Source organism: Panicum hallii, chromosome 1 (assembly GCF_002211085.1).
Source record: "Panicum hallii strain FIL2 chromosome 1, PHallii_v3.1, whole genome shotgun sequence".
Taxonomy (NCBI): Eukaryota; Viridiplantae; Streptophyta; class Magnoliopsida; order Poales; family Poaceae; genus Panicum; species Panicum hallii.
Genome location: NC_038042.1, coordinates 53,744,416 through 53,805,363, shown reverse-complemented (window position 1 = coordinate 53,805,363; position 60,948 = coordinate 53,744,416). Strand labels below are relative to the sequence as shown.

Below are 60,948 nucleotides of genomic sequence, written 5' to 3'. Positions count from 1 at the left end.
GCTAGATTCCTCGAATGGTTTCTCCCTTTAGGAACCGGACCCATGCGTCCCTGTCGACATGGACGTCGAACCCACCGTATCGCCCGGTAGATCTACGCCGGCGGTCATCTTTTATTGACACGCCCCTCCCTCTAGATCTCTTGCTAGGCCGCAGCAGCCGTCTGTTCCGGGGAAAAAAACAGCATGTGCGCTTGCGAGCAAGTCAAATCGACTACGATTAGTAGGTCAGTGAGGCTACAAATAGAAACTAATCGCGTGGACTGGCTGGTAGCCAAATACATACTAGTACACGGAGAATCAAACTGACAGAGCACTGTTCTGTTTGCCATGTGTTATCAGAGTTAGGTGACGCTGTAGTTTGGATGAACTTTGAACACGCAAGCAGGTAGGACTTAGGAGTTCACGGCCATCATCATCCCCATCTGGGGCGAACTCTGCCGGGGCAGGCGGTTGCTGACGCGATGACGGCAGATGGGCACTCCAGATATATATGATACAGACCCGCGTGACACGCAGGTTTCAGAGGTTTAGATCGAATGAATCGAATCATTAGGATCCACATGCACACGCACAGGCCGGCTACATGCACCGAAATACCCCGCCAGTTGCCAGGGCCTAGGATCTGGCCTCCCCCGAACACGAGCTGCCAGCTCGTTTTTGTTAAGGCACCGGTCGCGCGGCGACTGGGCTGTGGCCTCCTCCCCCGAACACGAGCAGGCCGGCGCGTAGAGGTTGCAGCCTTGCAGTAAGGTTAGGAAAAGGAGAGATGATACCGCGACTGTCCTGGAAAGGAAGAAAGGCGAGAGCAATGGCATCCATCGGGGGGCCGGCCCTCGAGTGTAAAGCAAAGGCGCGGCCTTGATGGGACGACGACGACGACCTGTGCCCGTGCATGGTACAGGTGGAGGCGCGGCCGCGCTCCTGGGGAGCCCGCGAGGACGACGGGTGGACGGGGGTGACGGCGGGTGGCTCGGCTTCTAGGCGGAAGGAGATGGCGTACGTGTAACCCCCGCGCCGCGGCCGCCGGACACGTCGAGCTCGGCTCGAAAGGTGCCGGCGAGTTTTGTAATAGCCGCGGCGTCGTTTACACAGTTTGTTTACACATGTGCCGCCGAAGCGAAGCATCGGCCTGCGCGGTTGGCGACACGTCGGTGCGGCGCGGCCGGGTCGTGACGTGGTCCGCGGAGAGGCGTCCGGGTCGTCCCCTCGGCCGGCGGCGTCGCCGTTACACGAAGCCGAAGCCACCGGCATCCACGATCTCCGGTTCTCCATCCTCGGACCGGTGATGGTGGGTGGTTACTCACACTGTCTCTTTTTTTTTGTAAGAACTCACACTGTCAGTTTCAGAAACTACCGAGCACTGACTACTCCCAAGTCTCGGGCGGACTGCGTCGCTAGAACTAGAAGGTCGGTGGCTACGTAACCAGACGTGTGAAAGCTTCGTTCCCATCGAGCTGGAGCTGGCATCCATTTCCACCCGATCTCTTCTTCTTCGGATTTTCACCGGCACCGCCAGGCTGCCACCGCGGCTTACCTTACCTGCAACGCGGTTGGTGGGGACGCGTCGCGTTACAGCAATCGGTACCGCACGAAGCGGCGCGGCGGTAATCGGCCGCCCACCAGCCGCCATTTACGGCTGCCCGACCCGGGTAGAGCAGGAGGCCGCTGCCATAACTCGGAAGCCAACCGGCCCTGACTGTTGCTTCGCGGCGCGGCCCCCATCCTCGCATCCACCACCGCTCGGCGCGCGTCCAGAAGCATCCCTCCCCGTCCCGGCATCCCACACCGACCGGCCGATCCGACCCGATTCCCGCACCACCACCACCACCCGGCCTCATCACCTTCCTTCTCCACCGTCACCTTCCCACATTCTTCGCAGCCTCCCATACTTTCTCGCCTTTTATCACCGTCGATCCGGGCGCCGGTCCCCAAGAAAGATTGGGCGACTGAGGAGTGAGGAGCAGGGGAGGAAAGAGAGGGTGCGGCACCGAGGGGAGCTCCGGCGTGCCTGGCAGCGCATCCCGCCGGCGCATTCGTGTCACGAGAGGAGAGGAGCGGCAGCCGAGAGAGGAAGGCCGAGGTTAACCATGAAGTACAACGCGAGGAAAGACGCGGGCGGCGGCGGCGGCGGCGGCGGCGGCGCGCCGTTCGCCATCCCGTGCGTCGACGTCAAGTCGTTCGTGGCCTCGCTCGCCTTCCTCACGCTGTTCGTCGCGTTCTGGCAGCTCCAGCCCTACGGCTCATTGCTCACCGCGGCTCGCACCTCCGCCTCGCCGCCCTGCGCCCTCCTCGCCACAACCGCCGCTGCTGCCACCGACCTCACCTCTCCTAGCGCCACGGCCGCCGCAGCCGCTGACATGAAACAGCCGGCAGCGGATTCAGGTACCACCACAGCCGCCGCCGCTACTAATGCCGCCCCCGTGCGTCTGGCGAGGCCGGCGCGGCCGGAGGACCCGAACAAGCGGGTGCTCCGGCCGTACGGCAGCGCGGCGGCGCTGTTCGTGCAGATGGGCGCGTACCGGGGCGGGCCGCGGACGTTCGCCGTCGTGGGGCTGGCGTCCAAGCCCACCCACGTGTTCGGCACCCCCTACTTCAAGTGCGAGTGGCTGCCCAACCCCACCGCCGGCGACCCCTCGCCGCGCCCCGTCCGAACCAAGGCGTACAAGATGCTCCCGGACTGGGGCTACGGCCGCGTCTACACCGTCGTCGTCGTCAACTGCACGTTCCCATCCAACCCCAACGCCGGGAACGCCGGCGGCAAGCTGCTCGTCCACGCCTACTACTCCACCGCCTCCCGCCGGTACGAGCGCTTCGTCGCGCTCGAGGAGGCGCCGGGCTCCTACGACGAGTCCCTCTTCAGCCCGCCGTTCCAGTACGACTACCTCTACTGCGGCTCGTCGCTGTACGGCAACCTCAGCGCCAGCCGGATGCGCGAGTGGGTGGCATACCACGCTCACTTCTTCGGGCCCAGGTCGCACTTCGTGCTCCACGACGCCGGCGGCGTCAGCGCGGAGGTGAAGGCGGTGCTAGATCCATGGGTCAGGGCCGGCCGGGTCACCGTGCAGGACATCCGTGCGCAGGCCGAGTACGACGGATACTACTACAACCAGTTCCTGGTGGTGAACGATTGCCTGCACCGGTACCGGCACGCCGCCAATTGGACCTTCTTCTTCGACGTCGATGAGTACCTTTACCTGCCCAATGGGCAGAAGCTCGACGAGGTGCTCGGCAAGCTCTCGGGGTACTCTCAGTTCACCATCGAGCAGAATCCAATGTCCAGCAAGCTCTGCGTGGAGGATCCAAGCAGAGATTACTCAAGGTTTGTCCTCCTGTTTCCTCGTACCACATGCTTTAAATTGGTTCGATTGATACATATGCAATTTCATTTTGTATTGAAAACTGCCCCAGTTGCTTCCATCATCCTAAATTCACGCTTCTTGTTGGCATCATGTTAGGGCCAAAAGAAAACAATGGTTTCCTATTTGAGCAATCAAACAGACATTCTCAGATTGGTTAAGAAAGCTAGTCGGTGGCTATTTGTTTATGCAATTTGTTGACTAAGTTTGTAATGTGTTGTTGTTTGTGAGCTTGCAACCCTCACATGGCCTTAGTTAGATTCCCTTTTGGTCAAACTGTATCCTCTGAAGTCAGGTACAAACACTTCAGTGCAAGTGTTCACCACTGAACCAAAAATTATAGTTCAAATGTTGACAGTTGGACCAAAAATTGTAGCAAGACATTTGTTAGGTTAATATGTTTCAAAGTATCGTGTTATAATATGCTTATGCATAGCAAGTTGGGCATGAAAAGGGGCATCTTTTAGTTTTACAAGCCGAAAATGCTGTATATGAAACAATTGACAACAACCTCAATTGAAAAAAAATGAAAATAGTAAAAGCCCTGCTTAGGCGCCTTCTATACCACTTTCACTAAAAATGGATTACCGGTATACATTTCAGAATAGCCGCTGATGAGTTTCTGTAGCAGGTAATTGTTCGTTTCCAAAAAGAAAAAAACATTTTTTGTGCTGAATATTATTCTGCTATCTCTGCATGAGAAATTTTTATTGATTCCTTTGCTTCCTAATTGATTATCTAGTTGGCCTCTTATGCTAAAGCATCTTACATGTGTTCCCGTTGATGTGCAGAGAATGGGGATTTGAGAAGCTCGTCTTCCGCAACTCCATCACCAAAGTTCGTCGGGATCGCAAGTACGCCATCCAAGCTCGAAACGCGTACTCAGCCGGGGTGCACATGTCGCAGAACGTCCGCGGGAGGACAACCCACAAGACGGAGAGCCTGATCAGATACTACCACTACCACAACTCCATCAACGTCATGGGAGAGCCCTGCCGCGAGTTCGTCCCGATGCCGGTGAATGGCAGCACGATCATGTTCGAGAAGATCCCCTTCGTGTACGACGATAGGATGAAGCGAGTGGCGGGCGAGATCAAGCGGTTCGAGAAGGAGACCATCGGATCGGTTCAGACATAGTAGGGGATCGGCAACCGAAGGCTGGCGGTACATATACATTTGACATTCTTTGGATGCTTCTTGGTTCAAGTGGAGGCTCGCTCTGCTGCTGCTATTGTGCGGCGTCTTCACTGCATCCGGCTGGTGATGGGCCTGCTAGGGGTGGTCCAAATGGTGTAAAGTTTTGGTCTTTATCGGCGTGACCTCTCTACTACAAAGTCACTGCTGTTGCTGCAATTTCTTCTCTGTATCTTGCTCTCCTGTAATCCCCCAGCATCTGTTTATAGTTCCCTGTAGACTGATGAAGCTGGCTTCTAGCCTTTTACTAGATCCATCCATTCCAAATTCAGGAAGCAGAGGTGTTTCTGATTCCTTCTCGGCTGTGAGCTTTGAAAGGGCAGGCAAGTTGAGCCTTTTCCCCAAGCCTGACGGCCAGGGATGATGGCCTGAACCACAAAGTGCACGGCACTGTACGTGCTTTTGCTGCCTCTGGGACATTGGGGGCTGGCGGTGCCTCTGGGACGCTGGGGCGGGGCCAGTGCCGTGCTTGCAAATCATTATCGTGTCGTGCATGCCGGGAACCGGGATGGGCTAGGCCTAGGCACCCAACTGATTGCGCGTGATGGGAGGATGGCGTGAAACTGGAAGAGCTGGGTTGGGCGAGGAGGAAGCTGGAAGACAATCCAAAATGATCACGCGTGATGGCTGGGCGGCTCCATGTGCTCGCACGTTGGACTTGCCTCGCGCGCCGGGCATGGCGGCGGTCGCGCTGCTCCAACACTGGATTAACCCTCAGTCTCGAGGAATCGGCTTCCGGCTCGCAGCATGTATGTAATGGAGATGCGGACGTGAATCCTTCAGAGAATATCTGAGCTCGCGTGGTTAATCTATGTCGTTCTCTTTCTTTCTTTCCGGCAAATGCACACGGCCCACGCCGATACGCCTGGTACCTTACGATTTCTCACGTATTAGAAAAAATGATCCTGTGCAGAGTTTGGAGAAGCCAGTCACTCGAGATGGTGGTCATTTTGGATGATAAGAGATTGATAATGTTGTGTGGATCTGATGTATCTCTTGGTTCGTGACGTGCATGCGCATGATGCGATACGACGGTCAACCGAATGTGGTAAAGGTCCATCGAAAGATTCATGCCAATGGACCAAGAACGTGAAGGATGGCTGCAAGTACCGAGAAATCCGGGCGGAGTCATAGATGATCCACGTGATGCACGGAAGAGCATGAGTATATGGACGGATCAAGACAGCGTCGGAAGTCAAGAAGAAAGTTGATGGCAAGTTCGAGTAGGCTGCCTGTCTGGTTGGAGTGCACGACTTGAAGGCGTCGTGGCACTTGGCGGAGGCCGGACACGTGTCGATATCACGATCGTGCGACAACCCAGGGAGATGGACGGTTTGGGTGAGGTCTTCCGGTTTGGACCTCAAAACCAGGGACGTGCCGGCAGATGGCGGTTATAGAGCTGTGGAGGTCACGTGGCGCCATCTTGAAGCTCGCGTCGAGACGAAGCGAAGTCGTGAAGGCGGCGTGTCCGTCCGGTGGTCCGATAAAAACTTGGACTGTTTTACTCTGAGGGACATTTAGGTTGTTTTCTGCATGTAAGGCTGTTTCGGTTATTTACCATGCATATATATATATATATATATATATATATATTGGGCTGGTTTATAAACTATAACTTTTTTGCATAAGATTCTCTCGAGAAAGATTTGTCAGGGTTAGAGAAATAGAGAGATAAGACTCTTTGTTTAAGTGTTTTGCCATAAAATACTTTGATTAGGTTAGGAGTGGCCTGTAATCGGAACTCATAATCAAAGAATAGAGTTTTTCTTTTTCGCGATTTTCGGGTGATTTTCGGGTGAATTTTGGCTTGTCACGATTTCGGGGCGGATTCATGAAGTTGTTTTGAGGGGTTTTGCTAGGATAGCAACTAAGGGCCTGTTTGTTTCAGCTTATTTTAGCCCTAGGTTATATAATATAGCTTAAATAATCTGAAGAGTAAACAAACAATCAGATTATAGGTCCAGATTATTTAATCTGAGGGTCAGATTATTATAATCCCATAAGCACCTCAAGGGATGCTTATTCCAAACTATTTTGAACAAAAGACCCACTACCCTTATAATTTTGCACGAATTTACCCACCATGCCACTGGCCTTCCCCACTCGGTCCCTCCCGATCCCCCCTCCTGAGCGCCTCCCCCATCCTGAGCGCGTCCTCCTCCTGAGCGCGTCCTCCCTTCCTGAGCGCCTCCTCCCCTCCAAACCCTAGCCGCCGCCGGTCAAATCCGGCCGGATCCGGCCCCTTCCCAGTCGGAATGGAGCCCAATGACGCGGAGGAGACCCTCTCTCAAGCTTTGGAGTACCGAAACTCCCTGAGGCGCAAGCTCAACTTCGATTGGAGCCAAGAGGATGAGGAAGAAGCAGTTGGTGGCGGCGCCCTAGGCCGCGACGCGCAGGAGCAGGGGCGCGGCTCGGGCGGCGGCGCCCTGGGCCGCGACGCGCAGGGTTAGGGGCACGGCCTGGGCAGCGGCGCCCTGGGCCGCGACGCGCAGGGGCAGGGGCACGGCCTGGGCAGCGGCGCCCTGGGCCGCGACGCGCAGGTGCAGGGGCACGGCCGTGGCGCGCAGGGGCTGAGGCTGGGGCGCGGCTCGGGCATCAGTGTCCAGGCCACCGGCGACCCAGCTCGTGGACGTGGAAAGCGACCTGCGCAATCATCTTCAAGTGGTGCCGTGCGTCCTGTTCGTGGACGTGGTTGTCCATGTACGTCTCAAGCATACAGACCTCCACGATCAACTTCGGTCGATGTCGACCATGGCGCACAGCCCATCGACGTCACCGATGACAATCTGCATGACACCACACAGAATAGCATCATGGTAATTTCTTCTCCAATGTTCAATTTTCAATGTGCCATGCATTGCTTGTAGGTTTATTCATTGGTTGTTCATGCATTGGTTGTTGTTTCAATGAGTAGAAAGAAGTTTATGACGAAGCAGATTGGACTTTCGACAACACTAGAGTTTTTTGTGAATTATGCATCCAAGAGATAGATGCTGGGAATAGGGCAAATGGCATCATGACCACCAGAGGATACAACAACATTGCTGAAAAGTATAGTATAGCGGTCGGTTTGCATCATTCAAAAGTTCAGTTGAAAAACAGATTAGACTTGCTTAAGGGATTGTATAGCTTTTGGCTTCAATTACTTAAAGATACTGGACTTGGTTGGAATGAAGCATTAGGAACGGTGGTTGCATCGGAGGACTACTGGAATAAGGCAACAAAGGTATATATGAATCATTTCATCACATACTTTGCCTTGTTATTGCATTCAGATTTGGAGACATGATTCATTGTTATGTATGCAGGGCCATCCAACATGGAAACAATTGAAGAGAGGTCCTCCAGATCATGAGGATTTGTTACAAGAAATGTTTGGAGGCATTGTTGTGGATGGCTCTAGTGCATGTGCACCCGGTGAAGCGGTTGAAAGGAACGAAGATGAAGGGCTTCCAGCTGGAGATCAACAAGGAGATGATACTGATATGTATTCAACACCACCTTCAACTGCCCATGTTCCGAACAGAAGAAGCTCGCTGAATCGTGCAAGTGGTAGTTCAGCGACTAGTCCATTGAAGCAACCAAAGAACCAAATGGTGAAAGTCATGCAGAAAATTCATGCCACTTTGGAGAATAATTGTAAAATTGCAAACAAGGTCATGCTAGGTGAGCACTTGGAAGAAAAGATCAAGGAAGTTCAATCTATGGCAGTTCGATGTGGAGCAAGAGAAGGATCAGCTGAACACTTCATGGCAACGAGAAACCTAAGAATCGAGCCACTTTTAAGGCATTCGAAACCGATGAAGGGAGGCTTCTTTGGTTGAAGAGACATTGTGATAATGCTGGCTTTGTATAGAATCATTTTAGTTTCAGGATATGAACCTTTATTATGCATTGAACCTTTACTATGCATTGAACCTTTATTTGTGATATGTCATCTACTGAACCTTTATTTGTGATATCTTGTTCGTTGTAGATGAATGCTAGTTCAAGTGATGAGGAGGATATGTCCATGAATGTTGCACTCGATCGAGTTGAGACTTTGAGGAATTTTGAGACAGTTACAGCAGGATTTGGTATGTTCTATGCTGAAAATTATTTGACCAAATCTGCAAGAAAAGTGCCTATTATGTCTGGGTATGATTGGGTTATGATAACCCTTAATGATCCTAAAGGATGCTATGATATGTTTAGGATGAGTCGTCCTTTGTTTGACAGATTACATGATTTGTTAGTGTCATCTTATGAGTTGACATCTAGTTGCAAAATGTCATCTATTAAAGCTTTAGGGATGTTTTTATGGACTATTGCGGCGCCTCAATCATTTATTCAAGTGAAGAATAGGTTCACAAGATCAAAAGAAACCATTAGTAGGAAACTTGATGAAGTGTTGGATTGTGTATACTGCATGGCAAAAGATGTTGTGAAGCCTATAGATCCTAATTTTACAACACCTCATCCAAAGTTGCTAAGTGATAGGTTCGCACCACATTTTAACAATTGTATAGGTGCAATAGATGGAACTCACGTTCCAGTTGCTGTACCCTCGTCAAAAGTTGTTCAACATGTGGGACGACATGGATATCCGACACAAAATGTGTTAGCTATATGTGATTTCGACATGAGGTTCACATTTGTTGTTGCGGGGTGGCCCGGATCAGTGCATGACATGAGAGTATTCAACGACGCTTTGCGCAAGTATGCCAATATCTTTCCTCATCCACCACATGGTACGTATATATTAGCATAATGGATATTGTTTTTATTGTGCAATTATTGACCGTGACTCATAACAGTTTGTAAATTGTAGAAAAATTTTACCTTGTGGATTCAGGATACCCAAACCAAAAAGGTTATTTAGCGCCATACAAAGGTGCGAAATATCATTTGCCGGAGTTTAGAGCTGGACCACATGCAAGTGGAAAAAAGGAGGTATTCAACCAATTGCACTCCTCTCTTCGTAATCACATTGAGCGTTGTTTCAGTATCTTGAAGATGAAGTGGAGAATTCTTTTGGACTTACCAAGTTATCCAATGTTGAAGCAATCAAAAATAATTCATGCATGTATGGCTCTACACAATTTCGTTCGAGATAGTAAAATGGCCGATGAGTTATTTGATCAGTGTGATCAAGATAAGGATTACATGCCTATTCCGTCAACTCATAATGCCAGCGGATTGGGAGATGAGGAGGGAGCCATGAATGACTTTCGGGATCAAATTGCCAATGCGCTATTTGCAAGGAGAATGTAATTTTATTTTAACTATATTTTGTTGTGGACAAGATATAATTTTGGATTTGTCATTTTATTTCAATTCGCGTTGAACAGTATTTTATTGTCCGATACAATGTCATAAATGGATCGAGAAGGCCAAGTAAAACAACTAGAGGCATTATTGTCTTTACATGTCTAAAAAAAATAAGCTGAGTACTAATAATTTGGTTTGCCAAACAGACATCCACAGATTATATAATCCGGATCATATAATCCGGATTATATAATCCGGATCATATGATCATATAATCCGGATCATATAATCCGGATCATATGATCATATAATCCGGTTATATGATCCTTATAATCCGGATTTGACCTGGACCTAAGGTCCTAAGGTTCAATCCCCACGAACCTCTCTCGGATTTGACCTGGATTTTGAGTTTCCCCCCAAATCCGAGTTCTTGGTAGGACGTTTGGTTTTTCGCTCGATTGGCGATGCATAGTTCATCTTTTTGCGATCTTTTCATTGGATCTATTAGATCTTGTGGCCATGCTTCTATGGTTCAAATTTGGTTTGGATCCGTTAAGCATTAAGGCATTAATTTGAGTTTGAAGATTCGAGTTTGTTCTTGCTCTTCCCTCTTTGTTCTTGCGGCAGCAGGAGCCGCTTGCGTGAGGGAGAGCGGCGCGAGGAGGCGCTTGCGCAGGCGGCGCGTGGCCAGCAGCGCGGGGGAGCGCGCGGCCCCAGGCAAACGGGGAGCAGCGGGGAGCAGCCGGACCAGCAGCGCGCGGCGCGGGCACGGCGCTGCGGCCAGGTGCGCAGGCGCGCGCGCACGCGCGGCCGCGCTCGCGGCGGCCACGCGGGCCGCGGCCAGCCCAGCCCAGCAAGCCGCCACGCCAGCAGGCCGGCAACGCCAAGCGGCCGGCAGGCCGACAGCCGCAGGCAACCAGTTGGCCTACAGCAGCAGGTGGCCCGTGAGCATCATCGCAGGTGAGCAGCTTGGCACATTTCTTCTCGGTTTCAAGACAGCCACTTGTTTATTTACATGAACAGTGGTCACTTATTGCATGCCGGCTAGCTTGTATTCATTGTTTAATCAGTAGTTGTTTAGGCTAGCAAGTTAGTTTGCTTCTGATTCCTGCATGTGCTCGCTGAGAGCAAGTTAATTACTTCCCATTTATCTTTGTTAACCTTTTGCTGTGGATTTCCTAATTACTCTAGAAATTGCTTGCTTCAGCCATTGTAACTCAGATGCATTATCTGTTGATGTATTAGTGTGCTGGTCAGTACTTTCAAGCTGTTTCTGTTCACTGTTGTTATGCACTTGTCAATTGTTTATTTGGATGAACAGTAAGATGAAATTTGTTTGTGAATTTGCTTGCATGTTAGACAACTCTTAAATCTTGGTTAATCGGCTTGCCTTGATTGGTTCACTAGCATCTTGCTTCTGCAGGTCGGTTTGGGTTGATTAATGATCACAGCTCTTTCTCTTTGGCATGCCTGTAGTGTTTAGTTCGTGTCTTTTTGGAAAAGTTTTTACGGCATTTTGGTAAATCGTCGCTTCCGCTTTGTGTCAAGCTTTTTAACCCTTCCTAGGGTGTGGTGTGGTGTGGGGTGACAATCGGGACATAGACTTTGTTCTCGGATCGGAGAGAATTTTTTAAATACTCCTATTTACCTCCCTTTGGTCGTCCGTTTTGGACCTTCAGTTAGCCAGCTAATAGTTGGTAGGTGTATTCTTTCTACGTACTAGTACTCGTGCGGGTATATATAAAGGATTCAATAGAGGTTACAATTGTGCAGTCAAATAATTCTTATCCTAGAATAATCAAGGTTCAAGGTCTACCACCGATATGATGAATACAAGGGGCATGTGTGGAGGCTTGGCCTATGTGATGGTCATACTCTTGTTCCTCGTTGCATCGCCTGCACTACAATGTAAAGTGTGCCTACCTCGGTTTTTATCTATCATTGAATTGGATGTAGACATGCGTATTTATTTATACTTGCTGCCGGTGAACACAAACTGAAACAGGTCGTCTTCACGGGCTCGCAAGTGCTGGAACTGCTGCAAGGAGCCTCAGGAACACAACCAATAATGGCGCGCACTTGGGAGTAGATGAGAAGGTGGTCCTTAAATTTTGCGTCAAAGGTCGGTGTGATTCGGACGCAGGTCCTACATGCTACTGCTGCCAGACTTCAAAACCGCAACCTTTGTGTTGGTATACTTTTGATGAATGTACCGCCAATTGTCCTTCGTGCAATCCTGAGTGCCCACCCTAGCTAGATTAGTCCCGATTGTATGATCGATGAAATAATAATAATAATAATAATTAAGATTTACTCGTCAGATCCGATCTTTCTCTTCTTGTTGTTCTTTTAATTTTGCTAGTTACATGCTATATTTTGATATGGTAAAAAAAAGTTGTGCAGTACTAGCTGGAGGACGCATAGCTTCAATTTAATTTTTGTGCGGGATTAGATTGGTTTGGAGTCGGGTCCCAAATAATCGAGTTCCACTTGTTGCAGAGCTCCACAATTCCTTTATTTCTACAGAAGTTTCAATGCAAAAGTGCGGCCGATCATAATGTTTTTATTTTGAGAGGAAAAGACACAGGTTGTTATCTTTTAAAAAAACTGCTCGTATCTTGTATATTGTAGCTATGAACTTCTGAACTTACTAGGTTCGTATCCGTGCGTTGCTACGGACAGCAAAAAATTATTCCCGCAGCACAAAGATCGTTCACCAAAATAATAAATATTGTCTTACCATAGTATAACATGTAACATGAAAATAGTGGATTCAATAAACTTTTTTTGAGATAGTTAACCAATAAAATCTAGTCACGGATCCACGAACAACGAAACCTATTTTATATCTTTTTCTGTGATGCGCTTATGATAGTGTTTAGTGTTAGCAGTAAATAATTTCCAATAGTCCTTTAAAAATGTCCAATTACAATTATAATTAACGAATTATGTAGGCCATCATCGTTATGGGAGACATTATGGCAACATGCCTCCGACCAACGGAGTGCTTGACGCACGTTTGAATCGTTACTGTGCTCGAGTATAGCAGTTATCCTGACGATGTTGGCCACCGGAGTCTTGAAGCCCCGCTCCTTACGGCAGCGAATTCGGCGTCTAGCTCGCGATGCATAGATCGCATGCGCTCATTGACTCTCCTTCGGCGGGCTGCGCGAGCTCGGTTCGTGTTCCTCCGTGCCTCACGATCGGCGTCGTTTTCATCACCGACGTTGGCTGTGGCCTCATCTTCAGATACTGCATCAAATTCGATGATAGGCAAGTCGCCATCATCCTCGCCTTCTTCCGCCATCAGCACCTGGCGTGAGATGAGCTCATCAGAGCTTGTGTCGACTAGCTCGGTCGACTCCTCTGCTACGGTGGCTAATGGCCTGCCCTTCTGAAATGGCAGGGGCTCAAGGTGTGCCACAAGCCGATCTTCAGCCTTGAGTAGATCAGAAAGTTTCATACCCTTCCAATGCACGAAACGCCCCTCTGGAGAGGAGGTGATCATCAGACCGTTGGCACCAAAACAACCCGTAGCCCCCCGACGTGTGGTGGCTTCGGGCTTTCTGAGTTGGAGCAAAGAGTCCAAGTCCTTCTCCAATATGGAGAGGGACTCGGAGATGTTGGCCTCCTAAAGATCAGTGGCAAAATTGCGTAGATCGAGTCGTGAGCGGCTACACGAGACCTCAGATTGGAACGTGTCCAACCCAAGCAAGGTTGTTGCAGCACTGGATGGAGTCGCGCCGAAAGCAGACTCCTCCTCGGTCCTCGCAGCGGATCCATGGATTGACAAGTCGTCGAGATTATCGACGAACTTGTCGAGGTCGCTATGAAAACTCGTCGCAGGAGTTTTCGGCTTCATGTCGACGAGGAATCAATGGAAACTGCCCGTGCCATCTGCGATGCAGACCCACGAGCCAAAAACAAACATCGTGCCCTGAGAGGGTACTGACCTGGTGAGCTGGAAAGATGCCATCAAGTTCGCCGGTGGATCTTCGATGCGCACCCCTACCTGGCGCGCCAGCTGTCGGTGTTTTACCGGCTGCCCACCAAGGGGTATACCCAAGGTGGTAAGTTTAGGTGAGGAGACGCCGAGATCAGGAACTCGAAGGTGCAAGGAATACAAGATTTAGACAGGTTCGGGCTACGATGTGCGTAAGACCCTACGTCCTGTATGGTGGTTTGTATTGCCTTGAGTGTTGATTTTTATGTTTTGAGGGGGTCCCTGCCCCCCCTTATATATCCGGGAGGACAGGGTTACATGAGTCCTAATCCAATACTAGCCAATGAATCGTACTCGAGTACAACTCGAGTAGTTTCCTTCTGTATCGACTAGTCCTACCCTCATACGAGTAGAGAACAACATAATAAGAGATAAGACAAGCCTTATCTATTAATCCTGCTTGAACTATGTTATGTACACAGTCCCGTAGTCCCGGCTCCGACAGTGCCCTCATTCTTAGCTTTATGGCGTCGTTTACATTGATTAATCTAGAAGAGTAAAGCTTTAGTAAAATATAATATTTGTCATAAAATGAATCAAATCAAGTAAGAGGCTGCATTCACCATTATTGTCGATAATAGATTACGTCGGGTCTTCCAATTCGTTGGTGGCATCGGCAAAACACCCAATTATTCTACCTATGGTCGATTCAAATTGACGATTGCTCAAGCCAATAATCAAGCCAATAATGTTTGTCTCTCCCTTACGCACACGATGTTTTGCAATTGGGTAAGTGGTAGGCGATGCTGGGTTATCTTCATCTAGGCAGTTATGAGCAACTTATTCCGATGCTGTTCCATTTAGATCCAGAACAACCTAGTCTTCAGATTGGATTCTGGCCCCTACTACATCAGGGTATATAAGCTCAGGCCTAAACTGTTGATTCTCCATTACGATGGATTCCGGATGAAGATTGTTGGCTCAAAAATCTTTCTATCGTCTTGTGTAGGCTCTATTCCACTCCAAACCTTTCTCAGACTGAGGATTTTTCTAGCTTGCTTCCTTCCTTGCATGGTATGCTTCTCGGTCCCATTGATTTCTGTTAACTTTTTTGCTCTACATGAGACACTAATGATGATTGTCTTTTTACGTGATACAATTCACGACGCCATTTATTTTTACGCCCCTTTGTTTGTCAGTCATTGCCGTCATACATGCTTTGTCTCTCACTCCCGGGCTCTCCGCATGATTGGTTAAGTTTAGATTAACATTTGGATAGCATTTTCATTGCCTAGTATTAAAAGTATTAAATTTGGAACCAGTCATAATCCAATTGTGGAATCCATATTTAAACACAATTAAAAAATAACAAATACAATTTTTTAAAAAAGATCCAGACATAATGAACAAGATAAGTGTACAACAGATATTAGTTCAAACCCCCGAGCAACATCAGACAAATCTAGCATCCCCGTGTTGTCTGATGTTGTATCTGATCAAGTGATCAAGTACATATTAGACAAATACTGAACCCATAAATTTAATACATCAAATAAAGATAAGTGTAATTAAGAAGGAAAAGGCCACATATACCCGCAAAGTGTTCAATTCGGCTATGGCAGGAATGGCTGCGCTGGTTGTAACATCTACTCTAGTCGCCAATTCGCATTACTTGGATCTAGGTTTCCATCTATAGAAAGTTCACAGACGGCTTAAGACGACGATCACCTAAAAGCGGTAATGAGCTGACGCCAATGCTACAAGAAACAAAAAATTATCATTACCTGGTACGTGGTCAGTGGTGTTTGACTGAATTGATAGTAGACTGAGGTTGAGTGGAGAAGTTCTTGTGGATCCATTCGTCTTGGTGGTCATAACCATGGGGAACTATGCTGTTAGCTTGTACGAGTGCAAAAGTCCCACGTACATGTGTACAGCTTGGTGGTCAGAAGCTGGGCATAACGTCACTTTACCATGAATAAGAAATAATTGCTACAACTACTCAGCTAATTATATACCAACCTGACACATTTTCTTTGTTGTGTGCGTCATCCTTCTTCCTCCTATAAGAAGCCTCACGCCGCTTTTTGTTTCTTTCATTCCTTTGTTCATCATCAGTCACGGCGGCAGACCGGATTCTCGCTCGTTGTCTTCTAATCTCAATGGCGTCATCACTAATCTCGAAGGCGCGGCGCGGTGATGGCGTGTTCCCAGCGCGGCATGTCGTTAGTGTGGCGTGGCGACGCCGCGACGGTGGGCTAAATATAAAACGATGTGGGGTTTAGCATCATGGTTTAGCTCACCCTATTATCGGAAGGGCGCCATAATTATCGGATTTTTGAAATAAATTAGTAGCAGCGGGCGTTCCGAGGATCCATTCGCTGCCGTAGATGCTAATAAATTTGAAATGGACTATCAACGTTCACTGAACGATATACGATAGGTGGGGGCGACGTATGTCGCAAGGGGTGAGACCATAGAAAATTATGTCACCCTCAGCCTATAATAAGATTGACGAATTTACAAGTTACTCCCATGGCCTGTATAGTATTTTTTTTTTGAGATACTCCATGGCTTGTATAGTAAGTCCAGTACAATACGCCAGGGCCTGGAATTTGTGGTTTCGAAACAAGCCCACGGCCTGCTTGATTGATTCGAGCAAGAGTCATTTCAGCCCATTATGCTTACTATAGTCTCACGGCCTGCTTAACTAAATCAGCCCTTGAGCCCACGGACCGCTTAATTGAATAGGGCCTAATCCCGCGACTCTCGGGGGAAAATATCTTCTTCGCCACGCGAAGTCGCGCACCACCACGGGGGGCGTGCGACTTTGGCCGCGGTCTTCCCTTCCGAAATCTCGTGCAGCGGCCGCTACAATCGGCTATCGCACGCCAGCTGCAACCAGCCAAGCACCCAAGCCCAGCAGGCCGCAGCGCATTCTCCACCAGCTCCACTCCCAACTTCCGCTGATCTCACGCTCACAGCACCTCCCTCCCACCCCCCCCCCCCCCACCCCACCCCCCATCCGGCCACCCCGGATTCACGTCCCTCGCGTGATGATAAAAATCCTCCGAATCGGAGCCTAGCCCCTAGCACAAAACCCTAGCCCCCGCCGTAGAGCTCGCCCAAGCCGAGACGAGACGAGCCCGCCGGACCGGAGCCCCAGATCGCGGCCGGCGATGGAGAGCCCCGCCAAGGAGGACGCCGGCGGGGAGCTCGCGATGGAGATCGAGTCGTCGGTCACGGCGGAGGATTGGCGCCGCGCGCTCTCCCGCGTCGTGCCCTCCGTCGTCGTCCTCCGCACCACCGCGCCGCGCGCCTTCGACACCGAGGTGGCGGGCGCCAGCTACGCCACGGGGTTCGTCGTCGACACGTCCCGCGGCATCATCCTCACCAACCGCCACGTCGTCAAGCCAGGTAGGAACGGCTACCTCCAGCACCCATTCTCACGACCCTCGTTGTGTGCTCGTGCGACCTGTGGATGATTTTTTTTGCTGTTTTTTTGGTGCGATGCTCGCGGTGACAGGGCCTGTGGTCGCGGAGGCCATGTTCGTGAACAGGGAAGAGATCCCCGTGTACCCCGTGTACAGAGATCCTGTGAGTATATTCGGCTCGATTCCATTCTGTTATGTTTTATTTTGCTTTCCCAATGCTAATGTCATATGTTAATCCAAAATTTTCCCCTCTTCTCTCGAAACAGGTACATGATTTTGGTTTTTTTCGCTATGATCCAGGTGCCATTAAGTTTCTGAAGTATGATGAGATTCCATTGGCACCTGAAGCAGCATCAGTTGGGCTAGAAATCAGGGTTGTTGGAAATGACAGCGGCGAAAAGGTTCCCTGAATTTTATCTTAATTCTGACTGTTATGTACCACATTGTAAAGTATAGTGCATAAATGTCCTTGTTAGCCATGACAGCCTATAGCAGGTCCATATCTTTTGAATTGCTCGCGATCAAGCCTTACCGCCTTCTGTGAAACAAATCTTTTGTGCTTGTAATATTTAGGGAAATAATACCTTATGGAGCTAATGTCCCATCCATCATATACTCCATGAAAGCCTATTTAGTTAAACCTTAATAGCAACATGTTGACATTTCAATGAAAGAATTAGGGAAATGGTTTATGCACTTAAATTTCTCTTACAAATGCTTTGCAAACAATGATGTGGTAGATCACAATTAAATCCCATTTTCCCTTAACTTAGCCTGTGGTCGAGAGTTTTGTGACAAAAGTTTTTATTACATGTAACACCTCAAAGAATTATTGGTAAAGAGAAATGTTTGATAAGCTGTAAGCATGCCTTTGTACTTCTTATCAGGAAAAAGGATATGGAGTGACCCACCCCATTTTTTTTTTCCATCCTGATTTTAGTCATCTATTTTGCATTGTGACTGTGATGACATAGTTCTGAGAGCTTAGTATGTGAGCAAAAAGGACAATGCATGCAATGACCTGCTCATGCTTTGATGCCTGCACACTCTAGACCTGCCCACTTGCCCCGACTGACATGCAAATGTGTAGAAATCAGTTAGATGAATGACACATGGCATTCTGATACAAAATTGCTTTCCATCTTTCTTTTAATGCTAAGACAAGGCCTTTCCACCATGAAGTAGTTTTAACCCTTGAGCCAGAAGATGCTTATTTAACAAGTTGGCATGCAAATATAATATCAGCTTCTGCCAAAAAAACCATGCGAACAAATATAATATCTTTCACTGATGCATGTTTTCAGGCCTAGACATGGTTCACTCTTACAAGGATTTGGATGGAGATCTAACTGCCAAAATTTGTCTGGTAAATTTGGATGGTTCACTCTTTATGTTTAATGGATGCAGGTTTCAATTTTGGCTGGAACACTTGCTCGTCTTGATAGAGAAGCGCCTTACTACAAGAAGTACGCCTTCTTTGTATCTCTACATGGCTATCTCCTTTTCATAACTATTTATTTTATCACGGCATCCCTTTGCACACAGTACAATAGTACATAGAAAAAGGTATCGAGTTGCATGCACCAACCAATTCAACCCAAAAGCTTAAGCTGATGGGGAGAGGTGGGCAATTCACTTATACTTCAACAAAAGGAGACAACATATACAAAAGTTAACACTCCCATTTTTTTTTTGTTACTATATTTTGATGGCAACAAAGGAGATAGGGAATAATCATGCTAGTTTACACTCTATGCTTTTGTTACACCTCTTTTGCTCTCTGAGGTGACGAGATGTGGGTAGAAAGAAATGATACCGATAACCTTACTCCTGTAGTCCTATTATTTTACCATTATTTTTTGAAATGTCAAACTGGATGCTGTAGATTCCTTGATTTCTGATCTCTCCATCCAGTTGGAGCTGCTGGCTGTTCGAAGCTTGTAAATGATATGTAGGACAATTATAATATCTCTTGCTACTGATATTCTATCTTTATTTTAATTTCGTGTCAGGGATGGATACAACGATTTCAATACATTCTATATTCAGGTAACTTTCTTTGGCTACTTGATGCTGCATGCATCTTTAGATAGTTCGTATTGACCTGGTGATAATGATTTTGATCTCTATTTGACTTAATAGAATAGTCTGTTGATTTTCTTTTCATGTTGCTACTTGATGTCGCATGCATATTTAGGTAGTTCGTATTGACCTGCTGATAATGATTTTGATCTTCTATTGACTTAATATAATGGTCTGTTGATTTTCTTTTCATGTTGCTAGTGCTTGTAAATTAATGGATCCTTTGTTTCTTCAGGCCGCATCTGGTACTAAAGGTGGCTCTAGTGGTTCCCCTGTTGTTGATTGCCAAGGAAGGGCTGTTGCCCTGAATGCTGGAAGCAAATCTTCCAGTGCTTCTGCCTTCTTCCTTCCATTAGAACGTGTAAGTTGTTTATAATATACAATATCATGTCATGCTATATTAGATGTTCCAAAATTGTTGAGTTTAGTAGAATTTGCACGGAAATTGGAAGGCCTGCAGTAAGTAATATTTGAGTCTTACCCAATGTTCAAAAAAAAACGCTAGGCAGTGACCCACCGCCTAGAGCCTAGGCGTTTCAAGGCGTTTTTCTAGGCATTTGCACATACACACATATACATATATATCTTGTTATACACATACATGTACCTCTAAAAGAAAAAGGAAAATAAGAAGCTGATGGGCCTAACTTTGAAAAAAGCCCATTAAAACAGCCCAACCCACCTCCCAGCCTCCCCTCTTATCCACTCACCGCTCCCTTAGTTCCTCGCTCACCCACCCGTAGCCCGTGCTTCCTCTTCCTCCGCCGCCCGCCCCTGCCTCCTCTCCCTCCGCCCGCTAGCCCGCACCTGCCTCCTCTCCCTCCTCCGCCCGCCTGCCCCTGCCTCCTCTTCCTCCTCCTCCGCCGCCAGCCCGTCCGCCCCTGCCTCCGCTTCCTCCTCCGCCGCCAGCCCCTGCCTCCTCCGCCGCCGCACGCCATCCCTACTGCCACCGCCTCCTCCCGGCCGCGCCTATCCTCCGCCTACCCCCTTAGGCGAGGCGGCAACCCTCCGCCTAGCAGCGCCTTTTTGAACATTGGTCTTACCTTTAAGCGAGATGACATGGCACAAACTAGATTAGTAATGTGCGGCTCTACAGAAGCAGCCATATGTAATCAGACTAATGACAAACTGGATTAGTTGGCTAATTGGAAATTTCCTTCCAGTCTTTCAAGCGAGAGCAAATGTGAAGAATTTTCTTTAGTAATGTATTTTAATTAGTAATTAGTAATGCATTGCTACCTTTTAGTAATGCATTTTGTGCAATGGGTTTCCTTCGAAAAAAGACTAGGTAGCAGAGAGGTGGAAAGAGTGTACAGAAGTTAGAAATTACTAAAATATACGACATAAAGACAGGACATCATTACCATGTAAGATAATTCCTTTGTGGTGCCACTATTTGTTGTAAATTATGCTCTAAACTACTTCCAGGTTGTTAGAGCACTGAATTTGATACGCGATAGTTGGGATGGATTTGGTACCAAGCCAGAATCCGTTTATATTCCACGCGGTACACTCCAGGTGTGTATGCTGATCCCACTGTTGTATCATATGATGTGTTCAATTTCTCTCAAATATTCATGCATTCAACCTTGCAGCACTTCATATATTTTTGACATGTTTGATTTCTCTTCACTATTCTGCGATTCTTGGGCCTCATAGTATTCCTGTTCTTTTTTTTCTGTTGCTTTAAAAGGCGACCTTTCACCACAAAGGATTTGAAGAAACCCGGCGTCTTGGCCTCCGGAATGAAACAGAGCAGGTATATTCTTGCTTCATCTGTTGCTCGCTAATTGATTTGGTAATTTGTGATTGCTGTTTTTAGTTCTCCAACAACTTTCTAAGATTGTTTCTCCCTGCTATGATGAGAATATATTCAAATGTCAATCTCCATGTTCTAGGCTTAAGAACTGCAACTTGCTTTCTCTACAGATGGTGCGTGTAGTTTCTCCAGCAGGCGAGACTGGAATGCTGGTTGTTGAGTCAGTGGTAATTTCTGGTGCTTACAGTTCTAAGCATGTTTTTATCATACCACTTATTGTGCTACACATTGTATAATGCCACTCTATAACTTGTGACTTCTGAAACCGGAAGGCTGTGTCCATGCAGGTGCCTGAAGGCCCTGCTCATAAACATTTGGAACCTGGTGATGTTCTAGTTCGCATCAATGAGGAGGTGAGTACTGCTTTTAATTGCTAGATATATTTGATAATCCACCATATTTGTCTGTTAAGTACTGAAGACATTAATAAAGTAGCATACAAATTTTATGCCCAGTTTTCTGAATACCCTGTTCAAGCAGTAGCAGTTGAAAGTTAATATAGCAGGCTATGTTCAGAGTAAATTTATGCTATGGATCATCAGTTTAGAAAAAAATTATCCACGTTTAAAATGTCTCAAAACTGCCAATTTTATAGTACCACTATCAGTGCGATGTCATTCTACGGGTAATCTTATATGATGAAAAGCTGATTTTTTTAAGGAAAGAAAAGATAGGCTTTCACCTATTGTGCGCATGACCGACTGTTTATTTACTTTTGAATAAATCATGGGCCACGGTGTAAGAATTTGTGCGTGTGAATGTGTAATATTCCAAAGAATCAAAGATGTTTGTTAGGGCCAATCAGATTCTACTGAATTGAATTCTTAAAGTGCCAACACATTGCTATTCTAAACAAATAGATATCATCATTACCAATGTCAACCATACCATTTCCTGATATCCTGTGACTTCATTCATTTTACATTTGCAACTAATTACTGCTACTGTTACTGTTAACTACTCCCTCCTTTCTTTTTTTGTTTATCATTTTAGACTTGTGCTTGGGTATTAAGAAAATGCACAAACCTCAGTTCTTTAAGTTAGTTTGTCTCCTTAACTACCCATGCTGGCCATAACCAAGAAGCTGAGTCTTGGAAAATGTAGCAAACAATAAATGAGCTAGGGGCATATAGCTATTTCTCCTTGTTAGAATCCTATAATGACAAACACAAAAGAATACTTTTTTGCACAAGCTAGAACTGGAAACAAGAATATGTTTTGATGCTTATTTCATTTGCCATAGCACATATATTTTACTTTTGACTCTAGAACGCTGTTTAACCATTTTTTAACTAATTGCAGGCTGTAACACAGTTTCTTAGACTGGAGACTTTACTTGATGATAGTGTTGGCAGGGAGATTGATTTGCAGATAGAAAGAGGCGGAGTTCCTTTAACAGTAAAGTTGCAGGTATTTGGCAATTTTGACGCATCACATCTAAACTTTCATAGTAATATCTATATTACATCTATTAGACAATATGTTGTAATTCTCATTGCCACCTGTACCTTTCGTATATTTTAGTTAGCATCCCATGTTTTTGGAACCCTTTAAGCTTTACCACCTGATCTCTGCAGGTTGAGGATTTGCACTCCATAACTCCAAACCATTTCTTGGAAGTTAGTGGTGCTGTCATCCATCCACTTTCATATCAGCAGGTAAAATATGATTGAACCTTCATATCTCCTACCCTTGTTAAAGAACCTGAAAATATGGACAAGGACAACTGTTCCACTTGTTTTGAAATAGCAAGAGTTTTTTTTTTGTATAGTCTGAAATTACCATTATCTAAGTTAACTCAAACAGTTAGGCAAACGTGTATTGCTTTAGATGCTTCGAGTGTCTGCCAAAGGAAAATTACTATTTCTTGCCATGTAGGATGATAAGGTGTTAGTCGTATAGTATCACTACTTGATGAGGCATCAATTCTGTACTTGTACTTATGCATGCAACTACCTCTAGCTACTAGATAATGCAATGATTTAAGCATCTACAGGAGGTGCTAGCATTATATGGGGGAGGGATCTTATGTGGGTGCTTGAGTACTCTCACTGAGAAGCCGAATAGGGCACCTTGCATTGGAAATCATGAGCTCTTCCCACCATTACACCTGCAAATCCTGTGACTTGCTAAAGTTGAATAATTCTTGTAGAACTTGTTAGAAATGGTGGTCTCACAACTGTATTCATGCTACATAATTAATCAGTTGATGCTTACATGATTACATCACTTCCTCATGTTTGAACTTAGATTGGCAACATCATGTCTACATCTACAGTATCTTTTGAACTTCCAAAACATTGCTAATCATGCTTTCATCTTGTTTCAGGCTAGAAACTTCCGATTCAAATGTGGTCTCGTATATGTTGCGGAAGCAGGGTAAGAAATCCAACTGTAACATAGCCTCTGATGTTCCATTCCCTGAAAGAATGACTACTTATTTGCTGTAATTGCAGCCTTTCATTTATAGTAACGTAACAAATCCTTTGGAAGTAGGCTGTTGGAACTGCCTTGTAGTTAAAAATGGACTGTGAGGAATATCGTGGCAATAGTTTGTCAAATGTTGATTTGCTGTCCTTGTATAAGTTGCATTTGAATTCCTACAGGTTCCCAACTAGCAACTGATCATAATCTTTTGAGGTTTAAACAACAATAAATGCTGTCTTGTTCTTTGGGTCTTCATTATTTACCCTCACAGTTTCACCTTCAGTTTGCTAACTGATATCTTTTCTATTGTATAAGATTTATACCAAAGCAACCTGGTCATTTCTTCAACCTGTCTAACACATTGCAATGCAGGTACATGCTCTCACGAGCGTCTGTTCCACGCCATGCAATTATCAAAAAGCTTGCAGGAGAGGATATTGCAAATTTAGATGACCTTATTGCAGTTCTTTCAAAATTGGCTAGGGGATCACGAGTGCCTCTAGAATATGTAAAATACACTGACCGTCACCGGAACAAGGTAAGATTCTTGAATAGCAGGTTTATCACAATAAACAATTCCTTATCTCCTGCACATCCTTGTACAAATTTGATTTTGTCTTTCTTACTAAACTAATCATTTTTATTTATTTGAACAGTCTGTACTGGTGACGATTGATCAGCATGAATGGTACGCGCCACCTCAGTTATATACTCGAAATGATGCAACTGGCTTGTGGACTGCAAAACCAGCTATACCACCGGAATCTCCATTTTTAGCTTCAGCTCACCATGCTAATCATGTGGACACAAACTTGAACTCTGTTCCATCTTTATCCGAATCTAGTCCTATGGATCTCAAGTGCCAGTATGATTCTGAGAATTTGGCAGATGGATGCATCAAGATGCAAACTGACGATGAGATTGTCGTAGATGGATCTCACTCTAGCGAAGATTCTCTTGTTGAGAAAAAAAGGCGACGTGTGGATGAAGAGATTGCTGCTGAGGGAACTTTACCATCTTATGGAGATCTAGAGGATGTACAAGGTGATCTTCTGAGGCATCCTTCCAATGGAGAAGGCTCTGACCTTGCTCGAACAATATCAAGTAATGCGTCCTTGGCAGAACAAGTAATCGAACCAGCCCTTGTAATGTTTGAGGTGAGCAATATATACATTTTAATGGAACATGCACATTATAGTCATGATCTATCATTTGGTACTAGATTCCGTATTGCTGCAGACCAGCACATACACAATAGAAAATGCATAGGCTTTTCTATGAGCTATGCTCTGAAGTGCATCAAAAGGCCAAAAGCATGCTTAGCCTAGGCAGAGCTAGCTTCATTTATTTAACCCTTCATGGTATGCTGAAGTTCAAGTTACCTAAGATATAGCCTCAGTATGTTGGCATCTATTTTAATGTATGGGCATATGAATAGGATTTAGGTTTAAATAAGTAACTAGTTTGCATTTGTAGTGATAGGTTTAAGCTTTCTCACCTAGCTTTCCTGAAAGGTTCATCCTGATGTTTCCAGAAGAAGCTGAACCCCCAAAAGTTGGCACTATAAATTTACACTTGTGGAGCATGTTGTTTATACTTCAGTCTGGGGAAAAGTTAAGAGCTCATATGTTATGGAATATTGTGCTAATGTCATGTTTTTAATATGAATTTTCAACAATGGAGTGTGCTTTTTTGGCTGTATTGACAATATTGGAGCCAAAATAAGAGCGTCCCTGTTGTTTTTCCTCAGTGAACTACCAGTAAAAAACCTGTTGCTTTTTGTCACTGCTGACTGTTGGACTATTTTCTATATGATCTCTATTTCCTTCGCCCCATTATTTTCCAGGGCTTTGGGAGCATTAAATTTTGTACTCCTGCTAATTATTAACCTCCTTGCAATTTAAAAGCAACCTGTATTGTTTTGTTTTGACTTGACTAGTGGCTTTTGTGCCTGTTTCTCAAAACCTTCTGTCCTATCTATCTTTTCAGGTGCATGTGCCGCCAGTTTGCATGCTTGATGGGGTGCACTCTCAACATTTCTTTGGAACTGGGGTTATAATACATCATTCTGACTGTCTCGGTCTGGTTGCTGTTGATAGGAATACAGTTGCTGTATCTATCTCAGATATAATGCTTTCATTTGCTGCATATCCCATTGAAATACCAGGGGAGGTATTAGTTTGTTCTGTTCTCAATTATAAAAGCTAAGGCATACAAAATTTCGACTAAATGTTCTTATATGTATATTTGTTGTTTGTCAGGTTGTTTTCCTGCATCCTGTTCACAACTTTGCACTGGTGGCTTATGATCCTTCTGCACTAGGAGCTGGAGCATCTGTTGTCCGGGCTGCTAAGCTTCTACCAGGTTTGTTTCCTTTAGAATGTATCCATGTTTTTCCAATACTATCTGAAAAAAACTGACTTGTGCTTCATTTCACTTTACTGAATTAATGTTGAGCTTAATCATTTCATGCCCTTATATAGAGAGTAGATAGTCACAGAACCTTTTGTTTTCCAGTCAGCTTGCCTTTATTTATCAATGTAAAGCTTAATTATGTTATACCATTAAAAAAGAGTACATAGTCACTGAACTTTTCATTTTCCAGTCAGCATGCCTTTTCCACAAAATGGTCCATTTTCATTTGTTTAAAAACCCTTCTGTTTTCTGTGTAGAACCTGCTTTGCGACGAGGAGATTCTGTCTATCTAGTTGGGCTAAGTAGAAGCTTACAGGCCACATCAAGGAAATCAATCATAACTAATCCTTGCACAGCTGTTAATATTGGGTCAGCTGATTGCCCACGATACCGTGCAATAAATATGGAGGTCATTGAGCTCGATACTGGTACTTCCTATAGAACTTTCACTGCGTTGGATCATGTTTAAATTTTCCAGGTTGACTATATTGCAAATTTTTTGTTTAGATTTTGGTAGCTCATTTTCGGGCATCTTGACTGATGAACAAGGAAGAGTTCAAGCATTATGGGCAAGCTTTTCTACCCAGGTTGGTTTGCTCAAGTTCTTCGCTTTACCTGTTTCTTAAGTAATGATGCTGGCATGCTCCCAGGAACATGTACTCAAAAGAATAAAGAAAAGAACAAAACGGCGGCTTACACGCAAGGTTAGCTGCGTTTTATCTATAACATCAAGTAAACTAGAGTCTGGGGTGCGCCTCCGGCGCACCAATCTTCCAGTCCAATATAGAAGATACTACAGAGATTAAGAGACTTTATGGGGATGTCTTTCACAGCTTCCATATTGATCATGATTCTAAACCCATACAGAGTGAGACCACGTTCTATTTCTTGAGCTTGGCAGAAGTGTTATACGCAAATTTTTTGAAACTACAACATAATGTCTGTATGTAAGAGGTGCAATTCAGCTATGTAACTAACGATCTAAATAAGAAAGGGAATAGCTAATTGCCTATGAGATTTTACAATTGTTTGGAAAGGAACATAAGCAAACAAAAAATAGTACCTAAAGTAAACATTCATTCATTAGAAAACAAATCATCAAAAAATCTGATCCGCATTCCATTGTTAAATCTGAAGAATATAACATCCAAACATGCATTCGATGTGCAAAGCTACATGATCGTCTATCCACCACGCTCGCTCAGCATTCTAGGGCATGTTATGCAAATGACACAGAAACACATATCATAAAGAATCCTCATCACAGAAGAATATTTTCAAGATTTATTTCAAGGTCAATTTTATATAAGAGAAACAAGATGAAGGAGAGTGATACAAATTAATACCTTAAATTGAACCCAATCATGCCAAAGAAGGTCAGGATCTTGGCATCAAATCCTGGATCAGAAAGCTGTGACCCCCTCTTCGTGGTGCAAGCATGTCGCTGTATCACACTAACACACCAAGAACTAGTATAGTACCACTTGCCATAAACCAAGTTGCCCAGAAACTGCTAAGCAGCTAATGAGGAATTTTTGTAGAAGTAAATATAGAAAAAACATTAACTCCCACAAAGCCAAGAGCAGCCTTCACATCACGACTATGCAATCAAGTTTCCAAACCAATTAAAGATACTGATATACTGATATACTCATTCAAGTCAAAGAAAGAACGAATCCCAGTCCTGACACATATGCCATTCCAATGTCGGTCTTCTACCTATCTGGCACATTTCATCAACAAGGATTGGGAGAGGTAAGTTGAACTAATTTTTAACACAAAAGTGTTACATTGTTCAAAATCAACACTTATATTTGCGGTACGCTGAACTCCAAACATCAATATTTTCAGTCAGATCAAAGCCTCATTGAGTTATTGCCAAAATTTTAGCAGATATAAGAACATTATCAGAACTAACATGCATAGGTGTAAACCATACTGTATTTTAACATTAGCAAATAGATATAACCCAGCCGTGGCTTGCTGCTCGAGCGGCATTGGCTTGGGGAGGGGCACTCCATGTTGCAGGCAGATGGGCAGCTTGTTCGACGCGGGTCGCGCAAATGGGACTCGTGGAGACGATGCGGGAAGTGCGGACTGGAGACACGACACCTCTGCGAGCCCGGATGGGAGGGAGGCACGGGGCTGCAGTGGGTGGCATGGATGAGGCGCCCCAAACACTAATCTTGCCGGAGGCGGATCCGCCGGCGGCCTCGGAGGCGGTGGAGAGGCCACCGGAGAGCATGCGGTCGAGAAGGGGGCAGCCGAGAGGCAGCTTGGCCCCGCGGCAGGAAGGGAGGAGGAGGAGCGGGTTCTCTGGGCGAGGCGCACGCTGGCTGTAGGAGGACGAAGATGAGGCAGCACAGAGCTTAGGCGCCGGCGGCCGCATCGCCGACGAGCTCGCCGGCAAAGGGGATTGGGGGTTTCGGTTTCGAAGTGTTGCGGATACTTTCCCGCAGGCCAACCGCACCTAGGGGGCCGGCGGCGGAGGCCCCGGCAGCTGCGACAGGCGCGCGGCGGCGGGGGTGGCAGGGGGGGGGGGGGGAGAGAGAGAGCCGGGGGTTTCCCGAAAAAATGAATTTTCTCTTCTTCGTGTTGAAATATTTCAAACAACAGGGGGGTTTTCATAAGATAATTGAGCGCGTTTACTGTAGCTGGAGGGCGTCCATGGACCGCGGTTTGATTCCAGCAAACAAGGAGGCCTTTTTTTGCAAATTTCCACGTGCCTGCCTGCCTGCCTACGGATGGCCAGATCGCGATCGGATGGCCGCGAATAGGGGCGACGTAGCAGCGCTCCGGGGGCGCGATTTCGTGCAGGAATAGAGTTTTGATGGCCAAAAACAGTAACCTTATATGGACTACTAGTAAAATGTTTTTTAAACAAAACCAGGATTCTTCTATATGCTTAGTACTACTGCTAACAGGTGTATGACTAACACTTGTTCTCTCCAGCTGAAATATGGTTGCAGCAGTTCAGAGGACCATCAGTTTGTTAGAGGCATACCAATATATGCAATAAGTCAAGTACTTGAGAAGATTATCTCTGGTACTCAAGGACCTTTTCGACTTATCAATGGAATGAAGAGGCCCATGCCATTTGTCAGACTCTTAGAGGTAGAACTTTATCCAACTTTGCTGTCCAAGGCGAGAAGTTATGGATTGAGTGATAACTGGGTGCAGGTAATCTGATCTGTCTTTCTTTTAAAGTTTTAATATTCTGTATTCTTATTGATCTGCAAATATGGTTATACTTTTTTTACCTAATATCTTCTGAGTCTCATTGCCCAATACCATCACACATGTTTTACCAGATAATTTTTTGATTATGAATCTACTCTTTATTACTAGTTCAGCTGCATTTATCTGTTAGTGAGCAACTCAAGTAATTGTCAAATTTGGTGTATGGCCCCTTTTTTTTCTCGAACACGCAGGAGAGCTGCGTATCTTTGTATGGTCCCTTTTGTCCCGTGTTACCTGCAAATAGAGAAGTTTTTGCTCACATCAAACTTTTAATATTCCATTGTGATTATGCTTTCAGGCCCTTGCGAAGAAGGATCCTGTGCGCAGACAAGTCCTGCGGGTGAAAGGTTGTTTGGCTGGATCAAAAGCTGAAAATCTTCTGGAGCAGGGAGATATGATTCTTGCTATCAACAAGGAGCCAATTACATGCTTCCTTGACATTGAGAAGGCTTGCCAAGAGTTGGACCAATCCATTGGGTCAGATGGAGTGCTGAACATGACAATATTCCGTCAGGTTAGGATGACGCAACATAAATGAAAACAGTTTTGACAATAAACGGGTGCAAACCAAATCAGCAGTATAGATTGTAACTATCAACATTTTTGCAGGGCAAAGAAATTGACCTAATTGTTGGAACTGATGTAAGAGATGGCAATGGTACAACCCGAATGGTTAATTGGTGTGGATGCATTATCCAGGATCCTCATTCAGCAGTGCGTGCACTTGGCTTTTTGCCAGAAGAAGGTCATGGAGTTTATGTTGCGAGGTGAGGTTTCCTTACAAACTTGTGTATGCAATATTAGAAGCATCTCTAATCTATAATCTTCTCTTCGACTTAATATCTGAATATGAGAGAATTTAACTACTGAAGTTTTGGATTAGCCATCATTCTGTTCACTAGTATCTGACATAGAATTAGTTAAAACTTTGGTGCTGGAGTGCTCATCAAGTTCAGCATGTAGGGGCTACCTACAGTTCTGTTGTGTGAGCCTGAAAAAAAGAGGGGAGCTTAGAAGAGTTGTGAGTGGATGCCATGTGGTATTGTGGTTAGCGTACTAAATAAGTCTATCTATCATTTGGATAAAAATAAAGAGATGGCATCTAATTTCTGCTTTAGGGCGGAAGCAGCTGAAAACTAACCAGCATGCTTCATATTGCACGTTTCTCCATGATTAATGTGAACTGGGTGGACAGAATCTATAGTTTACATAGTTGTATAGATGTTAGACTATGAGCAATAGCACATTTAGATATGACTGGGAATGAACAGTTAGCGCCAATGATTTTATGCAGATGGTGTCACGGAAGTCCGGTACATAGATATGGTCTCTATGCTCTCCAGTGGATCATTGAAATTAATGGGCAGCCAACTACAGATCTGGAAACCTTTATACAGGTGGTGAAGGTACGTGATATGCATCAAGTGGCAAATAGCATCCTCTGTGATTTTCCTTTCTTTTCTTGTTTGGTTATCACTATATTGCAGTATATTAATGCTAGATATGGCTTTGCTTTGTTCCTTCATCATCCATTTGAATTAATATGGCTGAGTCATTCTTCTCCTCAGGGCCTGGAAGATGGTGAATTTGTTAGGGTAAGGACCGTCCATTTGAATGGAAAGCCTCGTGTTCTTACTCTGAAACAGGACCTTCACTACTGGCCGACCTGGGAGCTTAGCTTTCAGCCAGAAACTGCCACATGGCGTAGGAGAACAATAAAAGCGTTGCAATCAACTACGGCGTGATCAAGTCTATTTTGTCGTGAGTAACATGGAGATGAGGAAACTAGAGATCTTTTATTTGGCAAGCTGAAATCCTGCCTTATGCAGGATTAAGCTACCCTGGACTTTGGAGGATTAGTGGTGGGCATTAGCATAGGGGGTGTTTGAAGGACATAGTATTGATAAAAGAAACATATGGATTCATTGGTTCTGAACAACTGGACCGCGGGATTTACCTTTTGTATATCCTCTATTCCTATATTTGGGTAGAAAAAAAAATAAATCGTTAGCTTTCTAGCGGCCATTTCGCTTCCGCATTAAATACTTTTCTTAGTTATAAAGTTACCAAGTCACAGATTTCTGGGTATCACATCCAGGGAAATTGTTCTACACTGGTATCAGCTCGATTGCATAATTTCTATAATAAGTTTTTACTCCTGCTTCGTCACCTACTTATGGTCGGTTCATTACTTTGGGCCCATGTTTCTTTGTTTACTCTCAAAAATCGGCTTACCTTTCCACATGAAGCAGCTGAAGCCAAATTGCACGGTGAGACTCATCGAGACGGGACGGAAGTAGCCAAACTGCCCAAGTCTATCTCTGCAAGCTCACCGGGACCTTTGGACTTTCGCGCTGCGTATGACAAATGCAGGCCATGCCGTCACCGTCCTTCCCTCCGAAGGAATATATTCGGCCACCACTTGTTAGCTCAATCTCGTGTCCACGGAAACGAGGACCATCCCTTTACTTGTCCTGAGCTTGCGCCACTCCCGCCGATGCCTTCCGCCGAGGGAAAAAGGAGCGTGTTTTTAGGTACCCGATCATTGTTGTTGGATTCCTTCTTTCCTCGCCGCGGCACCACGGCAGCACCAGCCGAACAGGTGTGGCCTCCTTCTATAAGGGCATAAGGCCCCCGTCCGTTCCACTCCGTCGCTGCGAAGTGGAGGAGCTAGCATGTATCCCGGACGCGAACGCGCACGGGCACACGCGCGCCAACGGCACCACCACCATCACCACCCGGCGAGGTAGGGAGGGAGGGTTGGGAGAGACATGGGTTGCTATCCTCCCTTGGACAAGATCGTGTCCAAAGCGCTCGGAAAATGTAACGGTGCGTACAGAGCTCTCTCTGCTTCACTCGTTTTTGTTTGTATGCTTCGGTTCTTACAGCTGGTAGTTCTCGGCTTCTCGTTCTTGTAATCGAGGGTGCAATACTAGAATGTAGATTTGCATGGTTCAGGGTCATGGCTATGAGCAAGCTGCTGCCATGTTCTGCGTTCAGTGCTTACTGCATAGTGCTTTATACACAAATTACTGCGTGTCCAACCAACCGTAAATTAAATGTGTCGCAAAGTTTCCGAGTCTTGACAAATTACGGCTCGCCCACGTGCAGGGCGCGACAGATGGAGGAAGGAGAGGCTGGACTACGCCCTGGCCTACCCGCCTACAGAAATCCACTACATGCGGCCGGAAGCGCGCACGGTCACCTTCGCCAGCAACAACTCCGTCTACGTGATCCCACCGTCTCCGCCACCGCCGCAGCAGCCGCCGTCGCAGCAGCAGAGCCCACCGGAGCCGCCCCGGCAACCGCAAACGCCGCCGCAGCCCGAGCCCGAGCAGCACCACGACGCACCCCAATCCCAACCGCAACCCCAACCGGAGCAACCCGCCGAGGCCGAGGCACCCTCGCAAACGCAGGACGCGCCGCCACCGGCCGAGCCGAAGCCGCCGAAGGGCCCGAAACGGGGCAAGAAGAAGCAGTCCGGCCGCGTCCGGTTCGGCCCCGAGCCTCCCCCTCCGCAGCAGGAGGAGCAACCGCAGCAGCAGGAGGAGCACGACGCGCAGGGCCCGGGCGACAGCGGGAACGCGCCGGCGCCGGGTCGGCAGGAGCCTCAGTGCGCGGCGCCGGCGCCCGCGCCCGCGCAGGGGCAGGGGTACCTGCTCCGGTACACGCCGTCGCCGCTGCCGAGGTGGGAGGCGACGCCGCGGCGGCACGAGTACTTCTCCGGGGAGTACCGGAGCTACTACCCGACGCCGGTGCGCGAGGGCATCTACCGCATCGCCACCGACGCCAACAGGCTCACCACCATCTTCAGCGAGGAGAATCCCAACGCCTGCACGATCGCCTGAGGGCGACGGCGAGGGAATAAACCGTCTCCATTCGTGCGATCCCTTTCCTCTCTTTTCTTCGGTTCTTGGCTGATGATCAAGTGCAGGGATCGTGCGCCGAGAATCAGGTTCTTCTTGTAGGTGTTGTGTAGATAAGAAAAGTAAGGAGAAAACTTTCGGTTCGGCTGGCAATGATGTTGAGACGAAACATTCCTTGTGCTGCCTGCCTTGGATTGTCGTTGCCCTCTCCTGCGTTTTGATATTCCTCATCACGATGGTTAGTCTGACGGCCGCCAAAGAGAGACGATGAATAACAACAGGCTTCGGCGTTCGCCAGTGAGAATGCGTTGAAAGGAAACACAAACTCCATCGTCCATCCTCTCTTTCTTTTCTTCTTTTTCGAATGCCATCATTAAAAAGAGGTCATGCTAATGTAAGCCTGTCCTTTTGATTGATACCTCCGAAATAGTAATGAACTCCTCGCAAATACTATCATGGAGCTGAGGCGAACTGAATTCATCTCGCAGAGTGAGACATCAAGTGGGAAATCGAGAAACAACAATGAATTGAGTAGGCTAAGTGACGCTCAATTGGTTAGGTACTTAGGGATGAAAATTGCATATTCATGTTCCATTCTCAAATTCACCTTTGGTGCTCGCATTTATCGGCTACCTATTCATTCAACATGCTTCTTGGCAGGCTTTAGAAAAAAAATGCTGATATCTGTAAGACTGACATGCTAGGAATGTTTCAAGAATATGGAGCCGAAAATTAACAAGTTTCTACGATTCGTTTAGAAAATTGGAGAGCCCCAGGTTCATTGTGAAACCAATACAGAGTTCATATTCCATCCGTTCCAAAATATAGTTTGTTTTAGTTTTTCTAAATTTATAATATTTGCTATGTATCTAAATATAATGAATACTTAGACGCATAACACCATCCTTTTCGTTGATACCTCGAAAAATACTGATATCTCTAAGGATAGCATGCTATATTTGAAGTTGTACTAGATGAAGTATGCCTCGCATACAAGTTGTCAGCTCCAACGGAGAGGAAAATGGGTGCCCTGCGACCTGAAGTGCTGTGCGAGCGAATCAAACACGCACTGACCACAATAAGGCCTGTTCTACCGTGGTCTGAAAAACAAGCCGACGAAAATGCTTCGACCGTGCTACATGGGCCGGGCGGGACCGCATTGACCAAAGGGCCTGTTCCCACAGGCCATGGCATTCAACCCATGGCCGACACACAAGCGTCGCCACCATCCGTCCACTTACGCAGTCAGGCGAACAGCGACGAACGGGAACGACCCAACTCGAGACGATCTGAATCTGAGACGTTTAAGTTCAACCGGTCAACCATTACCAAATACTACTGCACTTGTGGTCAAGTCCAAAACCACTGTTCCTGGCCGTACACGAATAGAGTAGAGTAGAGTAGAGTAGAATGGACAAGATTGACTTGGAGCAGCTAGCTCGAAGTCGTATCGTACGTGGCCAGACCAAGCCAAAGCCAAGGAAACGCAGGACAGGCAACTAGACAAGCCTGCCAGATTTGATCGCGACTCCAGCAACACGCTCGGTCTGCGGCTGCAGACCAAAGCAGCCAGCCACCCTGCCCACCGGATCGCTCGCTCCTCGCCACTGGCTGGCCGCAGAATCCCGTCGCAGGCGTTGAGTCAGCGCCGGCCGGCCGTCACTGGCCATACCAGAAATTTTAATAGTATAAGCCTACTCTTACTCCAGTAAACATTTCAATCCGCACCCCAGCTTCTTCCTAATTGCTGCGCGCACTAGTTCCCAGCAAAAGATGGCGTTGCGTTGGCAGCCGTGCGCTCTCGGCCGATCGGCCGCGGGCGCCCAGGTGGTGCGGTGGCGGCCGCGCCGTGCTCGGTTTCGCGGCCTGGCCGAGGTCGGTCGGCGCACGCTGGGGGAAGTGGAAGGGCGAATCGCCGCCCGCTCGCCGACGGCGAGCTAGTGAGGGTGGAGGCACGGCGCACTGAGACCGATCTGGCAAGGGATGACACGGCCTCTACTCGACATGGATTTATCCGCCGACCACCAGACACCGCTCCCTGGTTTGCGCTTGCTAATTTCGCAGCCAACTCAAAGATTCTTCCGGGAAAAACACAAAGATCCTTACATTTTTCCCCCTGCAAACAAAAACAATGACATGGACTGAAGTTAATTAAATCGGGGGCAACGCGACGAGATCAAACGCGCACCGAACTCTGCCCATTCCATTACATGCACTGACGACGCACACTCGCGGCGACGGCATCCAAGAATCTCCAACAGCAGCATGCTCCAGGCTCCATCTATTCTCGGGAAGGAAATAAAGAGAGAAGGAAACCCCTCCAATCGCAAGTCCGTTTGGTTCGGACCGGGCGATGAATCGGCAACAGTTTGGCACTCCGGGCCGGGCTGTCCTTTATGAGCAACTGGCACCGTTTCAAATGCATGTTCATGTACGACGCTCGGTACTGGTCGCCTTTTGCTACGTCATGGGCATCAGGCTAGCTACCTCTCCTCCCCTTCCTAACAACCTAATGATTTCTAGAGGAGTTGAGAGTGGACTCACGCCTTCGTTTGTTTTGAAAACAGTGTCGGACTTAAGTTTGGGATGCTGATGGATCACCACACTGATGCTGGCCTGCTCATGCAACATGGTTACGTCCGCGGCCGCCCAAATGCATATCACATTTTTTTTATTTTCTTCTCCAAATAGTAAGACTGTGTCGCGAATGAGTATCATGGCAACCACCGCCTCGCCTGGGATCGATGGACATCGACCGTCAGAAAAATCAATCCAAGAACTATCTTGCTATGATCCGCTCATGCTTTGTGCTCCGCTCCGTGCTTTCACAGTCCAGGGCGGTGGCAACTGGCAAGTGCGACTGTGCGAGCAGGATAGGCACCACCAACGCTGCATGCAAGTGGAGCTCGCGACAACCACGGTGCTGTCACTCACTACTCGCCACACCACTTACCTTGCTCGGCGGATAGTAAGTACATCGATAGTGGACGACTCGCTAGTGCACTTGTACCCAGTTCCAGTGGGCATGCTAGTATAGCAATTGCCAGCGTGTGCACGAGCCACTTGTCGAAGCCAATTTGCGCATCAGATTGGTACACTCAATTTCGAGTCGATTTGTTGATGTGGTCTCAGAAATCGCCGGACCTACCTGGCGATCATTTCAACCCTTTACAGGCAGCCGGAATGATGGCCAGGGCCATGAAGGGAAGGCGGCGGAAAGATTTGCCGGGCCGCGAGTGCGATAGCAGGCGTCAGTGGACTCGATCATTCCTCCACCAGGCCAAGCGCCGAGCCCGCAGTGGCCGGCCGGGCAGGGCATCGCGTCGCAACCCCCAAACCGGATCAGATCTGACGCGGCGCTCGCCAACCCCTTGCGCACAAGGCCACAAAGTTTGCGTGGTGGTGGTGGTGGCCGCCGGCGCACTAGGCGCCACGCATTCTTGTCCAGTTCCCTGGAGGAGACGACCGGATCGGAGGCGAGATCAACTTTGGATTGCAGCGGTGACACTCGGGTTGACGAGCACCTAGCTGACCGCCCGCTGTCTTCCTGTTCCGACCGGCCTTGGACTTGTTTACTGCTGGCCCGGTGCTTCGACCTGACCGTCCGTCTCGAGCGCAAAGCTGACTCCAGCGTTCCTTCCTTCGCACTAGCACGCTCATCTTCTCCTCCTCCTGGTTGCTGCACAGGAGTATACATAACGTATAGACTAGAACCATGGATCCTTTTTTTTTGTGTGATGTACTCACGTGATATTCCCACCGGGAGAGTTAGTTAATCGGCTGAAAACGCCAGAGCGCGTCCCCCGGATTCCTCACGGCCTCCATGCAACTGCCTGCCAGATTACCCGAAGGCACTCGACAGACACCTCTTACAGCGAGATCCCAACCAATGCAGAAGCCCCCCTCCATCTTTGGAATGTCCAGCGAAACCACCCTCGCCCTCTCGACCGTCCCCATCCAATCTTTCAATTCAGCCAACAAATACTCGCATCTGCCAAGACGGCCACGTGCTGCACGTCGAAATTGTAGTTTGTACACCTATCGCCTTCGTCTCTTCATTGCGCTCGCAGTCGCGTGCGTTCCATGCGCAGATCCACTTCTAGACCGGTGATCTTGTCGTGCTCGCCCAGCCCGCCAGGGCGAGAGGCTAATCGAACCCGATGGATCGCCGTGGTGGCAAGATTAGTCGGCTTGCTTAATTTAATTAATCTAACCGTCCCGACCGGCGCTTCTGACTGACCCGCCCGCCCGTCCGGGCCGCCCGGCGCTACAAATACCCGCGAACCGGTGGGCGCAGCGGCCGGCAGGGAAGGGAAGGGAAGCGCGCGCGACAAGCCTCTTTCACGAGCGGAGCAAGAGACAAGGGGGGGTGCGATGGGGATGAGCCTGGCGCAGGCGGTGGCGGCGCTGGTGGGCACGTGCGCGCGGCGCCTGTCGCGGGCGGCGCGGCGGCTGCACCACCTGCGCCCGCGGGACGGGGCCGCGGCGTCCTTCTCGTCGCGCGCCATCGTGCCGTTCCTCGGCGGCGGCGGGGGCGTGAGGAAGGCGCTCTCGTCCTCGTCCTCGTCCTCGTCGTCCAAGCCCAAGACTAAGAGGAGGAGTAAGGCGGCGGCGGAGGACGCCGCCGGTGACGGGGTGTGGCGGAAGGAGATCATGATGGGGGAGCGCTGCCAGCCGCTGGACTTCTCCGGGGTCATCTACTACGACGCCGAGGGCCGCCGCCTCGCGCAGCCCCCGCCGCCGCGCTCGCCGATGCGCAGCCCGCTCCCGGCCTCCGTCAAGCTCGCCGCCAACGCCGGGGGGTACTAGCAAAACTAGCCGCCGCCCTCTGTAGTCCGTAGTGTCCCGCTACTACTACTGCGGTGTACATGTTCTTCCTGCCGGTGCTCTGGGTTTGCCCTGTTTCTCCTCTTCCTCTGCTCCGGCAAATAGTAGGCCTTCCATTGTTCTCTGTCGTTTCACGTGTGTAGTGACTAGTGAGCACGTACGCACAATGTAAAATTTCGTCGAAACCTAGCATGCAGCATGCTCTTCTCTAAAAGTTTAAGAACCTATCCTGAAGTTTTCGCTCCCATATCTTACGCTGTTTGCTTCAGCATCTCTCAATTATTTTCTTGCCTCCTCCTTTGTAAACGAATCAGTTTTTCTTTATTACCACCGTCTAAGGTCTTTGATCATATCCAGCGTCCACCCATATGAAGTTGGTGGACGCTAATCCAAAGGTCTTCGATGAATTTTCAGGTCCAGGAGTCTAACATTCTCAGTCCACATCCACCAAAAATAAAAAAGGAAAGAAAGCAAGTTTAGTACACTGACCAAGTTACCGGTCATAAAAGGAACATGCCACTCTCCTCTACGTTTGCCTGAATGGAATAGCACTACCTCATTTCCCTCCGCCATCATCGTCGTCGTCATCTTCTTTCCTCCCAAAACAGGAGGACCTTAACTTAGACGGGAAGAGTTGGTTGGCAGAACGATTTATATCAGATGGAAAGTGGAATTCGCAGCTACCAATACGTTCTGAATGTTTGTTGTGATCCAGCCGGCTCAAGCAAAGCTACCCACCATCGGGGACCTCAAACTAGTAGCACACCGCCATAACCTTTCCCCCCGTCATGTTTCAGCTAGAATTTTTCTTTTAATTTTTATATGCTAGCTGATACTATTATCCTCACGAAGCGAATTCTGCTCTTTAAAAATAATGTGCAAACTCTGATTATGCCTGCACTGCAAAAGGACCCTTTATTTGTGGGAAACTACGGAATGGGCTCGGTGAGTTTCTATCTGCGCCCAATCCCCAGATACGAATGTATCTTAAACATGTGTGACAAGGAGCCATTTTACTGCAGATCAAGTTCATCATTACTCTGCAAAACGGACGCTTAGGTCTAGACCTCACTGTGCACAACCAAAAAACACACACATGCATCTTTGGTACGAGTTGTTAGATAACTAGGCAATTTTCGGTATATTTTAATTCCAAATATTACTAGCAATTTCATAGCATAAATGAGTGATAATGTGTGAATAAGATATGTGCATGTGTTCATGTTATTCTTACTAATAAGTATGAACAAAAAGTTAAATCAGAATAGGTTTAGAGTGTACCCCAAGGCGGGACCAGTGCCGGAGGCACCGGTTGTGCCGTTACCAGCTGGAATAGACATGCTATTCGACTGGCATTGCCTGAAGTAGCCGAACGATGTCGATGCAGGAAGAGGTTCGCAGTGCAGTCCCACGAACGATCACCAGGAAGCAGGCGAAGTAGTCGTTCGCGATGGGAACGACAGAAAGCAGCAGAGGGAACCGCACCGCCCGTCCGGCCGGCCGCGCCGCGCCTCGCCCACGCCCACGGCCTCGGCCTCGGCGAGGCGAGCGCGCGCGCGCGCGTGGTTCATCGACCTCCTCTTATCGGCTTCACAAGTGGTGTACATGAAATCCACCCTTTAAGTCGGTTGAGATCCTCCTCAAATCCCGGTACAGAATTAAGCAATTGATTCCCTAACATTTAATAGTGGGCTTTAAATTCTTTTATTGTATTGATTAGAATAAATGGGCCAAGCCCATAATTCCAACAATCCCCACCAAGAAATTCAAACCACACTAAAAATGCCCTCATTCCCTCATTGATATACTAGTATTTGAGAGAGACTGTTAAGTTGAACTTCCATCTAGGACAAAAGCTACACTTATTCACAACTGCACAATGGACTATGCCTTGAATTGCTAGTCTTATGTAAACAAGTTTGACTAGAGCCCTACACTGGTACTAGACTGCAAAAGCATCCCCGCGGTTTGGAGCTTATAAGTCATACTCCAGGCCCTTCGTGAGTTTCTAGAGAATACCCAGTTCTTATAGACCATGACCAGTAGTCAGACTCATATAGGTGTGTTCCTTTCAGATGTTCTGTAGGACAACATCTTTGTTTCAAGAAAATAACTTATTTGTTTTAAACAAACCACCTGAAACACATTAAGATATAGACCAACCTGCCATACAGATTAGAAGAGAAATGCAACTTATACACGGAATGAGCCCTTTTCACAAAGGTTCTCTTCTCTCAGTCAGACTTTAGTTTGTTTCACCATCCTAATTCATGGGATCTCCGATCACATAGGACAGGTTTCCACTATAGAATGACTCACGTGGGTCTCAAGCCCAATTCCATAGATGCATTGTCTATCACATTTCGTGAAAGACCCTTTGTAAACTGATCTGCCAGATGTTTAGCCGTCTAAGCATAGTCCATGGCTATAACTCCGGAGTTTCTCAATTTTCTGACAGATTTTAACCGCCTTTTCATATGTCTAGATGACTTCATGTTATCCTTTGAACTGTTCACCTTGACAATCACTGTTTGATTGTCACAGTTCATTAGAATTGCCTATATCAGTTTTTCAACTATCGGCAAGTCCATAAGGAGCTCACGAAACTACTCAGCCTCAACAGTGGCGGTATCTAATGCTGTGAGTTCTGCTTCCATAGTTGACCTCGTTAAGATGGTCTGCTTGCAAGACTTCTAGAAAACAGCTCCACCACCAAGTGTAAACACATATCCACTTGTGGCCTTTATCTCATCAGCATCAGAAATCCAGTTTGAATCACTATACCCTTCTAGTACCCTTGGGTACCCGGTGTAGTGGATTCCATAGTTCATTATCCCCTTTAGATAGCGCATTACTCTTTCAAGAGCCTTCCAATGATCATCTCCTGTAACATTTAGGTATTTAGAATTTAAAACACTAGATCTTAGTGTTAAGTGTGCATGTTTGATTTTGTTTATGTGTGTTCAAATGAGGTGCAAAGGGAAAAAGGGTGTTTATGTAATTTTGATAAATGTGGGCCCTTTAGTGCTAATTGGGTAAGAATGGGAGGTAGCATCAAAACCTAGGAAAAATATGACACTAGGTGTCAAATTTATATCACCATAGGAAAGAAAGTGCAATAGATATGTTAAATTCTAGAAAAATTGGGTCTTTATGTAAAAATAAGGACCTAGATGTGATTAATGCAAAAATATGGGTCCTTTTATGCAAAATTATTGAAGTATAAAAGTAACTTTCAAAATTTACTTAGGGCCAAAATGTAAGAATACAAGTCATCATGACATTGCATGAAAACTTGCAAATGTATCCAAAATTACAGAAAATTTACCTCAGTAAGGACAAAACCTATTCAAATTCTACTTTTATTCAAAATTTAAAATGTAAAGCTATATACTTTGGCTTTTTGAACTTGAACCTTAAAGCAATATTGTAGGGCTTAAAAAACTCTACAACTTTTATTTTGGGCATTTCCTCATTAGACTTTTAGATCAATGAGAAATTTTACTTTACCGAGAGGTCCCTAAGATTCTTGAAATTTCCAAACAGCCCCCCGGACCCCCTTCCTTCTTCTTCCTCTGGCACCCCTCTGCCCCCCTGCCTTCTCTGCCGCTGGTGCAGAGCACCTCACTGTCGCCGCTGTGCAGGCCACCGCCGCTCCACCTCCTGCTGCCGCCTTCCCCACGTGTCGCGTGGACGTCGCCCGCCGCTCTAGCCCTTCCCTGCTGCCCTCCTTCGCGAACGCCACGACCTCCCGAGCCGTCCGCCGGCCGCCACATCATCGCCGCCGCGTTCTGCGCTCGCACCTACTTCTTCTCCTCCCCTCTTCTGCCCAACAGAACCAGGAGATCACACTGAACCCGTTTGCACCTCCTTTCCCCTTGTCGTGCACACCCCGAGCCCTAATCGCCTTCGCCGCCCGCTCTTTCCCTCCGGTGAACTACGGGCCGTCGTGGGCAGCCACTGTCGACCGCCCATTGCTCCCACCGACCCCCTAGCAAGCTTCTTCAACCTCTGCTTGAGCTCCCCAGCCCCTAGTATCTCTCCATTTTCGGCCGGAGCACCGTTGCCGACAACCGTTGTCCGCCGCCGGCTCTTACTCGCCGTGGACAGCCCACCTCAGCCATCCCCGCACCATGACAACCCCTCATCCAGTCTCCTTTCGACCCCGTGAAGCTCTACGACCCCTCAATTGGTCCCTTCGTGCACCACACCGGCTTCCCGACGTGTGCCGGCGATCTCCACCCGCCGCCGCTTTCTGCTCACCGTGGAATACCCTTCTCCGACCATCCTCGACCCTAATTGACTCTACCCCGAGCTTCCCCACACTGCCCAGAAGGATCCCGACCTCTTCTTCGCTGCCCCCGACCACCAGAGCACCGCTCCCGCCGTTCATCTCCACCACCGGTCGCACTGCTCTCGTCGCGCCGCCGCTACAGGTCACCCCGACCCGATCCCGACCGCCCCTAGGTGCGCACCAACGTGGTGATGCTCCCATGCCCCTTTCCCTTCACCGCCGGCGATCGCCGTCGCCGGATTTAGCCGGTCAACCATCGCGTCCCCTCTCTGACCACGGCCAAGGACCACGAGTTGGAAGAATCAAAAGCCCAGGGGGCTGTCTGTGAAACCCGTGACTCGGATGAATAGTGCCATATAGGGACCCCTTTGTTATTTGCTTCAGACTTTAAAATTTCCTAGCAATTCAAGGAAAAATCATAAAAATGCAAACTAAAATTTGTTGGATTCCTTATTCTAAGCTATACAACTTTTCTTATAGGTTGACTTTCAGTTTTTGAGTAGTTTCTACCCTAATTTAAATGTTAAGTTTAAGTAGTTGTAGGCTAAGAAAATGCATAGTAAATAGTAGAAAAATGGTAAAAATGTGAAACCAATTGTGTTAGTCTTGCTTTGACATGTAATACTTAGAAAATATAATTAACCTACTGTTTGTATAATATTTTCATAATGTGTGAGTTTAATTATGAATAATACCTATTTAACCTTGCATATTTAATATCTGTATATTTAAAGGGTCAAAAATTATGAAAATATTTGGAGATGTTGAACTTGAGTAGGGAGACCTGTGTACAAAAATTTAGAACAAAATCTTACATAGATATACAGTTTTAAATAATACCTAATGGATTAGTACTAATATTAATTATTTTTATAGCTCAATTTCTGTAGGAATAAAATCTTAATAAATTTACTATGGCTTAGACGTAGCCTAAGCTGTAGGTATCAAAATTTCAACCCCTGTGCTATGTTAATTTATTTTGTAACAACAAATCATGTTGCCTAATGGAGCTAACTAGGTTAACTCATACCCGATAAATGACTGCCCAGTAAAAGGATAAAGGAAATATTTGATAAGCATATTGTGTTTTCATTGGATTGCAACTTTATCATGAAATAAAATAAAAGTATATGCATCCGTTAAATTACATCTTTGCATACCATATAGACTCAACTACTCTCACCGACAGAGACTACGAACTGATCCCGGATCAAGGAGTGGAAATTTCTGAAGACCCCGGGAATGCCGTCGGAGATCTAACTGAAGCTCCGAACAAAAGTTCGGAAAACTTTGACACTCCTGCCCCCAACCCCACTCAAGAAGGTAAGCCCCAGTGCATAACCCAGTATTTCAATTACTACATTATGCAATCTTATGCTTATCTATTATATTTTGCATTAAGTCTAGGAGTTGAAATGGAACCCTAGATGCATTGGATTCAAGGAACCTATGTATTGTGCCTGAGTCCTTCTCGAATATATGCTCTGCTAATAGGACCGGTAGAAGTCGGGTGATTTCGTATCACTCACGCGACATAGGAGTTGTAATGTTTACATTCCTGTAATCACTATAAGGATGACGGGGATATGTGAGAGGTATCATGATTGGGATGATACCCCGTCTGTGTTGATGAATTTGATAAGGTCGCAATATGTGGTAGCGGTTGTTAAGCATTTGAAAGTACTAGCCACATACCGCGAAATATGGTAAGCGGTAAGCCTAGTAACCAATCGGACCGAGGAATGGACATACCTCCCACCACTCGTATTTAGTTTTTCCTGTTACTCGCTTCGACGTGTGGGAATACGTGTTGCCGGGCAACCAGGAGTACGGTCGTGTAGTCGCACTACAGACGTACGTCCTACATGTTGGATGTGCGTATGGTCCTGCAGTCGCTTGTGGTGGCTCTGATCCACAAGTCGGAATGAAAGGCAAACGGTTACTTCGGAACAATCATTGAATGTTCCAAGCGTGTGAGTTAGGTATACCCTTGCAAGGCTGAAATTCGATTCAAGAATCGTCCGTTTCTCGCGGAAATTGAGACTGCTTGATCCGTTTGCCACATAGAGTAAGAAGAGCAACTTTATGGTTATCAAAGATGATGGTTGACTAAAGATTCTACCATGCTTAAATTGCTATAGGTGCTTATCTAGAATAGATAATTACATAGAACTTGAAAGCTAAAAGTTGAAATTAAGGATCTACTCTTTGTTGCTTTTCAGCTGAAAATTATACTGTAACCATGAAAGCCTTCATAAGTCTAGCTACAAGCTAAGTATACCATGAAACGGATAAGCCTTGCTGAGTATTAGAATACTCAGACTTGCCTTGTGACTTTTATTCAGGTAATCCCCCTGAGGACTCTGCTCTGCCTATGCCATGGCCTTACCCGTTGCCCGATGGTTGGTCCGTGGAGTGGGACCCTACCGAGTGATATCATGCCAGGGCTAGCATGATGTCCATACTGGCAACGTGTACAGTGACCGTGTTTTAAACTCCGCTGCAATGACTTGAAACTTTAAACTGTTTGTAATAATTCCCATCAGATGGGAACTTAAGTTACTTTTGAACACTCATGTAATATACCTACCTGTGATGTGAAATGTGATGGCAATTGTATCTCTGGACTCGCCTTCGTGCGAGGTACCTTGTTTGATCCTGCATTCGGTGGTTCATCGGGATGTTACCCGACAGGCTAAGGGATTATACTGTTTGAAGTACGTTAGAGCCCTTGAAAGAGAACTTGCGTATTTGAGCTGGTGTAATTCAGGTTGGTTCTGCCACATCTCCCAGGTTTGAAACAAACCGGCTCAGTTTGCTTACAACAAACGAGATATCAGGTCTTGTAGCACTAGCTAAATACATCAATAAACCAATGATCTGAGAATATCTCAGCTGATCTCGCATTATCCTTTTGTTCTTCCTAAGAATTAAACTAGCATCATATGGTGTTGAGACAGGTTTATACTCGCTATAACCAAAGCGATTTAACACCTTCTCCATATAGTGAGACTGTGTAAGAATCATCCACCATTGCTCTCTTTAACCAGTTTTATATTAAGGATAACGTCAGCTTCTCCTAGATCTTTCATCTCAAAACTTTGAGATAAAAACTCTTTGACTTCCTTAATCATATTAAGACTAGTGCCAAAGATCAGTATGTCATCCACATACAAGCACAAAATCACTCCTTCAGCCCCACCATAGCGATAGTACACATATTTGTCAGTTTCGTTCACAACAAAACCAGTAGACATCAAAGTTCTGTCGAACTTTTCATGCCACTGCTTAGGCGCTTGCTTGAGACTATATAAAGATTTCAACAACTTGCAAACCATTCTTTCTTGACCCTTTGATACAAACCCATCCGGCTGATCCATATAGATCTCCTCTTCTAACTCTCCATTGAGGAAAACCATCTTAATGTCCATCTGATGAACGAGAAGACCATAAGAGGCTGCCGGGGAAAGTAACACTCGAATTGTGGTCAATCGGGCAACTGGTGAATAAGTGTCAAAGAAATCTTCTCTTTCTTTTTGGGTATAACCCTTGGCCACAAGCCTAGCCTTGTACTTTTCAATAGTACCATCTAGTCTAAGCTTTTTCTTGAACACCCACTTGCGTCCAACCGGTTTACATTCATAAGGATGTTCAACGACCTTCCAGATTCCATTAGACATAATAGAATCCATCTCACTCCTCACTGCTTCCTTCCAATAGTCAGCATCACGAGATGAATATGCCTCTTCAATAGTTCTGGGTGTATCATCTATGAGGTATACAATGAAATCATCACCAAAAGACTTTGCAGTCCTTTGTCTCTTGCTCTTTCTCGGAGCATCATTGTTATCCTCCTCAGGATTTTCCACAAGTGTATGTTCATTGTGTTCTATCGGCTCAGCAGAGCTATCATCCTCGATGAACTCTTACCTAGATGAACTTGTTTCATCTCTCATGGGAAAAATATTTTCAAAAAATGTAGCATCTCTGGACTCCATTATAGTACCAGCATGCATGTCAGGTACCCCAGATTTCAATATTAAAAATCTATACCCAACGCTATGAATAGCATAACCTAGAAAGATACAATCCACAGTTTTAGATCCAAGATTACATTCTTGGTTATTGGCACACTCATTTTTGCCAAACAACCCTATGTACGTAAGTATGAAAGTGTTGGCCTTTTCTTCTCCCATTCCTCGAATGGTGTTATCTCTTTATTCTTTGTAGGAATACGGTTTAGGATATGACATGCAGTCACTATAGCCTCACCCCACCATTCCTTGGAAAGTCCCGCTGTATTAACATGGCGTTAACCAAATTCATTAGAGTGTAGTTCTTTCTTTCAGCAACCCTATTTGAAGCGTCCCCCCATCAGGGAAGACTTAAAAGTGTGAATTTATCAGTCCCAGGAGGCTGATAACACTTTTATTACAACAGATGGTATATCACCGTACAACTCTTCGCGGTAATGGGCAATGAAGCGCCACTATCGCGAGGATTACAACTAAAACCCATACTACTACACTAGTTACGAAAAGAGGATCATCAGAGTCTTGCGCCATGCGGAATCCAACGGTGGCCTCAACCACAGGCAGGACTGGGTGCAGGACGGAACCCTACTCGTTGTCTTCGGGGGCGTAGTCTGGGTCTTCCACTGTAAAAGTAGGAAAGGGGTGAGTACAAACGTACTCAGCAAGTCCAATCACACCCACGGAGGGGGTATAACAGAAATTAATGCAAAGGACAATCCAAGGGTACGGTTAGGGTTTGTTTGCGGAAAACTCGGTTATATGCAGAGGTTCGTTTAAAAAAAATATTTCCAAAACTAGTTTTCAAACACCAAGAAGCACGTAATGTAGATCCACACAGGATCCAAGTTTTAAACTGCTACCGGACTCCCCGTCCGCCGTAGCACACGGCACAACTGCCGGACATCTTCCAAACAACTCACACCAGCCCAACCATTCCCAGAGAGAAACACTAGTTATGTGACCACACCATAACTTGCCCAATACCGTGGGCACGGCTATTCGAATAGATTTTCAACTCTGCAGAGGTGTGCAACTTTACCCACAGGTGGGGTACCACAGCACGAACACCTTAGTGCCGGTGCAGATCCCAACAAAGCCATTACCCACCTTAGCTAGACCTGACTAGCCACCACAGTATCCATCAAGGGGTCATTCGACCTATCACCGAGGTTTAACCGGGGCATAAGTCACACAGAGCTTATCCCGTCTCCTTGATCACCCGTTGCTCCCAGCTCTCCTGATGGCTATCAGACTAACTAGTGGGGTTAGGCCAAGCCGTTGCCCATACAACGGTCAAGTGGTTTGCACGACAGGAAGCTAGGTGAGATGACACATCAACTCGGTCCTTAGGGGTGACAAGATGGATATCTCCCCTCCACGCTCAACCACACAGGTACGAGCACACCAACGGCAATTCACACAGAAATGCCATCCATCCCGTCTAACTCACTTTTCAAAATCACATTTTATCCCTTCCCACATGCACACACACTCTCTTTGCAAAACCAGGTGGTCAAAGTATCGTTGTCACAACAAGGGTGGCTATCCTACCATGGTTACGGCACGCAAAACTGTGCAATTTTATAAAACAGGCCATCGGGTTGTGTTTATAAAAACTAGGACAGAAACATGTATCAAAGGGTGGAGTTGAACTTGCCATCGTCAAGTCCTTGCGGGAGGTCCTGATCGAAGCACTGTCCCTCGGGTTCGGGGTCGCAGTACTGGTCCTCGTTCGCTTGGTCACAGTCGGGACCTTCCTCGTTCACTCCGTGTCCTACGACGCAAACAAACAGACACACAATCAAGCGCAAGAACTAAAAGCTTTCATCGTTAAGCTTGAATCGGAAATAATTTAGTTACGGAAATAGGGGTAATATTTTTGGGTGGTTTCTTAATGGCAGGGCTAAAACTATACTAGAAACGGAGTGGTAAAGTTTCGGGTCAATCGGAGGTCGTTTCGCACATAAAATGACGAGCTAAAGGGGGTTCGGGTGGTTAAACAGGGTTCCAGGGGTTTATTCGTAAGTGTCTGGAGGGGGCAAGGGCCTATTTGCAAATTCTAGAAACATTCAGAGCATGCTAAAGGGTGTCGGGTGTATCTAGGTTTACGTGACGAAGGGTTCGGTTTGAAATAATAAAAAGAGCGGGGTTTCTTTTGTAAGAAGGGGCGAATAGGGGTGTTAGGGTGAAGGGGGGGGGGGCTTCTTTGGAAAAACAGAAAAAAAGGGGGGGCTACTAGGCAATTTGCCCTGTTCTTCCTCCTCTCTCCCGTGACCGAACAGAGGAGGGAACAGGGGCGGCGGCGGCGGTCCCTCGCCGGCCGGCCAGGGCACGGCGGTGGTCCGAGGGTGGGGGAAAAGAGGGAGGGGGGCACGGGGATTCCGTCCCCGGCCTCACCTTGGCTCGGGACGCCGCGGGGAGGTGTGCCCACGGGAGCAAGCGGCGGCGGGCAGAGGCGCTCGTGGTGGCGGCGCTGCGGGCTGGGGAAAGGGCAGAGGCGGCGGTGTGAGCTGCGGGGGAGAGGTGAGCCGCGCGGGGAGCCCATTTATAGAGGAAGGAGGCGGCGGGGCGGAGGGGATTGGGATGGGGCGGCCGGCGGGCGGTGCGGGCGCCATTAATGGCGCTCCGGCCGCTTGCGGCCGTCGCGACGCGGCGTGGCGCGGGCCAGGGGGGCGGGGCGGTGCTCACCGCGGCGCGCGCACGTGGGAGCAGTGGCGAGGGAGGACGCGGCAGCGGCGGACGGCGCGGCGCGTGGAGCACGCGCGGGGCGTGCACGGCCGAGCGCAGAGGCGTGCGCGCGTGGACACGGGCGGCCGAGCCCGGGGGCGTGCGTGCGCGCAGGGGAGGGAAGGTGGCCGCGGCTTGGGAGCCGGGGCCGGGCGGCGTTCAGGAGCAGAGAAGGGAGGAAAGAAAGAAAGAAGGAAGAAGAAAGGAAAAAGGGAGAAAGGAAAAGAGAAAAGAGAAAGAAAAGAAAGGGAAAAAGGAGAGAGAGGGAAAAGGGAACGCGTCGGCGCCGGTCGCGGCGGCGACCGCGGCCAGTCGGCCACGCGCACGGTATTCGCGCGAGGAGAGAAAGAAAAGGTGTCGCGCCGGCGCTAATCACGGCGGGCGGCCGCGCGTGAGCGACAAGCCATCGAGCGACGCGGAACGGGACAGCGGTCCGGTTAGGGTTAGGGTTTTGTCGTCGATCCGTTTTTACGAATTACTCTAGCGTGTGAGCGGTGCGGGATGGTCAGGCTCGCGTCGGCCGTCGGTGTGGCGGTGAAACGGAGGGAGTCAGGGTTTTACGACGGATAAATTTTCGGTCAGGGCACCTTAACGCGTAATTTAAATTCGAAATTTTCGGGACGTCACACTATTTGACTGAGGTGAATAGGGAGGCATCCTCTCATGAATAATACCATATTCCTTGCAGAATAAAGTAAATAAATTTGAGAAGTACTCGCCACCACGATCTGACCTAACTTTTTTGATCTTTCTCTAAGTTGGTTTTCTACTTCAGCTTTATAGATTTTAAAGTAGTGTAAAGCTTCATCTTTTGACTTCAACAAATAGATATAACAAAATCTAGTACTGTCATCAATCGAAGTCATGAAATATCTTTTACCACCTTTTGTCAACATTCCATTCATTTCGCACAAATCGGAATGAATTAATTCTAAGGGTGCCAAGTTTCTCACCTCCGCGGCCTTACGAGACTTGCGCGTTTGTTTTGATTGAACATATACATGACACTTAGAATTTTTGACAAAAGTAAACTTTGGAATTAAGTTCAAATTAGCTAAGCGCATCATACAACTAAAATTAACGTGACAAAGCCTCGAATGCCAAACATTTGTTTCATCAACATTAATAACATTGTATGCAACTTTATTACAAACATCTGACAAAGAAAGATGGGACAAGCCTCCTCTTTCATAACCTTTTCCAACAAAAGTACCAAACTTAGACAAGATACATTTATTGAACTCAAAGACTAATTTAAAACCATCTCTACACAGTAGAGAGCCGCTGACTAGATTCTTCTTGATGGTGGGGACATGCTACACGTTCTTCAGCTTGAAAGCATCAAGGCTCCTAAATTGTATTTTGGTAATTAATGACAACTATAAGTGGACTAACTGCTTCATTGAGATTTATGAGAGTATGATGGTCCATAGATAAATAGTTAAAAAGAAGCAAATGGCGCAACAATCTAAGAAGAGACTCAAAATGGACAGCTCAAGGCAAAGGTATAACATAGGGATTTTATTTTTGCCGGTCCAAAGAAGAGTAGAGAAGAACTCGACTGAGTTTTTAGGCTAGATAGCCGTACTATTAAGAGGGGTCGATGTTCGTTTGCTCGGAAATTTGCTAAGTGCCTTATGATCGAGTCTTTGCATTGCATACCTTGAGAAACATGGCACATGAGAGAAAAGATGCACACATAACGAGAATTTCTACACTTCACGCCTGAACCGGACAGTCCGGCTCATTAATCCGGACTGTCCGGTTGCTGACGGCGGACAGTCCGGTTTGTCTCCACCATCTGAGACAGAAGGTTTCGTCCAACCGGACTGTCCGGCCCTGTATGGCGGACTGTCCGATTAGGCTGTAACGGCTAGTTCAGACCACGCCGTTTTTGCAATAATTGACTGTTGAGGGAGCAAGCGGACTGTTCGCCAGTAGCTGGCAGACTGTCCGCTAGAGTCGCAGAAAACCCATCAACTTCTCCAAATGGCTAGTTTGTGTTGGTAGGCTATATATACTCACCCCTTGGCTGCATAAGAGCTCTCTTAGCACTTGAGAAAGATACTAGAACATCTTTTAGCTCTCATTCACTCATCTCTCACTCACCATTGCTTAGTGATCGAATTCTTGTGAGTTGGAGAGTGTTTAGTGCATTGCATCAAAGAGGTTGATCATTGAGGCACTAGTGGGATTCCAAGCAAGCGTTGTTGACTTGTTACTCTTGGAGGTTGCCGCCTCCTAGATGGCTTGGAGATCGTGTGAGCCACCGAGCACTTAAAAGGAGATTGTGAAGGTGTCGTGGCCAAGTTTGTGAGAAGTTGTGCTCGCCTCGCTGGAGCGGTGAAGAGCATCTTAGTGGAACCAAGGTTTGGAGAGGTTCTTTGATCGATTAGCTCAAAGACTAAGTGAAGACTTGGCAGAGGAGCAATCGAGTTCATTGAATCCACCTCAACGTGGATTAGGGGTGACCGGCAAGTCATCGATACCACGGGATAAATTCTTGCATCTTGTGTACTGTTTCTTACCTTGCAATTCTTTACCGCATCTACTCTTGTGCAAGTTTACATTTCTAAATTTTACATTTCTCTTGGTGTACTAATTAAATTTCCCCTAAGTGCTTTGTTTTTAGTTAAAACCGTCTATTCACCCCCCTCTAGCCGGTGTCCTTGATCCTACACAGCTGCACGGTCTTCCCCGAAGTAAACTTTAGATTTACCGTACCAATACCAAGAACACGCGCATGCGATCCGTTCCCCATCAGCAAGGAGGAAGTCCCGCTGGTCTGGTAAGAAGAAAACAAAGAAGCATCACCACAAACATGAATATTAGCACCAGTGTCAACCCACCATTCGGGTGAACAAAAAACTAAAAGAACTGTAGGTAATAAATTACCGTACCCCGATGTTCCTCCAGGCTTGCTAATGACCATGTTGGTGGAGTCGTTGCCTTTGCGGTTCGGACACTTTGTAGCAAAGTGTTCCGTACTAGCGCACACATAGCAAGCTCACTTCTTCTTCTTCTTGAAGGTGGTTGTCTGCTTAGTCTTTGGTTGGTTCTGCGGTGGCTTTTTCTTGTTCTTGTGGGAGTTGTTCTTCTGAACAAGATTGGCGCTAGAAGCACCAACAACTCCTTTCCCACGTATGTCCTTTGCTCTCGCCTTCTCCTCAACATCAAGTGTCCCTATGAGTCCATCTATGGTGAACTCCTATCTCTTGTGTTTTAGAGAAGTAGCAAAGTCCCTCCAAGAAGGTGGCAGCTTAGAGATAATACCTCCGGCCACAAAATTATTGGGTAACACACATGGGGTCTCTTTGCTACAATTTTTGAGATCTTTTGCCAGAGTATGTATTTCATGAGCCTGTTCCACCACAGAACGGTCTTCGACCATCCTATATTCAAGAAACTGCTCCATCGTATACAACTCATTGCCGGCATCAGACACTCCATATTGAGCCTCAAGAGCATCCCACAACGCTTTGCCAGTTGGCAGCCGGACATAGGAATCCACCAGATTTTCACCGAGAACACTAATAACCAAGCCTCGAAAGAGGGTATCAGCCTCATCGAATGCACTCCCTTCCTCTGAAGCGAACTGTTCAGGCTTACCCTCTTTTACATGGATCACTCTCGATATTGTTAACCATAGTATAAGCCGTTCTTGCCAACGTTTGTAATTTGAACCATCAAAAGGTGGTGGTTTGATTGATGCAGAAAAGCTAGATACCGAAAACCTATTAACAAATTCAGGTTTTTGGATTGTTAGATAACTAGGCAATTTTCGATATATTTTAATTCCAAATATTACTAGCAATTTCATGGCACAAATGAGTGATAATGTGTGAATAAGATATGTGCATGTGTTCATATTATTCTTACTAATAAGCATGAACAAAAAGTTAAACCAGAATAGGTTTAGAGTATACCCTAAGGCGGGACCAGTGACAGAGGCACCGGTTGCGCCGTTACCAGCTGGAATAGACATGCTATTCGACTGGCCTTGCCTGAAGTAGCCGAACGATATCGATGCAGGAAGAGGTTCGCAGTGCAGTCCTACGAACGGTCACCAGGAAGCAGACGAAGTAGTCGTTCAGGGAGCGAGCAGTCGCGTCAAGACGCTCCCCAAAAACCTGATTGCCCGCGAGACCTAAGCAGAAGGGGTGGTTTATATAGGCGTGGAGGTGCCTCAGGTTCAATGGATGTCGTAAAGAGCTTTGATGAGCGACAGTTACTGGTGTGATTCTCCAGTCATTACTGTCAACATTTATTGCACCGCACCGCACCTGCACGTCACGTCACGTCACGTCCGGCCGCGCCTCGCCACGCCCACGGCCTCGGCGAGGCGAGCGAGCGCGCGCGTGTGGTTTATCGACTTCCTCTTGCCTGCTTCACAAGTGGTGTACACGAAGTCCACCCTTTAAGTGTGTTGAGATCCTCCTCAAATCCCGGTACGGAATTAAGCAATTGATTCCCTAGCATTTAATAGTGGGATTTAAATTCTTTTATTGTATTGATTAGAATAAATGGGCCAAGCCCATAATTCCAACATGAGTGACAAGGAACCCTGTTACGTACAGGTCATGCTAAAACTATCATTACTATCTGAACAGAAAATTATCATTACTAAAAGAAATGGGGGAGCTCCTGGTTCAGACCACTGGGAGTATTGACCAGATTACCAGAGCTTCAGGAATTAAAAGGGCCATGAAGGGGTCATGAGTTTATGTTCAAGGCCCAAGAACGTGCGGTCCCGAAGCCTAGGCACAGCCCAGAAACAAGGGAAAGGTCCAGTTTTCGAACTCCAATTTTCAACCCTCAATTATAAAACTGGATAAAAAAGGCCATCCAACTTTTGAAACCGGAAAAATTTGGCTCTAAAAGTGGTTTCGAAGGTGGTTTTGTATTTTTTTAAATAAAAAATTATAATTAGATCTAAAAAGATCAAAACTAATTTATTTTAAATCAGAAAATATGAAATTAGTACCAAAATTTTTCTAAAAATATAACCTATCTATTATTACTCTATTTGAATCTTATTTATTTAAAAATAATAGGCATAACTACGAGCAACCAAATACTATGATATAAAAAAATAGATCCGAATAACTGACAAGTATAGTATTAATAGATAGGTTACATTTTTAGAAAACTTACCATTTCATTTTTTATTTAAAATAAATTATTTATATTTTTTTAGTTTAAAATTGAATATTTTTAATTTTTATAAAATAGAAAACCACTTTCAAAACCATTCAAAGGGCCAAATTTATCCGATTTTGATAGTTGGATGGCATATGCTATCCGATTTTACAGTTGAATATTGAAAATTAGATTTTTACGATAGTTTAAGAATGTAAATTAAATTCTTTCCCAGAAACAAACACTAGGCGTGCAGCCGAGCAGATGGGTACGAAACCCATGGATTCAGCCCGCCACGGGAAACACTAATCAGATCACAGCTGGTACGTAAACATATAATTTTTAAATTTCTCAAAATCGAACCTTCAAAATCAGCTATAAAATAAAATAAATGGAGTCATAGTCGGATCGATCAGTTCTTACATTATAGCCGCCTCCTGATTAGCAGGCGATGTTCTAAAAAAGACAAAAAAGAGAGAAAAAACCCACCCCCTAGTCGGATCGGTCGCAAAAGAGTGATTAGTTTGCTTAATCAATCCGGCCTGCGTGACCGAGCAAGCTCGTCTGCGTCGTCCACCCGCTAGGCGCTACAAATACCCGCGGAATGGCGTGTGCAGCAGCCGCACAGAAAAGAAAAGCCTTTCAGCCATCTTGGAACAGAGAAGCGAAAGCAAGGAGCAGGGACACGGGAGAGCAAGAGCCAAGAGGACAATGGGCGTGAGCCTTGCGCAGGCGGTGGCGGCGCTGATGGGCACGTGCGCGCGGCGGCTGTCGCGGGCGGCGCGCCGGCTGCACCTGCGGCCGGGCCTCGCGGCGTCCTTCTCCTCGTCGCGCGCCATCGTGCCGTTCTTCAGTGGAGGCGGAGTCATCAGGAAGGCGCTCTCGTCGTCGTCCAAGTCGAAGAGGAGGAGGAAGGCGGAGGATGACGAGCTGAGCTTCCGGTGGGAGGACGGGGTGTGGAGGAAGGAGATAATGATGGGGGAGCGGTGCCAGCCGTTGGACTTCTCCGGGGCCATCTACTACGACGCCGAGGGCCGCCGCCTCGAGCAACCGCCGACCCCGCGCTCGCCGCTGCGCAGCCCGCTGCCGGCGTCCGTCGTGCTCGCGGCCAACGCCGGAGGGCACTAGCTAGAGGGAGCCGTCGGTTTGGCTACAAGTGTACATGGATTCCCTTCCAGTTCAACTGCTACGTTCTCTTTTCCCCCCTGTTTCTCCGTTTGGCGTGTGTGGCGAGTACCATGGAAAATTTTATGGAAATTTGGCTTCCTCTTCTCTCCAAAAGTTGGCGCGCCTCTGACACAGTTTTTTCTCTGATCGACCATCGCTTACTTACAGCTTTATTTTGTTCTTTTCTTGTCTGCTCGTTTCATGATTAGTAAAAATTGCAGTTTTTATCCATTGTGGCATGGCATCTGCGTTTGTCGGACATGAGACTGTATACGGAAATAACTCTGAAAAAAGAAATAACTCTGAAAGACCCCTTCTGGAAACGCACTTTGTGCAATTTCAAAATTTGTAAAAGAAGATACATTTCGAGCAACCCTCGATCGTTTGCTCGTCCAGCGCCTAGATCACTGCGGCTCAGAAGTCGCCCTCCTCTACGGCCCTTGGTTGCATTGCATGAGTGGAATATGTATAGCTCTACCTAACATAACGGCCGTTCTAACCTCAATACAATCCAAGTTGACTTAAGCTTCCTCTATCACAATCATCATCTCCCCTGTCCCTAAAAGCAAGGAGCTTAACTTAAACGGGACGAATCGGTTGACGGAACAAATGAACAATTCCATCAGGTGGAACTACCTCATGCTTTGTGAACGTTCGTTGCGATTCAGACGGTTCAAGCAAAGCTGTCCAACGCCCGGGACCTCGAATCATTAGCACACCGCGGCGACTTTTCCCCCGACATGCTTCAGCTACAAATATTATAGCACTAGTCTTCCTGAGAACAAGTAAACTAGAATTATCTGTAGCCAGGTAAAGAAAACGAGTACTTTCGTCTGCTACCTGGTTAACACTAGAATTTTCGGCAAATCCATGGAGCTACCCATCTCTGAAAAGGAGAAGAGCAATGCCAAATCCTCATTATGCCAAGCTGTTTTTTTGGAGCAGTCACTGAAATTTGACACGTGAACAGTGGCCATTCATACTGTCTTGGCATTCAGGAAATGGACAAGGAGCAAATAATTCGTGGGACAACGACGGCGCCACCGCCACCACCCTCAGGATCTTGCATGGATCATGGATGGGGCGTCGCCAACCGTCTCACTGTCACGCCAGTCGCCCAGTACGGCGGGCTGCCCGAAGTCTTGCCTGCGGGGGCTTCCAAGCCGCAGCCTGCAGGCGACACATCAGTGGCCAGAGCCGGAGATGGAAAGCAATTGAAGAACAGCGTTCAATGTGGCGCCTACCCATCATTCTGCAGGCTCTATGTCCTCCTCCGCCCCCTCCGATCGTCAACTACCGTACGGGATTCTGATTTCGACACGCGAAGGAAATCTGACACAATAGCGAACTGGTCGTGGTAACAGAAACCTCAAATTCTCGAACGTGAATGACTGTACAAGGATCGGCGGCCGGGCTTCTCCGACTTAAAGGAATGGATGCTCTTACGCTAAGAGGGTGAGGAATGAATTATGCAATTCTAAAAGCCTTAAATTATGTTCAAACTATTTAGTATAAAATATAAACTAAAATATATAATATAAATATGTAACTAGGGTTCAACTAATCTAAAAATCTTATCCAATTAGTTTTGCAATCTATAGCCAATCATAACAAGATACAATACTAAAATACAAGATTGTAATAAAAAATACGGAAGTTTAAAGGAAGAGGATGAGAGGAAGCAAACTCTCGACATGAAAATTTATCCTGTTGTATCGGTAGGCACAAAGCCACCCCCAGTCCACATTGTTGAAGCACACACTAAGAGTATTGCTTTCCGGTCACCGAGTCACTTCCGGAACTCTTCTTGACTCGCCACCAAAACTTAGCCACCAAGGCTCTTGCCAGGTTCCCGGTTGCGTCGATGCCGTCTCCACTAAGGAGCTTCTCCATGAAGGAAGAGGATCTTCACGTCCCCCGTACAAGACCGTTGTCGCGGCTCCACACCAAATCGGAGGGTCATCCTAGTGAGACACCAAGACTCTAAGGGGCCAGCACACCAAGATACAACTTGCGGTTCACTTAAAAACTAGCACATAAGGCCACTACACCTTGCACTCCCACTCTAATTTAGAGCTAGCTTAGCACTCTCACTCACAAAGCATGTGCTAAACTTAAGGATGTGATCAATGAGCTCTTGGGTAGCTTGGAGAACTTATTCAGAGTGTGGGTAGCTTCTCACCAACTCCAGCAACCTCAAATGATCCCGGGTAAGACTTTATATAGGCTACAGATCCAATTCTAGCCGTTACATTACTTGATTTTCTGCCAAAAAGCTTAAAGAATCAGTTAAACCGGTCATAGCAGTCGGTTTAACCGGTAAGTCTGAATCTGCATATTAGCCGTTGAACGTCTCTCGGCCACGCCTGAGCTTGCTTACGTCATTGCACCAACGCAATGCACCGACGCACCGTCGGTTCAACCGATGCTGAAGACTTTGCTTGGAAACCCTTCTGGAACCAAAATATGTTGTCACACCCGGTTTAGGAAAAGTAACCGAATGCGTCCCATATGTGCGCCAGGATCAAGTTCCGCACATACAGTAGACGTCACGAGCGAATATCCGAAACAATGCATTAACGAAGAGGGGTATAATAGTACTTTATTACATGATCGACAGCCTTAATCTTAAACGAATAAATAAACGTCGATAAATAGCAGCAGACTTCAACTTCACAGGCAGTTGACTGGGAGACATACGCCTAGAAATCTCCAATATCTTCAGGAAACTCCGGACCATTATCTTGTTCTGAGCAGCATTGGTTTTAATAAAGCAAGCGTGAGTACACTTATGGTTGGTACTCAGCAAGTGGAGTAAATTATATGACATGCAAGGCCAATCAAGGAAAAGCTGACATGGTTTGACTGCGATAAGCATTTTTAGTTGGTCAAGTTTTAATTAGGCAAGCATTAGCTAAATGTAAGTATATACCAGCCCTTAAATAAACTATCAGAGGTGAAACAATCCACAACACAGCGATAAATAAACAGAACCAGCGATTTAGATTATCTTTAAGTTTAATTATCATGTGAGGGTCCAAACCGCTCTTAACCGTGAGTACGGCTGATATATCAGTTTTCACTCTGCAGAGGTTGTACACTTTACCCACAACTCGTGTTTCCCTTGATGCCCGGGTTTGCAAGGCCTTTAAACACTTCCAAGGTGAGTGGTAGGGATTCACTACGAGGCCTTTACAAAGATTCCCTAACTTATGACAATCCGCTAAGGTTTCAAGTCAAAGCGGTCATAACCCTCCCTAATGAGGAAATACCTTAGCCAAGGACCACATAGCCATGTGCCTCAAAAGGACCGAGCTATACCCCGTCAATGCAACCCCTCTTGCCCTTTCGGTAAGATCATCACAAGCTAAGGTTTCTAATTAATTAGCCAAGACAAGAGCCATATAGTAATTGTGGTTGTACTATTTTCCTGGGTGGTTCTCCATGTTCCAAATGATTCAATAATCTTATTTATTACCAAACAAAACTCCAAAATAAAATAAATCATTACCATGATATCCAGGTTATCCAACCAAAAACTATGTAGGAGCAATTAGCGTAACTACAACATTAATATAAAATACCCAGGTTTAATCAAGGAAGTTAAATTGAAACTAGGCATGTCCTTAACTTGAGATCCATCATATTCTAGACACATGCATGCATATAAAGTAAAGGTGTAATTGTGATATTAATAGGATTGAAATATGATCAAGGACCACTTGCCTTCGTTAGCAAACTGCTGCTGCTCAGGAGATTCTTCGAAGTCTTGACCTTGCGGATCCTCGAACTGCGCAACGTCTAACGTCGTACACAAGCACATACAAGCAAACAAGTGCAAATAATAAGAAACAGTACACCAATCAATATAAATAGAAGAAAATAATATTTTAAATTCATTTTATAAGTCGTAAGGATCGCGTGAGCGCAAGAATCGATGAAATCGGAGTTAAAACGGAGAAGTTAGGGCTAAAACAGGGTTCCAGGGGCTTATCTGTGAAAGATTTGAAACTAGAAGGACCTGAAACAAAGAAACCAGGGGCTAGATCAAAATTTAACCCTAGACAGAGGGGTTAGAATACAAAACCGAGGGATATTGGACGGCGGGTTCTATTTTGGAAAACTACAGGGGTCTAAATAGAAGAAAAAGGACCTAAACGCGATTACTTTTGAACTTAGATGGAGTGCGGGTTGATTTCCGGAAAACATAAGGGCTAATATGCAAAAGAAACCATGGTTGACCGGTACTCAGTTCTGTTGACTCGGGTCTAGATCTGATGTGGGCCGCTGGATCTCGATCCGACGGTGGGGGATGCGCTGGCGGCTCGGGGCGGTGCGGGAGCGGCGGCGGGGCGCCGGCGGCGAGGTGGAGGCGGCGGCGGCTCGCCGGGAAACACGAAATCGCGTCCCCGGCCTCGGTTTTGAATGCGGTCTGGGCGGGGAGGTAGAGGGAGACGAGGGGAATCTATCTAGGGGGTTTAGAGGCGGCGAAATTGGCCGGAGTGGCCGTGCGACGGCGAGCGGCGGCTCGGGAACTCCAGCGAGGCCGTGCGGGCACGGGAGAGCGGGAGGGAGAGAGAGAGATGGCCGGGAAGCATCCTCACCACGACGCGGTGCTCCGGCGGTAGTCGTGCGACGGCGGGGAGCAACGGAAGTGGCGGGGTGGCGAGCTCCCAAGGCGAGGGCGGCGGCGGAAGCTCCGGGTTAGGGTTTGTGGGGGCGGGAGGCGGCGGCTGCGGCTTGGAACTAGGGCACGGGTGGCGGCGCCTTTAATAGAGGCGGCCCCGGGTGCCTGGGCGTGCGGGCCCGAGGCGGAGGCGGCAGGGACGGCGCGGGGACGAGCCGGACTCAAGCTCGAGTCCGGTGCGGCGCGGGGGAACGAAGGGCCTGATAGGCGGGCCCCGCCTGTCAGTGCAAGAGCGAGAGAGAGAGGGGAACGGGCGCGCGGATGGGCCGAGGGGGAAGGCTGGTGGGCCGCGTGCGGGTGGGAGAAAAGGAGAAAGGAAGGAGGAAAGGAGGCCGTGGGCCGGGCTGCCAGGGGAAGCAAGGAGAGAACGGGAAGGGAGAGGAAGATGGGCTAGCTGGGCTGGGCCCAAGGGAGAGAAAAGAGAGGGAAAAGAGAGAAAAGCAAAATAAATGCTTTTGAGTTTGAACATGAAATTTAAATTCAAACTTAAATCCAAATAAACTACAACCAATGAAACAATGCAAAGAGCATGAAATGCACATATCATATATTTCCCTTATATTTATTGTTATACTTAAGGAAAATTGTTTATCAAGATCCAATGACCCCTTTAACCTATCATTTTATTCAATTTTTGTACTTTGCAAAATTTAGGGTGTTACATATGTGTACTGAGTAACCACAGTAAACTTGCACCGACACCTTCTTTTGCATCGTCAATTTAACCGGTCCCTCTGGTATTTCTTCACTTGATCACCATGTCTTCTCCATATTGCATCGACACCTCCCTTCATATAGCGTCGATTCAACCGGTGCTGCTGTCTTGGTCATAATAGCAATGCTCCAATGCATCGCTCAGTTCAGAACTAGGACCGTCGGTTTGACCGGTCACCTTTTCACTACAACTTGGACGTCTTGACAGCGATTTAGACTATCTTGTATATGGATTGGACTCTCTCCATGGGAACTAGAAATCCTACAAATTTGAGCTCACAAACTCGTTAGTCTCGTTGACTATATTATCATACAATCACCAAAATCACAAGG

At 46.9% G+C, this 60,948-nt stretch overlaps 6 protein-coding genes across 7 annotated transcripts; all 6 read left to right on the top strand.

Moving 5' to 3' along the window:
• Positions 1 to 1,089: 1,089 nt before the first annotated feature.
• Positions 1,090 to 4,804, top strand: LOC112897885 (galactan beta-1,4-galactosyltransferase GALS1-like). The gene is made up of 2 exons (XM_025966318.1): positions 1,090 to 3,319; positions 4,148 to 4,804. Exons 1-2 carry the CDS (start codon positions 2,088 to 2,090, stop codon positions 4,491 to 4,493), a joined length of 1,578 nt encoding a protein of 525 aa, XP_025822103.1. The 5' UTR covers positions 1,090 to 2,087; the 3' UTR covers positions 4,494 to 4,804.
• A 2,001-nt stretch (positions 4,805 to 6,805) lies between these two features.
• LOC112898611 lies at positions 6,806 to 8,374 on the top strand. The gene is made up of 4 exons (XM_025966967.1): positions 6,806 to 6,995; positions 7,263 to 7,366; positions 7,465 to 7,776; positions 7,859 to 8,374. Exons 1-4 carry the CDS (start codon positions 6,806 to 6,808, stop codon positions 8,372 to 8,374), a joined length of 1,122 nt encoding a protein of 373 aa, XP_025822752.1.
• An 8,361-nt stretch (positions 8,375 to 16,735) lies between these two features.
• Positions 16,736 to 31,203, top strand: LOC112878916 (protease Do-like 7). 2 transcript variants are annotated; one of them, XM_025943184.1, is made up of 25 exons: positions 16,736 to 17,160; positions 17,270 to 17,340; positions 17,444 to 17,578; positions 18,585 to 18,643; positions 19,190 to 19,226; positions 19,495 to 19,620; positions 20,688 to 20,777; positions 20,953 to 21,018; positions 21,189 to 21,245; positions 21,366 to 21,431; positions 22,381 to 22,488; positions 22,656 to 22,736; positions 23,408 to 23,457; positions 23,878 to 24,043; positions 24,162 to 24,662; positions 25,495 to 25,677; positions 25,767 to 25,869; positions 26,178 to 26,348; positions 26,428 to 26,507; positions 26,571 to 26,624; positions 28,873 to 29,100; positions 29,459 to 29,674; positions 29,770 to 29,927; positions 30,455 to 30,566; positions 30,729 to 31,203. In XM_025943184.1, exons 1-25 carry the CDS (start codon positions 16,923 to 16,925, stop codon positions 30,903 to 30,905), a joined length of 3,333 nt encoding a protein of 1,110 aa, XP_025798969.1. In that variant the 5' UTR covers positions 16,736 to 16,922; the 3' UTR covers positions 30,906 to 31,203. The 2 variants fall into 2 exon arrangements, with proteins under 2 accessions (XP_025798969.1, XP_025798970.1); XM_025943185.1 differs by lacking the exon at positions 26,571 to 26,624 and having other exon boundaries at positions 16,738 to 17,160.
• A 466-nt stretch (positions 31,204 to 31,669) lies between these two features.
• LOC112878917 (proline-rich protein 2-like) lies at positions 31,670 to 33,479 on the top strand. Its single transcript, XM_025943186.1, has 2 exons — positions 31,670 to 31,989; positions 32,272 to 33,479. The coding sequence occupies exons 1-2, from the start codon at positions 31,932 to 31,934 to the stop codon at positions 33,006 to 33,008; spliced, it is 795 nt and encodes a 264-aa protein (XP_025798971.1). The 5' UTR covers positions 31,670 to 31,931; the 3' UTR covers positions 33,009 to 33,479.
• A 3,819-nt stretch (positions 33,480 to 37,298) lies between these two features.
• Positions 37,299 to 38,124, top strand: LOC112894671. Its single transcript, XM_025962449.1, has one exon. It carries the CDS (start codon positions 37,401 to 37,403, stop codon positions 37,833 to 37,835), a length of 435 nt encoding a protein of 144 aa, XP_025818234.1. The 5' UTR covers positions 37,299 to 37,400; the 3' UTR covers positions 37,836 to 38,124.
• A 16,568-nt stretch (positions 38,125 to 54,692) lies between these two features.
• LOC112876818 lies at positions 54,693 to 55,343 on the top strand. Its single transcript, XM_025940999.1, has one exon. It carries the CDS (start codon positions 54,759 to 54,761, stop codon positions 55,173 to 55,175), a length of 417 nt encoding a protein of 138 aa, XP_025796784.1. The 5' UTR covers positions 54,693 to 54,758; the 3' UTR covers positions 55,176 to 55,343.
• Positions 55,344 to 60,948: the final 5,605 nt, after the last annotated feature.

Excerpts from the sequence above, each read along its gene's own strand:
- LOC112878916 (XM_025943184.1), top strand. The coding sequence starts at position 16,923 with ATGGAGAGCCCCGCCAAGGAGGACGCCGGCGGGGAGCTCGCGATGGAG. Across the intron at positions 19,621-20,687 it reads TCTTCCTTCCATTAGAACGT|GTTGTTAGAGCACTGAATTT; the intron begins GTAAGTTGTTTA and ends AACTACTTCCAG. Across the intron at positions 21,246-21,365 it reads TGCTGGTTGTTGAGTCAGTG|GTGCCTGAAGGCCCTGCTCA; the intron begins GTAATTTCTGGT and ends GTGTCCATGCAG.
- LOC112876818 (XM_025940999.1), top strand. The coding sequence starts at position 54,759 with ATGGGCGTGAGCCTTGCGCAGGCGGTGGCGGCGCTGATGGGCACGTGC.
- LOC112878917 (XM_025943186.1), top strand. The coding sequence starts at position 31,932 with ATGGGTTGCTATCCTCCCTTGGACAAGATCGTGTCCAAAGCGCTCGGA. Across the intron at positions 31,990-32,271 it reads AGCGCTCGGAAAATGTAACG|GGCGCGACAGATGGAGGAAG; the intron begins GTGCGTACAGAG and ends GCCCACGTGCAG.
- LOC112898611 (XM_025966967.1), top strand. The coding sequence starts at position 6,806 with ATGGAGCCCAATGACGCGGAGGAGACCCTCTCTCAAGCTTTGGAGTAC. Across the intron at positions 7,367-7,464 it reads CCACACAGAATAGCATCATG|AAAGAAGTTTATGACGAAGC; the intron begins GTAATTTCTTCT and ends TTCAATGAGTAG. Across the intron at positions 7,777-7,858 it reads ACTGGAATAAGGCAACAAAG|GGCCATCCAACATGGAAACA; the intron begins GTATATATGAAT and ends TTATGTATGCAG.
- LOC112897885 (XM_025966318.1), top strand. The coding sequence starts at position 2,088 with ATGAAGTACAACGCGAGGAAAGACGCGGGCGGCGGCGGCGGCGGCGGC. Across the intron at positions 3,320-4,147 it reads CCAAGCAGAGATTACTCAAG|AGAATGGGGATTTGAGAAGC; the intron begins GTTTGTCCTCCT and ends GTTGATGTGCAG.
- LOC112894671 (XM_025962449.1), top strand. The coding sequence starts at position 37,401 with ATGGGGATGAGCCTGGCGCAGGCGGTGGCGGCGCTGGTGGGCACGTGC.